Source organism: Orbicella faveolata, unplaced genomic scaffold, assembly GCF_042242905.1.
Source record: "Orbicella faveolata isolate gen_17 unplaced genomic scaffold, um_ofav_v1 contig_26, whole genome shotgun sequence".
NCBI lineage: Eukaryota > Metazoa > Cnidaria > Anthozoa > Scleractinia > Merulinidae > Orbicella > Orbicella faveolata.
The window spans coordinates 1,906,979-1,967,500 of NW_028301554.1; the positions used below are offsets into that span (position 1 = coordinate 1,906,979).

The 60,522-nt window shown below is 39.4% G+C and overlaps 2 protein-coding genes and 3 pseudogenes across 4 annotated transcripts in view; 2 read left to right on the forward strand and 3 right to left on the reverse strand.

Moving 5' to 3' along the window:
- The first annotated feature begins 7,885 nt into the window (after positions 1-7,885).
- LOC149107573 (tetratricopeptide repeat protein 28-like) lies at positions 7,886-9,623 on the forward strand. Its single transcript, XM_089295371.1, has one exon. The coding sequence runs from the start codon at positions 8,100-8,102 to the stop codon at positions 9,414-9,416; it is 1,317 nt and encodes a 438-aa protein (XP_089151497.1). The 5' UTR covers positions 7,886-8,099; the 3' UTR covers positions 9,417-9,623.
- A 1,201-nt stretch (positions 9,624-10,824) lies between these two features.
- On the reverse strand, positions 10,825-33,130 carry LOC149107574 (nucleolar protein 6-like; annotated as a pseudogene). The gene is made up of 22 exons (XR_016209201.1): positions 33,119-33,130; positions 32,955-33,034; positions 32,280-32,425; positions 31,419-31,622; positions 29,623-29,698; positions 28,406-28,507; positions 28,010-28,080; positions 27,665-27,842; positions 26,825-26,944; positions 25,553-25,701; positions 22,686-22,905; positions 22,120-22,246; positions 19,029-19,183; positions 18,018-18,178; positions 17,548-17,700; positions 16,696-16,793; positions 16,028-16,152; positions 15,644-15,736; positions 14,653-14,838; positions 14,263-14,364; positions 12,270-12,323; positions 10,825-11,025 (listed from the first exon to the last, which is right to left on the reverse strand). The product of XR_016209201.1 is annotated as a nucleolar protein 6-like (transcript).
- Positions 33,083-36,721, reverse strand: LOC149107575 (nucleolar protein 6-like). Its single transcript, XM_089295373.1, has 4 exons — positions 36,641-36,721; positions 35,034-35,098; positions 34,070-34,249; positions 33,083-33,256 (listed from the first exon to the last, which is right to left on the reverse strand). The coding sequence occupies exons 2-4, from the start codon at positions 35,064-35,066 to the stop codon at positions 33,188-33,190; spliced, it is 282 nt and encodes a 93-aa protein (XP_089151499.1). The 5' UTR covers positions 35,067-35,098; positions 36,641-36,721; the 3' UTR covers positions 33,083-33,187.
- A 21,467-nt stretch (positions 36,722-58,188) lies between these two features.
- On the forward strand, positions 58,189-59,909 carry LOC149107576 (tetratricopeptide repeat protein 28-like; annotated as a pseudogene).
- A 433-nt stretch (positions 59,910-60,342) lies between these two features.
- LOC149107577 (nucleolar protein 6-like) overlaps positions 60,343-60,522 on the reverse strand; it is a 35,556-nt pseudogene continuing 35,376 nt past the window's right edge. Inside the window, exon 24 of the transcript XR_016208986.1 lies at positions 60,343-60,522. This exon is cut by the window's right edge and continues 1,031 nt beyond it. The product of XR_016208986.1 is annotated as a nucleolar protein 6-like (transcript).

Sequence of the window (60,522 nt, forward strand, 5' to 3'; positions counted from 1 at the left end):
CAAACGTGGTTTACATACATGTATAAGTCATTTTTCATTTATTAGCTTGGAAACACGTTTTTAAGTCTTAATTACTCATAAGTTGATGGTTTTCGTTCTAACATTTAGTTTGTTTACTGCAGTTTGTTTACTAACGCAGACGCAAAAATAGCTTGGAAAAAAAACAACAACAACAACCCTCAAAATGCATGAAGATTGCGAATGACAAATGTGAACTTTGCACAAAAGAGAAAGATATCTTGGCATTACAGAGTGTAAGCTGTTCGTGGAATTTGTTTTCTGTGTCAAACTTTGTTTTCTAAGGAAAAAAAAGTAATGAAAAAACTCCAGAATAGTGCAAAGGTTTGTTTTCCAAGTCGAGACCGGAAAATGTCCGAAGTCAGTAATAACAGATGCTACTTGCGTGACAAAATATGGTGACATATAGCGTTGGGAAATTCCCCAGCGACACTTTCGAGGTTTCACTTTTCAAAGAGAATTTCCTCATGGTATAAAGTACAGTTTTATTTGTTCAGTGTATATGCATCTTGAAAACAAGTTAAACTTCAATTTTATCGTGTAATACTTATTAAGTGTCTCCACATTTAGATAGCTTCAGTCTAACGGTTCGTTTTCTTAGGCGAGGCTGGAAAACCGGCGTAACAGTTGTAGCAGGTGCTGTTTGCGTGACGAAATATGACAGTACTGGGAAAGTCCCTTGCCGAGTGTTTCGTGGATTCACTTTACAAAGTGAAATTCGCCATGGTGTAAAGCACAATTCTTTTTGTCTGGTGTACTTATCTTAAAAGTTTAAAAACACAGTAGTCTGTTATCTTTGTTATCCACAACAATAAGGAAATTGATTAAAATGCAAGTGACCAAATCCTCCAGAAACCCTCACAACTGTTAAGTACTGAAGCTTTAATGAAAACAACAAATACAACGCTACATCGAGCACATGGCGAACCTAATCCAAGGGCGCCTAGATCTGACGTAACAGAACGTAAACGAGGCTACTGACGTACCCAGACTCTTATGAGGCGAGAGTACAAAATACACCACAACAACTCTACACTGATGATGTAAAAAGAAGTTCATAGGCGAGAAGTCTGTCTCCATATGTTGCATATAACTTGCTTTGTTCATTGTTATAAGACTCATTGTTATAAGTCTCTTTTCAATACCGGTCTTGGTCTAAAAGTAAGCGAGTTGCCTCCGAGAAATTAATATCTTAATTTGTTAAATTTTAAAAGGGATCTTTAAAACACTAGGCAAAGCCAAGAAAATCTTTTTGACAACATTTAGACTCGCTCAAAGCCGGTCTTGGATGAAGATGAAGCATTGTAACAAAGTTTTCACAAGTTAGTCTGGTTAATTTTGAAAACCCACAGGGTCACCCAGGAAAGAAAAGCAAGGAACTAATTTGTTTCAATAATAAAGGTTGTTCTAATGTTAGAGATGCTGAGGAACTGGAGACAACCAGCGATGTCAGCACTTCTTATTTATCACGGATTATCAAGGCCGGGAATTCATGTCACATTGGCAAAAATCCATATCCACAAAAAAAGAAACAAGAACAATGCATTTCTTTTTCATAAAGGAAAGCATTTTCAGGGAACATGGCAAGTGTAGAAAGTACAATCGTAAGCAAGTGTTTTCAACATTTTGTAAGTGTTCTCAAAGAGGTAGACTAGAGTAAAATAAAAGTAACTTAAATGGTTTTCGCATACCGTGAAATTCTGAGAATAAACCCCGGGTATTAATATCTCAGTGATTTTGTTCAAAGGGCTTTAACGGTGGGATTCTTTTTTGGGGGAGGGCTTAACAGTAAAGGGAGGGGGCAGGCTTACACCTACAAAGAATTTTCCGTTTAAAAATTAATGTTTCGGTTTATGCTTAAAATGGGTATGGCGTCTGAAAATTGAAGTTGCGTGCAAGATTTTGTGGAAAGATTTTCTAAAAATAATGATATGAAGCCAAGTTCTACCTTAAACAAATGAACATCTCGTTTTGAAGTCGACCTTGAGAGTATTAAAGAACGTAAGATACCACCATCCTCTCCAATAGAAGGTTTATAATCGGTAAAAGTTTTATCTTTCTTAGAGAGTTAAATCTAAATATAATATTATCATAAGTTGGGTTTATTAATGCCACGGTTTTTTCTTCTGCGATTTGGGGGCTTGTAGGGCGACCACTGGTAAACGACTTCGCTAGTGAAGGCATCATGCCAGATATAAAAAGCCTCCAAATATTTAAATAGCTTTTAAACCTTGGTAATTGTTGTAATTTCTTGTTTTTTGAGTGTTATATTGAAGGAGGTACTGGCTTAAACAATGTGAGAGTTTTGGGTGGCAAAAGTAAAGCGCCAATAAGCTCTTTGTAAAATTTCGAATATTTACGGCAAGTATTTTAAGCAATTCCTTGGCAAAGTTAATCGCGTCATGCCTTTATCTTTGAAACTTTTGCACGTTTGAAAACTGAAACGCTTATGCTAACGAGGCAAGTATTGTGAACAAACATTCTCCTGTTATCGTAAGTTTACAGTGAAGAGATTACAACGAGTTCTCTGCCCTAAAATGTAGCAAGCTGTACAACCAATAAGTATTTTTCCACGTTCAACACGACTTTTCAGCCGACCTAAGGGTTTTCTGTCTCGTAATGCCAAATTCGTTAAATCTTGGCGTGGGTTTGGTCTATATACTCCTTTGTTAATTTTAGAAGAAACATACTAATAACGTCGTTATTAAAATTAAACATTTTTAAATGCGCCAAAATAAAGTTTTCAACATTCCCTCTTGAAATGAAAGGCTGAACATATATCCTTTGTTTAACCATGAGGTAAAAATAGCCAACGTGGACCTGTCACTAAATATCAAAAAAATATTACAAAAGTAAAGAGATGACGAAATAAAAAACCCACATACAATGATAGGATGATAAGATTTACATTACAATATTAATTTACTCTGGGCTAGGAAAATGTCATTCATTGATAAAATCAATAACAAACGTGGTTTACATACATGTATAAATCATTTTTCATTTATTAGCTTGGAAACACGTTTTTAAGTCTTATTTACACATGTTCTTTCAATCACCGCGATTTTGTAAAACATTGCCAAGAACAAAAGAGTTTATTAATGGCGAACTAGGAAGAAAATATAAATTTTCTCAATATTTAGGGCAACATGCCACCTCTCAGGGAGGCCTTTAGCTTTCAACCTACTTGGTGTTCTTGCGGTGTTGTTATTTAGACCATTGTATCATCTAGTATTTTTTTCTCTTTCTAATTTAGTAATTTTGTGGCAGTAACGAAATTTAAAATCTTCTGAAACCGCCCTCTCACTCCTTGCCACCGTAGATTTCTAAAAATACTCTCGCCATCATTTTGCATAGCTGTTTTTTTCTTAATAACACTATTCCAAATGCTTTCATCTTATTTTTGACGTATATTCGCCCAAAATATTGCTCGTGACAATTGCAAATTTCGCTTTTGACTTCAGTCCCATCGTATAGACCATATTATTTTAATTTTATCCTTGCTCTTTTCTAAAGAGAGATGAAAATTTGTTCAGCTTGATTTGAAACTGACCGAGACTGGGGTAAACATATTTGCCTACTCTGTACAGCAGTCCGGCGCTAAAAATTCACAACCAACGCCTTCAATTTATTTAGAGGCATGGAAAATTGTGTTTTCTAATCTCGACAAAATAAGCTATATAAAATATGCTATAAAGGTCGGTTTTTTAAAGCTTCATTGTCCTTGGGGAAAGTGAAACACATTGTTGTTCATTCTTCTTGTAGAAAACAAAGAGAAATCCACCTAGAAAATGTCATTTTCAAACTTCTCAGATGAACGGCTGACGTTGACATTCACGGATTTCCGGTCTTTTCAGTTTCCAAAGAGAACAGAATAAAATGAACTTGACTGAGTGTAATTTACTCCATGCAAGGAATACGAGTTTTTGAATCAGCTTCAGTATTGCGTTTCTACGTTGGCGTGGTAAGTACAACTGACATTGTATTTTCTTCATCTGTATTTAAAAGGTCTGGATGAAAGTGCTGGAATTTCAGTTATTAGTCACGTTTTCGGGGAATTTTTTTTTCAGCCCATTTCTCAACGATCAGTGAATTTGGCAGGTCACAAGTCTGAGCTATCGATTTAAAATCGCGTCATTTCTTAGCTGACAGTTCAAATTTTAATCACTCCTTTGCTATAATTTAAACCTCCTCCAGACCTTCTATTTACCATTTAACTCAAATAGAACTAATATAAATCTAGTTATATTTTAGTTGCAAAGTTCAAGAAGAATTTCAATACATTGTTTCCATTTAATAGTTAAATTTGATTCAGTGATAAACAAGTGCTTCCAGATTTTACTGCCTGGTCCTTTTTTTTTTGCGCCTCAAAAACTTGTAGCAGTTTAATAGCTCTAAATCCAGATTACAAATTACTCAGGTTTTCTCGCCATCAGACTAAATGGATTTTGCTTTATTCAGAATTTTATTTGCCGTTCATTTCATAATGGAATAACAGTTTTAGCCAGTGAGTTTCCAATTATATTTGTCGCTGGCCTCACAATTGATTGGTTCCTCAATATTTTTGCAATTGTCGCTTAGAACAGCTCGATTTATTTTTTGCGCTGAGTTCAAAATAGTTTTGTCGCCGGACAAAAAATTTAACCTTGTTGCTTTTCGTTGGGAGTTGTTTAATTTTCGCTCAATATTCAGAGTTATTTCTGTCGCTCGCTTCAGACTTATATTTGCAGCTAGATTCAGATTACTAATCGAAAGAGTTTTCGCCAGGTTTAAGAAACTCTTTCACGTCACTTCTATGTCGCTCGGTTCGGTATTATTTTAACTTCTGGCAAATCAGAAAGGCAAGCAGCGGGTAATATGTCTGTTATCATGGCTAATATTTGCGTAAACATGTCTGCCCTAAGGACGATCTTTTTATTTAATCAGCTATTTGAACTATTTCAACTCGTGCAGTGATTTTGTAGGTGACTCCGCTTCAAATCGACGTATTACCATGAATCATGAATCATCGCTTATATTAGTCCAAATGTAACGCGATTGCGCTATGTATTTGCAGACTTGTAAATCAGTTTTCACTGATGTTAAGGTCTTTCCTCACATTTGCATTGCGCATCCTTACTGCGCATAATTTTTGGCCTCATTAGCGCACGCTCGTGCACGCGCATATTGAAAACATGACGGATTTGGCTTGATATTGAGTTCTCTCAGTTGAAAAATGGCTCTAGCTCACCAACGAGCACGGGCACCCCAATTTTTTATATTATTCGTATTTATGACAATATATCCTCGAAATCGATACTTTACGTTTTGTTTTATTCTGATAAGCGAATTTTTTTTTTACAAGACTTACAGAAGAGGGCGTCATGAACGACCTTGAAGAAATTATACAAGCAATCTATATTGGCGTCGTTGTTGCCACGTTCCTTTATATGACCGGTCGTGCTGAAAAAGCAATCGAGTTATGCAGAGAAAGCTGGGTTTTACTAAATAATAAAGCACTGGAGAAAGAAGAGCAGTTTGGTAAATTTCTTTGCGAGGCAATCTATAAAGTAATGTTCAAGGCGTACCTTCTTATCCGTGATTACACAAATGTAATAACATACGGCAGGAAGCTTCTCAGCATTGAACGTGAGAGAGGTGAAACAGTCAATGCAGGGAAACTTTGTATAAAGCTGGCAGATATATATAAGGCTCAAAATAAGTATGTTGAGGCAAAAGACCTTTATGAGAGAGCGATCAGTATCATGAACAAAACAGGAAACAGCAAAGAGGAAGAAGACGCTTGTGCAAGGCTAGGAATTATACTTTACTCTCTTAGTGAATTTGGCAAAGCAAAAGAATATATCGAGAAAGCACTTGCAATCGCAATTGAAATTGGTGACAGAGAAGGAGAAGGATCATGTTATGGAAACCTAGGAACAGTGTTTATGTCTCTTGCTGACTATGCCAACGCAAAAGAATACCTCGAGAAAGCACTTGCAATCGCAATTGAAATTGGTGACAGACGAGGAGAAGGATCATATTGTGGAAACCTAGGAACAGTGTTTATGTCTCTTGCTGACTATGCCAACGCAAAAGAATACCTCCAGAAAGCACTTGCGAGCGCAATTGAAATTGGAGACAGAAACGGAGAAGGATCATGTTATGGAAACCTAGGAAGAGTGTTTATGCGTCTTGCTGACTATGCAAACGCAAAAGAATATCTCGAGAAAGCACTTGCCATCGCAATTGAAATTGGTGACAGAGAGAACGAAGGATCATGTTATGGAAACCTAGGAACAGTGTTTAAGTCTCTTGCTGACTATGCCAACGCAAAAGAATATCTCGAGAAAGCACTTGCAATCGCAATTGAAATTGGTGACAGAGAGAACGAAGGATCATGTTATGGAAACCTAGGAGTTGTGCTTATGTCTCTTGCTGACTATGCCAACGCAAAAGAATATCTCGAGAAAGCACTTGCAATCGCAATTGAAATTGGTGACAGAGAGAACGAAGGATCATGTTATGGAAACCTAGGAACAGTGTTTAAGTCTCTTGCTGACTATGCCAACGCAAAAGAATATCTCGAGAAAGCACTTGCAATCGCAATTGAAATTGGTGACAGAGAGAACGAAGGATCATGTTATGGAAACCTAGGAACAGTGTTTAAGTCTCTTGCTGACTATGCCAACGCAAAAGAATATCTCGAGAAAGCACTTGCAATCGCAATTGAAATTGGTGACAGAGAAGGACAAGGATCACATTATGCAAACCTAGGAACAGTGTTAATGTCTCTTGCTGACTATGCCAACGCAAAAGAATATCTCGAGAAAGCACTTGCAATCGCAATTGAAATTGGTGACAGAAAAGGACAAGGATCACGTTATGCAAACCTAGCAACAGTGTTTAAGTCTCTTGCTGACTATGCCAACGCAAAAGAATATCTCGAGAAAGCACTTGCAATCGCAATTGAAATTGGTGACAGAGAGAACGAAAAATTATGTTATGGAAACCTAGGAACAGTGTTTGAGTGTCTTGCTGACTATGCCAACGCAAGAGAATATCTCGAGAAAGCACTTGCGATCGCAATTGAAATTGGTGACAGAAAAGGAGAAGGATCATGTTATGCAAACCTAGGAACAGTGTTTGAGTATCTTGCTGACTATGCCAACGCAAAAGAATATCTCGAGAAAGCACTTGCAATCGCAATTGAAATTGGTGACAGAGAAGGACAAGGATCACATTATGCAAACCTAGGAACAGTGTTTATGTCTCTTGCTGACTATGCCAACGCAAAAGAATATCTCGAGAAAGCACTTGCAATCGCAATTGAAACTGGTGACAGAGAAGGAGAAGGATCATGTCATGGAAACCTAGGAATTATGTTTTCATCTCTTGGTGACTATGTCAAAGCAAAAGAGTATTATCAGAAATCACTCGCGATCGTAACTGAAATTGGTGACAGAAGCGGAGAAGCAAGATCTCGGCTATGTTTAGGATTCGCGTTACTATGTCTCGGTATAAAATATGCTGACGCTAACAAATATTTCGAGGAAGCACTTCTGTTTGCAACTGAAACTGGTGACAGACAATGCGAAGCAACATGTTACAGTTTCCTAGGAAGTCTGTTTAGATGTCTGCGTAACCATGTCAAGGCCAAAGAATATTATGAGAAATCACTTTCTATCGTCGTTGAAATTGGTGACAGAAGTGGAGAAGCAAATATGTACTGTAACTTAGGAAATCTGTTTATACTTCGCCATGAATATGTCATGGCTGAAAAATACCTCGACAAGGCACTTTCAATAGTTAAGGAGGGAGTTCAAGACTTTCAAGTGGAGGTTCTCTGCTATGAAAACATGGCATATGCAAAAATACCACAGGACAAGAAACAGGAAGCGTTTCGTTATTTGTTTCAAGGTATTCAAAAATGCGAAGAATGCCGAGGCTTTGTCAAAGACAATGATGATTTAAAGGTACTTTATTCAGATCAGTACAACTCTCCCTACAAAAAACTCAGTACATTGTTTTGTGCCACTGGGAATCCTGATAAAGCTCTTTATGTTGAAGAGCTCGGAAGGGCTAGGGCCCTATCAGACTTGATGGCAGCTCAGTACTCTGTTGAACGGCAAATCTCAGCTGACCCGCAATCATGGACTGGCATTGAAAATGTCGCCAACCTAGAAAGCGACTCTAACTGTCTGTACATTTCATATGATGATCAAAATGTATTATTGTGGATTCTGAAAGCAAATGGAGTCGTTGCCTTCCGAGAAAGCAAAGTAGAGAAAAAAAAAGCTAAAAATTTGGATACCTTTCTTAATAACGTGGCTGAAAGCTTCCGCAGCTTTGGTATTTTACCCCCGGAGCTTTGCGAAGATCGATCTTTTAATGGCATTGAAGAAACACCAGATTCCTCTGAGGAAGACAACCTCGCCGTTTTACGACAACAGGGACGTGAAGTTGATCCCAGACCAAATCTAACTTTGTTCTACAAAATAATCATCGCTCCTGTGGCCAACTTACTCAAGGGGTCCGAGATCATCATTGTTCCTGATCGCCACCTGTACCGTGTTCCATTTCCAGCTTTACTTGATGACAGTGGGAAGTACTTATCAGAGACTTTCAGGATTCGCATTGCTCCTTCGTTGACGACTCTCAAATGCATTCAAGACAGTCCTGCCGACTATCACAGTCAGACTGGAGCTCTGATAGTGGGTGATCCTGACGTTGGTGAAGTGCTTTGGAAGGGTTGCCGAAAAACCATCCCACCATTGCCCTTTGCAAGAAAGGAAGCAGAGATGGTTGGACGACTGCTGGGTGTTCAGCCTTTGATAGGACAGCAAGCAACTAAGCAGGCGGTACTTCAAAGAATAAATTCAGTGAGCCTGATACACTTTGCTGCACATGGTAATGCGGAGAAAGGAGAGATTATTCTTGTGCCTGTTAAAACTGGTAGTCGACTTCCACGTGAAACCGACTGCTTATTGACGGTGGGTGATATTTCGCAAGTTCAGCTACGAGCCAAACTTGTTGTACTAAGCTGTTGTCACAGTGCCCGTGGACAGATTAAAGTCGAAGGAGTTGTTGGAATGGCTCGAGCGTTCTTAGGATCCGGTGCGCGCTCAGTGTTGGTGGCACTGTGGGCTCTAGAAGACAAGGCGACTTTGCAGTTGATGAGTCGTTTCTACGAGCATCTTTTTCGTGGGGTGAGTGCCAGTGAATCCCTCCACCAGGCCATGAAGTGGATGAGAGAAAACGGCTTCGCCAAGGTTTCCGAGTGGGCGCCGTTTATGCTGATTGGAGATAACGTGACAATTGAGTTTGGAAATAAAAGTAAGTACAAACTTTCACTTTGGCGTGGGAATGGACTACAATGTAACGTGCAGGGAGAACTGGGGCCAAACTGTCAAGCATAAATAAAAGTAAATTGGCTCAGAAGAAATAATGATTGATATCTTGGTTTGTTTCTATCTTTCTTTTCGTTTCAGGAAGTGATGACCTCAGCAATGGAGGGCTCCAGGCAGACATCAAGCAAGCAATGACCTGAAACCTTCTTGCAAACGTGACATTTGACTTTGGAAATAAACGTAAGTACAAAGATTTTACTTTAGCTGGGCAATGGACTACAAGGTAACCTGCACGGGGAACTGGGGCCAAACTGCGTTAATCTACAGCTTTCAAAGGGAATTGGTTTACTAGAAAAATGATTTATAACTTGTTTTTTCTCCATCTTTGTTTTTGTTTCAGGAAGTGATGACCTCAGCAATGGAGGGCTCCTGGCAGACACAAGCAAGCAATGTCGTGACAAAACAAGCGTAAAATATGTTGATTTTATTTTCGTGAAATTTTCCGAGAAAGGCATTTTCTATGCATTTCAACCAAAATTCGAAAAGCCTCCTTGAAAGTGTTTTTTTTTAAGTTCTTGACAAAGCAATCAGCGTTTTCAGTACAGTAAATCATTCAGTTAGCTTTCATTGTACTCAGAATTCGAACTCACGGCCCGTTGTTATATGAATGATTATATCAATGAAACAAGAAAAAGTAGACAAGGGCTTCTAGTATCTTACAACTGAAATAGTTTTTATATATAGATGGATCTTTGAGTGGGAGGGGGGTGGGGAAACCGTGGGGAATAATAACCAGAATTTTAGAGTAATCTGAATACGCGTGTAAAGCACAAGTGTTATCACAAGCTTAATATAAGCAGGTCAAACCCTTCTGTGGTTCGAAAGGGGGTTGTTAGGTGTCATCCAAGTTCACCCAAAATATTTCACTTTCTGACAATTCTAGTCTTCTTGACAGCAGATATTTTTAGGTCACGCAAAGGTTCTTCCCAATAACAGCTGCCTCAACCTGAACCACGTTCGTTTGCGTCTTAGCCAATGACAGCTTCGCTCAAATATTCCTGAGTATGTGACGCCAAAATGTTCCCTGTACGCCAATCAAAAGTCGTGTCTTATTGTCATCCCAAGTGCCAGTAATGTCGCCTTTTTGATATGACGCACTCCGGACCGTTACTTGGGTGGAGCATTGCGTGACCAACTTAATAACGGCTTTGAAGGAGACCAGAACAGTTCTGGTCATTTTTTAAACAAGCTGACACTGAGTACTAGGAAAAGATTAAAAAGCCTAAAATGTTTAAGTACTAGGCGTACTAGACAATTAATTCGTTGCGATAACTTAAAATACATAGTCTCCTCCGCAGCCGTCTTTTTGGGATGTCACGCAACGCTTAACCGTTACATCCTAAAAAACAGTTGCGGAGGAGACTCTAAATATATATGGTTATCTGCTTTCATTTCAATCAAATAGATGGAAGTGTAATTATAGGTATTCGATTCCTTTAATAAAGGTGTTTTTGATTTCATCAGAGCTTTATTATTTCACTTTTACATGTCACGCTTGTCCTCTCTCTTTTCACGCATTCAACACTTCGATCTTCTTCACCAGTCCCTCTCCGATGGTCTGAAAATTAGACAAGATGGCTGATATGTTCGGGATGACCCAGGTCTGGCCCTGTTTGGACTGAATACAAAAAACGACTTAAAACAACAACAACAACAACGACAGCAACAACCAAAACAACAACAGCAACAAAAGTTATCACCACAACTAAACAGTTGCTTTACTATGAAAACGTTACTCGAGAATATCTCAATAAAACGATTTTTCGATTGATTGTCAAAAGCATTCGAAAGCTACATCGTAATCTTACCAACCTGAGCAAACATATTGAGTTTTCAACCAATCAGGAACAAAGGAGAAACCAATTGGGGCTTTACCTCCGTGCGTTTTCCCGCCCTTATCATCAGTTCCATATTTTCTCGCAATGGGCAATGTTTCCATGCTTTATCCCGTTTAGCAACGTTTGCAACTTTTCCCGCGCTTCCCAGCGTTTGTATGCTTTTTGTTGCTTGGCAACGTTTGCATGTTTTCCCGCGCTTGGCGTTGACTTCATGTTTCCCCGCGCTTCGCTTCGGCTGCATATTTTGGTTGGAGTTTTGATTACCCTTTGGGATCATTCACTTTTGCTGCGTTTTTATAGGTGGGGGTGGGGTGTTCGGGGTGGGGGTGGGGGTGAGGGTTGGGGTTTCTTACAAAAGTGAAGGAGAGTTCGTGGAATTTTGAAAAACAATCTATTTTAAACAAACTATTTTTAAAGTTAGCTTTTAAAAAAGTTAACTTTTATCCCATGAGAAGTATATCACCTTCACCTTTTACACTATAAAACAAATTGGAAGGCTGACCGGACAGCAGAAAAGGGTCAATTTAATACTGTCTATGGTGCCATTCTCCTGCTGTGAGATATTTTCCTTTTAGTTTTCCGTCGAGATCCCCGTTTATGCTCTTAGTCCATTTACGAAGTACATAGATATCACCGAATTGGACTCCACTCAGTCCTATTACCATTACTTATAATCCATCAAACATTTTCGCACGCGCGATTAGTCTAAACGCCTCACGTGACCTAATAATCCCCAGCTAAAACAGGGAAATAGCCGAGAATATTTCCCACTTTTCAAAACTGCGCGTGTTGCGAAAAATATTTGAACGATAATACATGTAAACACAATAGCCTCCATTTGACTTTGAAAATATGCTCGGATATTTGTCCGCGGACATTATCTGTTCCTCAAAGCTCACAGTTTTCCTCGAGCTACGCTCTCGGAAACCTGTGCGCTTCTTGGAACAAATAATGTCGGCGGACAAATATCCGAGCATATTTTCGCGCCAAATGGAGGCTATTGTTTATATATCTAGTTACCAACCTTTTCAGCCGTTTGAGGATTGATTAATGGCATCTTGCACTGCGCGTGTAACACCTGATAAAACGTGAACAAATTACAAATCAACAAGAAAGGATAAGGAGACAAAACAGTGGCAATTGCTGGTTTTCACTGGTCATGTGATCAAAACCAAAAATCGTAACCATTGAGTAAATTAAGTCAAGAATCTGGGATATGACAGATCGATGATATAATGGAGACGCCATGTTGGTGCCCCTCGGAGGGGCACCAACATGGCGGCCGTAAAGTAACAGAAACATCTGTCGTTGAGTTTCGCTATTGAAACGAAGCGTTATTACTCTTGAGCTCCGGCACGTTGAAATAAATAATTCTTCTAGTGCAAGAACTGTTCAGTTTGCGAAAACTAAAGCGAGAACTCATCTTCTGACCTACGCGACAGCCTAGCTAGGAAATTCAAATCTGCCCACAGTTACAAAACGAAGAACCCTGTCGAGCTAAGACATTTTAAAATGTCAAGTTTCTAAAGGGTCTTTTATATGATGCAACTGAAACCTGAAAATGGAAAGGTAATTTTTAATTTTGGAATATGGCCACGTCACATGAAAACCGGCAATAAAAGAATTTGACACATCAAGTTCTAGGGTTAGTAGATATAAAATTCTAATCACTCGTTTACAGATCTATTTTCTATGAATTCCACAGACTGGAAAACTTGTTTTACTCGGGTTATGTCCGCCCCATACCACTTCAACTTGGTAACGTTTTAGATTACTTTATGCCACGTTATGACATTGTTCCGACTTAAGCTGAGGGGGGTGGGGAAAAGTTGACATAGAACATGGGAACTTCGTGTCCAGATCCTTAGGACATCTTGGTTCGAGATAAGGAACATGTCATACTGCGTTCACATTAGGAATAAACATGTTTAGACCAATCACGAATAAAACATTAGACTGTTCGCAGCCATTTTTTCTTGTATTTTTATTCGATCGTTGAACGCGCGGGTAAAATCGCGAGAGCTGGACGCCAGCACAAAACGGGAGACTTGACGGGGTAGGGGGTAGATGGTCTAATAATTAATGAATGTTTCATCAGGAAAAGCGTTCACATCAGGCGGGGCTTTGAATGAATCATGATTGAAATGCGTCTATTTTGAGAATGATTGAAATAGTTTCGATACAGCTCAGACGAAAAATGTGAACTTTGAGTTCCTGTCAGGGACGAGACTTAAGAAGAAGAAATTGCCCGAGGACCAATAATTTTTGGATTTCCTGGCAACTTCCCCAGGACATTTCAGTGCCATTAGTTCCTATTACGCAAATTCCGAAATTTTTGATTGAATGGAACGCGCCCCTTATGCGAACAAAGGAATAAAAATTACCAACTTGCTTTTCACGAAACGGGTTTCGTATAAACAGGTTTTCGCTAAGCTAAACAAGCTTCGTTGATCGTGACAATGCAGTTTTATAGCTGTAGATGTCGATCTGGCTTTTGTTACTATGCCAACGTTGGTTTAGACAGACAGAACCCAAACAAAAAACTGGGGAAACGATGTTTAAGTGAGGAGCAGTTTTATCTCTGATGCTACAGTCATTCATATTTATGACGCGAGTACTTTAATCTGTTATGACACGGTATGGTAAAGGTAAAAGGTCAATCCTGCATACGAGCCAAGAGGTCTATCAGCTGGAGCTTATCCGGGTTTCTGAAGCATGAAGCGACTAGAAGTATCTCTACTACCCCTGGATGGGATGCTAGTCCATCGCAGGGTTGCCCCCAGCAATAAGTTTGCCGGTACCCATTTATACACCTGGGTGAAGAGAGGCACCGCGAGTGTCTTGCCCAGGGACAGAAGGCAATGTCTCCAGCAAGGGCACGAACCCGGACCGCTCGATCCGGAGATGAGCGCACTGACCGTGAAGCCACCGTGCCTCCCACAGGACACGGTATGGAGAATCTAGAAATTAATCTATACTAAGACTGAAGGATAAAAGACTCTAAATGCTGCCTGTACCTTGAACGGGGCCGGCACAAAACTCTGAGGCTTCCATAGAATTCCTATCAAGTCGCCTCCGTACACATCGTGAAAGAACAGCGCAATGTCAGAAAAAGCATCCTGGAAGAAAACAAAACAGAGAAACCAAGGAAACAGAGTATTTGTCAGATTGCAGTGGGTATAACTTCACTTCCGTTATTTACCGAATATTCCTTGCAAATAAAATTTGACATTTCGTTCATTGGATCAGAAACATATATATATAACTACTTCCAGAGGCTTTTCTCAGGGTGTTAAGATCAAAAAGGCAAATGTTTGCTCCATATTCTGCAGGGTAAATTTCGTAACTTAGGATTACTCAAATTACGCCAGAAACAGCTTAAGATTGCTCGTCGAATCTTTCCTTACCTTAAGTTCTTTAAGATACAACTGTGCAGGATCAAAATTTACGACCGGAAGTAAAACTGAAGGACGTGAAAACGAGGCTTCTGCCGGATGTTTCCCTTTATCAAGGGCCTGGGTTCTACGAGAGAGAAGACGACTGTGCAGATGGATGATGACGTCATAGTGATCCAAAGGCGGGCGGAAGATTTGCTGAGGAAAGTAAAGACAGGAGTGGAAGAGTTGCAGTGACGACCCGCGGGTAAGAACCAACATTTTTTGAAGTTTGGCAAAATAGTTCCTTGTATTTTGAGGTAGCTTTTTGGCATTCGAGGTTAAGTAGGTTTTTATTTGGTTCTTAATTTCCATGAGGGAGATATAGTTATTGATTACCAGAAAAATCAATAAAATTGGGTTTGGTCCTTAAATATGCAGTACTTATTCACTACCGTATCAGGTATTTTCTTGTAACACAAATTTGCCCTCTCAAATTCACATTCCTTGGTGAAAATGTTTTACCGTAATTCACATAATCGAGCTTGCTTGATCTTGCTTGGCTTAACAGGTTCTTATATCTTTGGGTATTAAATGGCAAATTTCTGCCAGTAGGTTCTTAAACCAATTGGTTCTTACAGGCGGGCTTTTACTGTATAAGCATGGTCTTCTTTGCTGAATATCGGCAATACGCTAAGTCTGTCTTGGGTGAGGGTCGGGCAAAGAATAAGGGGTCGGGTGGGTGGGGCAGTGTGCCATACACCATTCTTAGACAAGTCGCGTAAAATCCTTCTTTGCATAAGGCATCACGTGCTGCAAAGTGGCTAACTTGTGTTTGGGATAATGGAACCTTACTTAATTTGAATTGTATGACAGACATCACTTGTCAAAAAAATACAACAACAACAACTTAGAAAAACCCCTACCGGTGATACTGTTGGAAAGTACCTTACTCGAAAGGAATTAGGGTTCAACTTTTGACAGTTACCAAGGTGACGCCTCAGTCATCAGGTCATCGTCTTACCTTGAAATCGGTTGGCTGTAGTGCGCATGTTTCAATTTGACGTTCTAAGATCAAGTGTGACTCCCTTGCCAGCTCAGAGAGTCTGTTGACAATCTATAGCGGGAAAGACATAACATGTAAATACTGATTAAAGTGTAGATACTGTTCTAAATAATGCACAAGACGTTCTACATGTATCTACTGGTAGTTTGGAACGCGCGTTAACCTTGGTGTTTTGCAATTCTATAACGAACAAAAATCCTATTTTCTCAGTCTCTTTCAGTGCCAACTTCGGCCTGATCTACAGTTAATTCTTCGGTGCACAACATGCTCACATCCTTACAATAGACTAAATGAACGATGAAAGTAAAAAGTAAGCGAAATAGTCCAAACAAATCAGCTGACCTGTTTAGAAGGCTTATCTTTGGTCCACATAGAGGTGAACTTGTCTTTTGGAGTAGCGATAAATATTGCTGGAAGTTGCGTTCTGTTTTTGGAAAACTTGGCGGATATTTCTTGGTAGTCAGCCACTAAGGAGAAAAAACAACACAAGTACATTTAGGTAAGCATTTTCCACACGTCCAAGAATCAACATATCGATTCTCCTCACTCTCTTTAAATCAACATGGGAGACTTTGATTTTTGGTCAGTTGGTCACCATAGTTTCAAAGTTGCTGCGGAGAAAAACCCAAGACAATCACGGTTTTGGTGAACACTGTCCAATGAGTCAACATATCTTTTATCCTCACTGTTGTTCATACATTCTCTTCAAATTAACATAGGAAAATTTTACATTTGGTCATCACAGTTTCCAAGTCGCGGCTGCTGAGAAAAAACAAGACAATCACGCTTTCGGTTACAACTTCCCTTAGGAGTCAACATGTCAATTCTTCTCACTGTTGTCCATATATCCCCTTCAAATTGACACGGGAGAATTTAAATTTTTGGTCAGCACAATTTCTAAAATGACTGCTTTCTTCATTTCCATGCCCTTCTCGCTTGAAACTTGTGAAAAAAAAAAAAAAAAAAAACTGAAGAAGTGAAAGATAAATAACGATACCTCATCCACTCACCAGAAATGCCGTTGTTAAAATTTAGAATGACAGGAGTTGTTTCCCAGTCGGTTGAAGAAAGAAGGTGAAGAAATCGGAGAAATCCAACCAGGGGAGACCTGTAAAAAGGAGTATTGTCTAAACTAAACAAATTTTCTGCAGTAAATACGTATTTATAATTACAAATGCACTTATTCGTGAGGAAGAAAGCCAAATAGGCGAGAGTCGATCGACTTCTGCAAAGCCCGCGGGCACCCCCATATCAAAAGAACAGCGGTGATCGTCGGAAAAGTTAAAAAGAATCTCTAAGAGGTAACAGGATCCTGTTTACCGGGTGTGGCTTAAATTCTTTTCAACTCTAAGAGGTACTAGTTCGAAAACAACACATTAACTGACGAGAGTTGAAAATACGACGCGCAGCGATGTATTTTTGACGAAATTCAAGGTGTTTGGATAGCCGATGAAACAATCGCGAGTGTTAAATATATCTTCCCAATCAAAACAAAAACTAAGGAGTAAACGGAGAAGTACAATCGTCAAAATCTATGCTAATTAAGAGCGGGTATCCAAACCTCCCTCATGGTTCTGGTATTCTTTGTTTTAACTTGATGAATTATAAATGAGTTTGAAAAGAGGATTTTGCAACTCTGAAAACACTCTTTTCTACGTTGGAATGTTAAATTAATACTCCATTTTCGAGTTGCCTTTTGCCTCTGTTTCACAAAAGGGCTCGTTCAAAACATTTCATATAAAATTGAGTTGGATTTACATGAAAATCAACACGTTGGTGCAAGAAATGATTCCGAAAAAGATTCTTTTCTAGTCCTCACAGAGGCGAAAAGAAACTCAGCCGGAAGTGGCTTATTGCGTTACCTGGGAGGAGTAAAGGGGACTGGGGAGAGGAAGAGAGAAGCCACCAGTAACTCAATACACTCATCAGTCACGTGATCAGCCATCAGTTGAGCGGCCACCCAGCGTTTGGACAAACGGATAGTTCCGGTAAATCCGCGGTAATGCTGTTGTATGCTGCAAAAACAGAACAGCAAAACGAAATGATAAGTACAAGTGCGGCCTTGCCAGTTTGGTTTGTCACTCGCAAACATACACGCTCCTGTGAATTTTGACCAGAATAGAAAGGATACATGTGTCTTATCAACCAAGCGAGTGGTTTATTCGACAAACTCAATGACCTAGGCAGTTTTAAATCACAGTTAGTTAGTTATTAATATCCCATTGTATTATTTTTATTCACATTTTTACAGTTGGTGTGATATCTTACGATTTTTAGCGACTTAACTAAGTGTATATGTGGATGTAGAAGAGTATTTCTGAACAGTACCTACCCATGAAGTGTGCTTGTTAAGAGCGGCAAATGCGTTATTTCCCGTTCCAGTTCTTTAGCTTTCTTCTCGCAATCTGTTTTAAGCTCCTGTGTGATTTCATTTTTTTGAAGCAACACCATTTTCCGGTAATGCATAATCTTGATTCTAAATACAAGGCCATCCTGCCGGAGAAAAACACATGAATTTCATGCTGGGAAGGTTCTCATCAGCTCACATGTCAAATTTAGGACGTTAGCGATAATTGTTTCTGCACATCCTTACTGCGCACGAAAATTCACACGCCACGTCATGCATGAGAGCGCGCGCTAAGTAATAAAATGAACAATGATAGAGCAGATGGCCCTTGCTATAGCTTTGCCTGGATTTAACGATCTTGGACGTTCGGTGACCCCTACTTTTCTTTCCAGAAACAGATTTTATTTACAACTATCTCCACATTGTCCAAAAATGAACAAAAAAAGCAATGTGGGAAGTTAAAAAAATTTTAAGAGTTCTGTCCACGGGATATCGAATCTTGCCATCTTGCGGCTGCAAGGCGCGTGAAACTATGGTCGCTAAATGTGAACTTGTTCCTTAAGGAACCTCACCAGTTGACTAAGTCCACTTAAACAATATTTGGCAGAGAACACTTCACTTCAAAGATCTAATTGCAATATTTTTGGGCTTACAGACACTGTGGCCTTATTCGCTAACGAAACGCAATAAAGAGGTGTCTGTTTCGATCCCAATGAAATTGGACCCACTCAAGTTTGTACCCCCTCCGTTCTCAAAATATTTTCCGTTCACACTAGCCGGCATTTTCGAATTCTTCCCGTTTGAAGAGCGTTTTCAAAAAGCTCCGTTTTCATGACGGACTAGTGTGGACGGTAAACCTAACCATAGAAATAAAGATTGGTTTTCAAATTTCTCCACCGCAGTGTGGACTAGACCTTAGATGAATCCTATTTGTGGAAAGCCAGTTGGTTTTGTTGACGCGTTAATCCTTTGAACCGAAATTTTTTAGTTACTCACCTTAAGAACATCTACATGCTGAGGCGAAGCCGTAGTTACAAGCGAACACTCGCTTTTCAGCAACTTAGCAAGTCTGATGTGAAAAGCTGCTTTAATGTGTTGAATAGCAGCTAGATCATCCGGCCATTTACCACTGGTCTCGAACTGTAAAACAACTTGGAGAAAGCTAGAACTTTAGACTTTTTCGTTTAACATTAAATGACTAAATTTACAGCACCAAACACAAAAGACATTTTAGGAATGGAGATTAACTTTTTAATACAGGCTAGTGGCATGTCAGATTTTACCAGCCAGAACACTGAGTTTTTAACTCGCCAGATTTTCCACTAGTCAGATTTTGGTTCCAAATTTTCCTTTTTTTTTTTTTTTTTGAATGCTTCATTACAGCTTACAAGATATCAAATCCTTGAAACGTTGAAAACTATAGATATTAAAGTGGTTAAAGTTAAACAAATTCCAGAGATATACCTTTCGTAATTCCAACTGTGTTTAATTTTTACAACCTTATTTGGCTATTTATTGCAAATAACAACTCTGTCAAGTTTCAGTTTCACGAAATACTAGAGGCTGTTTTTTACTGGCCTAAGAGTTATAAAACACAACCTGCTAGCCAAATCTGAACTTATACTGATGTGTTATTGCTATCAGTCTCCATAATTACATTTTTGGGTCTGCAAGACTTCAAACAAAGAGCAACAAGCAACTCTAACTTGCTGACAGCACAATACATTACTCTTAGAGAAAGTAGTTCTTTCAATTTTTCACAATGTTTTTATCGCCATAATCTATACACGCTACTCACTAGCTTGTTCATGGCTATTTTTCTGTTAGGGCCTTCTGTTAGGGCCTCCAGACTTGACACTTAGCTGTGGACAACTAAATGTTATCGACAACTAATGAAAAAAAAACGTTGTGTGTGAGATGAGATGTCGACAACCAAACAATTAATTTTTAGTTGTCGACAACTAGGCAGTTTCCCATTTCGAAAAAGGAAACTGCTTTAGTTGTCGACAAGTACGTTTTGACCGTTTTTACGTGTGTGGGAATCATTGGTCTAGTTCTCAACAGCTATCGAAACATGACACACATTTGAGCATGCGTCTTGTGTTTTGGGCATGCGTAGTGAACGTCAAGCTCTCGCTGGCGTGACTTAGTTATGGACAACCAACACTCCATAGTGTGGAATGCTCGTGTAACTAACGTTAAGCCGAAAAGACGCTTGGGTAAATTCCCAAGGTTCTTAGCGCGCGCTCGGCAAAAACAGGTGTGCTTGCTAACGCCAGATGTAAGGCAATCGAAGTTATCTTGCTCGTTTGTGACAAAATAGATTATTTTTTCCTTGGATCCTTTAGGATTTAAGACCAGTTCATTGCCCTTCGTCGCTGGACAAAGGTATTTGTAACTCGTTTTCGCTCTGATTTATTGTATTGTCGTAAGATTTTCTTGTATTTCGGCTTGCACATGTACTCGCGAACGGTTCAGTTTCTCATGGAATTTCGTCATGTATTTGCTTTCTAGTTTTACGGTTCTATCCTACTGAGGAGATTAAAGAATCTGTAATTCTGCCAGCTATGTAATTGTTGATTGTCCTTTGGATCATTTTGGATGAATTTGGAGTCTATTTATCGAGCGAAAGGTCGCCGGTAACAGCTCGCATGGAACACAATTAATTGTCGATAACAAGTACTTGTCGACAACTAAATGTCTAGTCTTTGGAGGCCCTTATATATCATAACTGTATTGGAATTTATGAACTTTAGATCACGAGCTTACGCGAATTATAATTTAATGTGTCCTTGGTAGAACAGAGAAGCGGAAGGAAGCAGGACCTTTCAAGTTCATGAGGCAAAGCTCTGGAATGGAATTCCTCTAGAAATACGTAAAAAGGACACCATCGGTTCCTTTAGCTCGGCCATGAAAAAAACATTTCTTAGCATAGTGTTGTGAATAGAGATATTCATGTGCTTTGAATTAATTTTTAATTCTTAAGGTGGCCGAACACAGTTTTCAAGAGCTTCTGCCTAATTCACCATTACTTTAAAGCTATTTATGCTTTGGCGCCCGTTTTTTGCAAGAGTCAAGGTTAACCACAGAAGGGTTTATTCTCACATTTTCGCTAAGGTAAGTGCTGTTGCCATGGCAACGGGGCTGGTTAAAAACAAGGCTTAAAAAATGGGTTTTGTTTATTTAAAAAAAATTCAGTCGCTAGATTTTTTTCATCATTTGCCCACTATGAATTGACATTAAATCCCTTCTGTCAACACTGTTCTAATAAAATTTTGACATAGGCGACTTTCGTAATTCGCCGTAAATCGTTTTCACTGCATGTTCTGTATTATTAAAAATTCCCTATGTCAAAATTCAGATTTTTTGCGATAGATCATTCGCGTGATCTCTGAATTATTTTTTTGCCAAATTTCTTGAAATTCTAACGACCGGATCGTTAGAAATCGGCAAGTTTCTGCAAAAGCAATGGGTCTCAATTTTTCGAGCAACTGCGCATGCGCTGCAGTTAGCTGGGTTCTTTCGGTAACAAAGAAAAAGCTGAGAATTGCTGGGTTCTTTGCGTCGTTACCTTTCTAACATAGCGTTGTAATAAAAGACTAAAGGCATCAATACACTGCGTTCAATAATGGAGAAAATTAGCGCATATAGTGCGGATGTTGAGTAAATAAAATGATCACTCTATTGAAGGCATGTTTGTTTTTCAATCCTTGTACGCGCGCTGAATTGCATCAACAAAAGTGCGCACGAAAACTGTGTTCGGCCACCTTAATAATTAATTTTATATATATTTTAAATGTAGATGTAGAGATGTTTTTGCAATTAATATTCCTACTTTGTACTATTCTAAGTTATTTTATAATTACCCATAGATGTTTAGCACAGAGGGTCACTAGTTTATCAGTTCATACTGTCATGTGTCACCCTCAGTAAATAAAGTTCATTAAAATAATAATAATAATAATGATAATAATAATACCAACTATTATTATTATTATTATTATTATTACCATTACTATTATTATTAAACTAAGGTGCTGTGAAGTCGCAGCCATTGTAAGAAAAATGTTCTTTTATAGACTCTCACCTTCCATGGCTGGACACCAAATTGTGTGTTTTATTTCCGAAGGAAGGAGTACATTGCACGCCAACCTTTCATCACCAATTTGTGGCTTAACTTTGCTATTTTTAAAACAAGGGCTTGGTGGAAAAACCTAGACAGAAGAACAACAAAGCCTCATAAATCTTTCTTATGTGCATACTTTGGTCTACAGTGTAAGTAAGGCCTCCCAAATGCAAAGCTTAGGGTTATTTTGTTTCACATGTAGCCCTCTAAGGCAAAAAAAAAAATTTGAAATGAAAACTTTTTCCACTACATGTAAAATGTGCATCCCCGCTGAAAGCCGTCCAAAGGAAAAACCTTTTGAACAAAATAAGCAAAAATCTTACTATCGTCATTTTACAGTATAAGGCAAATTGCTTGTAACATCTTTGCCAGGAACCGATAAAAATTCTGCTGGATGGAACTGATCTTTATCAGTTTTCCTTGTTGATGGTTTTCTTTATTCTCAGCACCTGACTGCTTGAGACTGTACTGACATTGTAAGGGGAAACTGGATGTTGATCATAAAAACTCCTAAGTGTTTTCCCTACCTCTGCTCCCCTGAAAACAGAGCTAATTCCCTGAATCGAGTTGACATTGAGCGGCAAATCCAACGCACGGATCTGTTTACACAAAGCATTGTACACCTGAATCACTCTCTGAGCTTCTTCATCACCTGTTCCACTGTCACACGATGCACCATGTGTCTGCAGTACACAGTCCAGCTGATTCACAACAAAAGTCAGCAATGCTGGATCAACACCACCGTGTCTACAAAAAAAATTGAGTTTTAATAAACTTTCCCCATGCTAGTGGGTCAGGTAAAGGTGGCATCAGGGGAGGGGGTGAGGAAGGTGGAGGGTGGAAGGGGGAAAGCGGCAGGAGGAGGATGGAGGGGAAAAGTGGAAGGAGAGAAGGGAGGGGGGAGAAGAGAGGGGGAGGATAGAAGGAAAAAGAGGGAAATGGGGGAAGGGGGGAAGGGGGAAGGAAGAAGGAGGGAGGGGAAAAGGGGAAGAAGAGAAGGGAGGGGGGAGGGGGGGGAAGAGAGGGGGAGGATGGAAGGTGAAAGAGGGAAATGGGGGAAGGGGGGAAATGGGGAGGGGGAAGGGAGAAGGAGGGAGGGGAAAAGGGGAAGGAGAGAAGGGAGGGGGGAGATGAGAGGGAGAGGATGGAAGGGGAAAGAGGGAGATGAGGGAAGGGGGGAAGGGGGAAGGGGGAAGGGAGAAGGAGGGAGGGGAAAAGGGGAAGGAGAGAAGGGAGGGGGGAGAAGAGAGGGGGAGGATGGAAGGAGAAAGAGGGAGATAGGGGAAGGGGGGAAGGGGGAAGGGGGAAGGGAGAAGGAGAGAAGGGAAAAGGGGAAGGAGAGAAGGGAGGGGGGAGAAAAGAGGGGGAGGATGGAAGGGGAAAGAGGGAGATGGGGGAAGGGGGGAAGGGGGAAGGGGGAAGGGAGAAGGAGGGAGGGGAAAAGGGGAAGGAGAGAAGGGAGGGGGGAGAAGAGAGGGGGAGGATGGAAGGAGAAAGAGGGAGATAGGGGAAGGGGGGCAGGGGGAAGGGAGAAGGAGGGACGGGAAAAAGGGAAGGAGAGAAGGGAGGGGGAAGAAGAGAGGGGGAGGATGGAAGGGGAAAGAGGGAGATGGGGGAAGGGGGGAAGGGGGAAGGGGGAAGGGAGAAGGAGGGAGGGGAAAAGGGGAAGGAGAGAAGGGAGGGGGGAGAAGAGAGGGGGAGGATGGAAGGGGAAAGAGGGAGATAGGGGAAAGGGGAAAGGGGGAAGGGGAAGGGGGAAGGGAGAAGGATGGAGGGGAAAAGGGGAAGGAGAGAAGGGAGGGGGGAGAAGAGAGGGGGAGGATGGAGGGAGAAAGGGGGAAATGGGGGAAGGGGGAAGGGGGAAGGGGAAAGAGAGAAGGAGGGAGGGGAAAAGGGGAAGGAGAGAAGGGAGGGGGGAGAAGAGAGGGGGAGGATGGAAGGGGAAAGAGGGAGATGGGGAAAGGGGGGAAGGGAGAAGGAGGAAGGGAGAAGGAGGGAGGGGAAAAGGGGAAGGAGAGAAGGGAGGGGGGAGAAGAAAGGGGGAGGATGGAAGGGGAAAGAGGGAGATAGGGGAAGGGGGGAAGGGGAAGGGAGAAGGAGGGAGGGGAAAAGGGGAAGGAGAGAAGGGAGGGGGGAGAAGAGAGGGGGAGGATGGAAGGAGAAAGAGGGAAATGGGGGAAGGGGGGAAGGGGGAAGGGAGAAGGAGGGAGGGGAAAAGGGGAAGGAGAGAAGGGAGGGGGGAGAAGAGAGGGGGAGGATGGAAGGGGAAAGAAGGAGATGGGGGAAGGGGGGAAGGGGGAAGGGAGAAGGAGGGAGGGGAAAAGGGGAAGGAGAGAAGGGAGGAGGGAGAAGAGAGGGGGAGGATGGAAGGGTAAAGAGGGAAATGGGGGAAGGGGGGAAGGGGGAAGGGAGAAGGGAGAAGGAGGGAGGGGAAAAGGGGAAGGAGAGAAGGGAGGGGGGAGAAGAGAGGGGGAGGATGGAAGGAGAAAGAGGGAAATGGGGGAAGGGGGGAAGGGGGAAGGGGGAAGGGAGAAGGAGGGAGGGGAAAAAGGGAGGGAGAGAAGGGAGGGGGGAGAAGGGAGGGGGAGGATGGAAGGAGAAAGAGGGAAATGGGGGAAGGGGGGAAGGGGGAAGGGAGGAGGGAGGGGAAAAGGGGAAGGAGAGAAGGGAGGGGGGAGAAGAGAGGGGGAGGATGGAAGGAGAAAGAGGGAAATGGGGGAAGGGGGGAAGGGGGAAGGGAGAAGGAGGGAGGGGAAAAGGGGAAGGAGAGAAGGGAGGGGGGAGAAGAGAGGGGGAGGATGGAAGGGGAAAGAAGGAGATGGGGGAAGGGGGGAAGGGGGAAGGGAGAAGGAGGGAGGGGAAAAGGGGAAGGAGAGAAGGGAGGAGGGAGAAGAGAGGGGGAGGATGGAAGGGGAAAGAGGGAAATGGGGGAAGGGGGGAAGGGGGAAGGGAGAAGGGAGAAGGAGGGAGGGGAAAAGGGGAAGGAGAGAAGGGAGGGGGGAGAAGAGAGGGGGAGGATGGAAGGAGAAAGAGGGAAATGGGGGAAGGGGGGAAGGGGGAAGGGAGAAGGAGGGAGGGGAAAAGGGGAGGGAGAGAAGGGAGGGGGGAGAAGAGAGGGGGAGGATGGAAGGACAAAGAGGGAAATGGGGGAAGGGGGGAAGGGGGAAGGGAGAAGGAGGGAGGGGAAAAGGGGAAGGAGAGAAGGGAGGGGGGAGAAGAGAGGGGGAGGATGGAAGGGGAAAGAGGGAAATGGGGGAAGGGGGAAGGGAGAAGGAGGAAGGGGAAAAGGGGAAGTGGAAAGGGGAAGCTCACCTTCAGTTTCCATTGCATGGTGGAATGCTAGTCATTATGCCATGCTCCAGCTGTTAATAAAGCTTAAGAAATAATTTTTCACCTTTGAAGAAGATGTTTAATAATTCTTCCACAGATAGTTCTTCTCTCTGCCATGCTGTTGCAGGACCAAACCACCGCCTCAAGAATAGAACCATCTTTCAATCGGCGCAACTCCGATTTCTCACCCCAAAATGCACGGAAAGATGGAGCCTGCCAGGACAAAAAAATAACAACAAGTGAAAATGCGTCATGTGCAGTTTAGGAACAAATCTTTTCCTTTGGGAGGAGGAGAAAAATTTTAACCAAACATGAAGATTATTTCCCACCCTTAAGTTCACCAAGGATATTTTTCAGCAAACACAGGATCCTAAGGTCACAAGGACTTTTTCAGTCTTTTTACTTCCATTTTGGCAATTGTCCAATCCCCTACAACCATCAAGATCCATCCCTTATGAACTAAAGGCAAAATAAATGAAAAAGTATTATCAAGTGGAAACTGAGACTCCACAGGGGGGGAGGACACACAGGCAAAGGGAGGGGAGGCTGGATGGAGCTTAAAGGTACAGGAAGCAGATCAGATTTTTCTCAATATACATTTGTATCTCATTTGCAGCTGAAAACTTTGTTTCATTTTGTTTTTCTGATATTGAAAGCTGGATACATTGTACTGTATGTCAGGGTTCTGGTTAATTTACCAATGTACATATGTAGGGTGTCAAGATATGGAATTCCAATGGGTCAATTCCCACTGCTCCAACCAAATCATTATAAATTTTCTATCAATTTGTTGGGTCATGTACATGTAGCTGACCTTGTTTGCCCTGAGACCCCTTACTTGTCTAGAACACTGGTACATACATAAATAAAGAACACCACTGACCCTCAGTGCTGTCAGCTGAGTGTCCTACATGTATATTGACAATTAACAACAGCGTACATTGCACATACAATAAAACAGATAACCACTGACCCTCAGACTAGGAGCTGAATTAACAACTAGCAGCGTACACTGTGCATACAATAAAACAGATAACCACTGACCTGCACATTGACTACACTACACAGAGTACATGCTAATAGAACAGATAACCACTGACCCTCACATTAGGAGCTGAATTAACAACTACCAGCGTACACTGTACATACAATAAAAGAGATAACCACGGACCCTCAGTACTGTCAGCTCAGGGTCCTATGTACATTGACTACAATACACAGAGTACATGCCAATAGAACAGATAACCACTGACCTTCAGTACTGTCAGCTCAGGGTCCTATGTGCATTGACTACAATACACAGAGAAACATGCCAATAGAACAGATAACCACTGACCTCACTACTGTCAGCTGGGGGCCCTGTGTCGAGCACGGCATCTGCATGGTCAGAATTCAGTAACAAGCCCAGTGTCACACTGCTTTGACTTCTGGAGAGTGGAGCTTTGTTCACAGGCCACTACATTAAAAGAGCACAAGTTTGAAACAACACACTGTGTGTTTACTACATAAAGAATCTAAATCCACAGTGGTTCATTACATACTAAAAACTAATTCCCTATAGCTGCAAAAGGGTATTACACTTAGAAAATAAGGTTTAGCTGGGTGTATACATGTAGATAACCTTTGCATGCTTTAACTAACCATCAATTTATAATACTAACCAAATGGTAAAAATTCTGATGAATTCATAATTTTTGTTGTCAATATCAAGACTTTCAGCACCAACTGTTGTAAATCTATGGCAAATTTATTATAAAAATTCTTGTAATTGAAGATTACAATGAATGATGGAATGAATAAATTGCAAAACAAATACATGTATGTTGTAGTTTCCATGTTGCCTTGTATCAAGATAATTTAAGCACTAATTGTTGAATGCAAGGAAAATTTATTGCAAAGATTTCTGAAAATTATAATGCATGAATAGTTTCCAGTTGACACAAAGACTTCTCAAAAGGTACCAATGACATCCAAAAGATTTCCAAAATGTGACGTATGAACTTCTAAAGATTCTATATTTAATAGTATGCAAACCACCACCTCAGTTAAACTCCATTGTCAACAAACAACTTCTCTCTACTCAGCACCAGACATTTCTTATAATACTAGTTGGAAGAAGTTGCTAAAATATCAAGACAAATGCAGTTCCCCTGATGATCTCCTAAATTTAATTCACCTGAAGTGGAGTTTGTGGTTTGAAGTAAAGCATCTCTACTCTCTTTCCCAGGCCTCTAGTGACAAGATGAAGCAGCCAATCAGTGACAACTGGGCTCCAGTCCCCTGGATGATCCATAAGGTGACGGAGAAGACCATTTCTCCTGCAGACCACTTCTAAAGCACTGATATTGGGAATTCTGCGAGAAAAGTGATTGAGTATGGGTGAATCGTTAACACAAACCTGGACCTCAAGTTCTGCCCATGGAACGCTGATTACGTACTTCCAGAAAATATCCATATGTCCCCCCAATGTTAAGGGATTTTTTTCCAAGACCTCCCACCCCTTCGTTTCAAAGTTTCCTACATTTCTTCAAACTTTTTGGTTTCACAGAAACTTCCTAACCCCCACCACACCCCCAGGAAATTCAATCCCATCTGTGGGAGGAATATGCATGTTTTCTGGAACAGCACATTTTGACACAAATCCTTCCCAGCAATATGATGAGCCATGATCACAAATAATTTCACTGAAATTGTACATATGTGCACAGAAAATTGAAAACAATTTATTTTTAATTTAAATTTCCTGTATTACCTACACGTACATTTAGCAATGAAATCTATCATGTTTTGACAGCGGTTGACTTGCTGGTAATTCCTCTGTCCCATCAGTGAATCTCAGGGTTCTTTAAACTCAGTCTTGAACATTTAAAGTTGTATGTCAAATTAATGTTTAATACTGACAACACAGTTCACTTACTTTCCTGTATTGAGCCGCAGTCATCCCAGCACACAAGTTAAGGTAGCCAGATGGATCAACGAACACAACATCAAACCTGGAATGAAAATCTGCCTTGGAAGGCTGTAAGAACAACAAAATAAAGAAACACTTTTTTAACTTTGTAGTGGTGGTGACGATTGCACATGTTATTGACTCTGAGAGCTTTGCTGGTTGGGGCCTCAGTCCCTGGGGGTCTGGCCTACAGGAGTTTCCCGGATTGACTAAGGGGTGTTGGCAACCGGGAACGAGTATTATGTGACAAAGCAATGCAAGTGGAAAATTAGGGCAAAGAAAGATTAGGGAAGATTAGGGCAAACTGTGAGTGAAGCTGTGAAGTTGAATGAAATCAGTGACTATTTATTATGGATATCAGAACCCAAACTGTAGGGGAATTCACAAGACTAAAGGGGCAAAGGTCCTGGTCTTCCCAGCTCAAGCCTGGAGGGTAAGTAATGGGCTAGTCTTCCAACCCTGTAAAACATAATTGATTGCAAAAACCTTGAGCACGAGGACTGATACATGTATACTGTGCCATTTTGTGGCATGAAGAAGAAAGCCAATGATGAAATGACAGTCAGTCCAAAACAACATTTATCTGACATTTTTAAAAACCTCTTTAGAACCTCTAACTGCTTTACTGTGCACTGTCCTGAGAAAATACTGAGCAAGTACATATATGTTAAACCTAAAAAACGAAAGCCAACTGGGAGCTGGTCATGTTCCCAGCTCCCAGTTGGCTTGATACATGTAGCTCAGTTGGTAGAGCACTGCACTGGTATTGTAGAAGTCACTGGTTTGAATCCCGCTCAAGACTGATAGTTTTTTTCAGGCTTTAATTTCACAACTGCTTAAAAAGTTGTGTATATAACTGTGATGATCAGTCATGTCTTCATATGTAGTGGAACCCTGTTAATCTGACAGTCAGCATGCCACAAAAATCTGGTAGTACATGTATCAAAGGCATTAGGCTTGTTACCTAAATATTACGTATTTATGTCTCATAAACCAAGCGCAGGGCCACACTGGGGAAAAAATCATCCTCGCTGCTTTAAACAACAGACAATCTCACTGTAGGGTTGGTTTCTACTGTTTTATCTAATGTATGTACAACAGTGGTGCTGGAGTAAACAATGTCTTGTGTACAGATGCAAGGGCTAGTATTTAATAAATAATTCAAATCTACAGAATCAGCTTACCACATTCCCTTCTTCAATGTCTTCTCTGGTCATCATTATTCCATCTTTAGTCCAGTCAGTGGATCCTAACATGATTCTAATGAGCATTTTAGAAAAAACAAATAATTATGAATTATTAATTTGAGTGTTGTCATCTCTGTCAGACAGATTACAACATCTAGCTATTAAATATCTGGCAATTTCTTCAGGGGATCCCAAATGTATTAAGCACCACTGTGGAAACTCTCCTTTCTTTGTCTTAGTGGACTTAAAGGGCCTCCACAGACTAGACACTTAGTTAATGTTGTTGACAACTATTTGTTTAAGACAACTAAATTAATTTTTATCAACAACCAATTGTGTCCATAGTGAGCATTCCACACATTGGAGTGTTAGTTGTCGATGTCCAAGTCAGCTCAGCAAGACCTTGGGAACATTCACTATGCATGCTGAAAACACAATACGCATGTCAAAGGTGTGTCATGTTTTGATGGTTCTGGACAACTAAACCAACATTCAGGACTACACACAGGAAAAATCGTCAAAACGTAGTTGTCAACAACTAATTAAAAGCAGTTTTCCTTTTCGAAAATGGAAACTGCTTTGTTTTTGACAACTAAAAATTAAGCATTAATTTTAGTTGTCGAAAGCTCATGTACGTTACATTTTTAGTTGTACCATAATATTTCGGTGTCGATAACAAAATAGTTGTCAACAACTAAGTGTCTGGTCTGTGGAAGTCCTAATAATCATTGGAGGTGTCCTCAACAAAAGGATAATAAAAGTCATTTTAATGAAACATACTAAATGTAGAACTGCTCTTGATTCCCCTTGATAAAATCATACACAATGTACATCTTATCATAAATCAGATTTACATTGTTCATCATTTGATAATCCAATTCTTAAAACAGAGTTTGCACTACGTACTCAGGAATGATAGGAATTCCATGTTTTTCATGGTACGAACTGCTATAAAACTACATTATATAAGGCAGTCTTTTTCATGGTGTAAAAATTGATCCTTTAAAAAACACGGTCTGAGTATTTCACTTAACATTACCAACTTAAAAAGTTCCACAAGTTTTCCAAGGGTAGGTTGGAAAAAAGAGAATTTTCAAGACATTTTCTAAGACCTGAAATGGTTAAGTCTGCATACTAGCCAAGTGGCCCATCAGGCCAAAGCTTGTCCCAGTTTCTGTAGCATGAAGGGACTAGGAATATACTGTATTATTTTCTACTCCCCCCTGGATGGGATGCTAGTCCATGCCAGGGTTACCCCCAGCATTAAGTTTGCCATTACCCATTTATATACCTGGGTGGAGAGAGGCATGGTGAGAATGAAGTGTCTTGCCCAAGAACACAACATACATGTACACAATGTCCCCCGGCCAGGGCGTGAACCCAGACCACTCAATCTGGAGACAAGCGCACTAACCATGAGTCCTCCCATGGGACTGAAAAGTACATTTTAAAATTCCAGGAGTATTCAATGACTTCTAGGAGCAGTGCAAACCATGTTAAAGGTTGAGCCTATTAATGATTCTTTTTATTCTCATCACTTAATGTCTCCTTGATAATGCATGAAGTTGTAAGGAGAAATCATATGTTGATTGCTTTAACCAAGGAACTGCAAAAAAACTCTCAGAATCTGGTATGAGCTCACGTGCTTGTTGATCTTTTTAACTGACAGTAAATGAGAGATCAACATAGACGCTAAACATCCCCCACAACGGCCTCTTCCCTGTGTGAAGAAAGAATATTAGAAAGTGGTGTCACCACTTACACCTCAGTCCGAGTTAACTATAAAATTTTACAAGACAAAGTGTAAAATGGAAACAGAAAATGCCAAAACCTGATCAAGTTCGCACTGATGCAGCCAAACTTTTATTAGAGCCACTGCGTCTTTCATTCCTGGGAAATCAGTAATGCACTTATACAAATGGTGAAGGTGCTGCTCCAAGAACATGTCCGACAACACCAAGGCATTGTACTGTAATGAGGTGTTGGTACTCCTGTGTCTAAAAACATAACACAAAACAAGAAAAGAATTATTGTTAATAGAGGCCACAACATTGCAAATAAATATTAATATTTATTGTACATGTAGCAATGTTTTATATATAATATGTACTCAATGGTTTAAAAAGTTACTTTTAAACCCTGAATGTGTGGTTTGAGAAAATATCCATACCCACCCTAGAGCTTATATTTGTTGAGAGCATCGTAATTTGGAAATTCCCAGTATGTGGGAGATCTCAAAAGCGAAACATTTTATAGAAAAGTATGAAGTTATACTGGAATTTCTGGAGGGGTGGAAGGGTTCAACCCAAAAAACCTTCATAGGGAGGGCATACAACTTTCAAACTACATGTAATATAAATAATTTTTCACAGAGAAACACAATACAATTCCAACATCCCTTCCAACTTGTACAAGATAGTAGTTTATTAATGGTAAAAGTATCAAAAAATGTACCAGAAAATGAAAACTGTTCAAAAATCGAGATGAGCAATATTAAATGATTAAGATTAGATTTACAATCAATCTGTATGCTACAATATAATGTACAGCTGCATTACAAAAGTTTGTTTTCCTGACATCTTAGCCACTGATAATTAATTAAAAGTGACTCACAGGTTGTTTTGCCAATAACAAATTATAGAGTTGTAACCTACCAGCCCCATCTTCTGCCACGCCCTCCTTGCCATTGAACCAGTTCTGTCTGACATTATTCTTTTTTGGAGAAAACCTCTGAGGTCTGAATGTACCCACTGATGAACAGGGATGCAATTTGATGACAAACTGTTTCCCAGCTTTATACCTATGAGAGGAATCAGTTGTAAGCACTTTTTATTCAAGAACATGTCAAATTTGCAACTTGTGTGAAACTTCCTACTGCACCTGTAGGTGTAGGGGTATATTATGAGTTATTGACCAAGGGGAAGGTCAAATAAGTACAAGGAAAGAAAAGACCATGTATACTAATATATGACAGTACACTTATCCCCAATTCTCTGTGATTTTTAAGGGAATGGCATTGTTTGACAAAACATATCTTCGGAGTCTGTCTTAAACAAAACACATTTTTGGAGTCTGGTCTTAGCAAATAATGATTATTGGAAACATCCTCAGAAATCTTTGCAGTGTCCTCCTGAAGAACCTTTGAAAGTTTGATCTTTTGATATACATGTAGTTGTGCCTTCTCCTAAAAATCTTGGCACTTACAGGTTAAAAATCTCTTGCCTGTGACTCGAAAACGTTGCTACTCGGCAGAGGCTAAAATTGGTTTTTCGGGTGGGGAGAATTTAATCCATTGAACAATATGAAACTCAGTGCAGGTGCAGGGTTACATGAGGGCGATGGTGATCCATTCGACTTTGCACCTGCACTCACCTTGCACAGTGGCTTTTACAACGGATGTTTCAAACCTCTGTGGAGGAGAGAGTACATACAGTATTTAAGCGGTGTTTAGTTACTAACCTTTAGGCTTGACCAGAAGGATTGGTCTCAGTACCTCACCATTCATGTGCCTGAATTGAACACTTTCAAACAATGAACTCTTCATTAAATGTGCTGCTATGATTCACAGATATAACTCAGCACGTTTGTGATGGTATCTCAGGTTCAGATAGTCCTTCCGTTGAAAACACTCCTAATGCCAAAAAAATATTACAAGCTTGCATTAATTTCACTTAATTTCACTTAGTTATACACACTGTACGTGTATATATGTAACACGCTAGAAACTTAAAAAAGAATTCAACTTTGTCCGAGAAACATCTGTTGTATTATAATGCATTCAACATTGTACATTTACATCTATGTACAACGTACATGTAGTGCTCAATATTACATGTATTTGTGTACGCACAGTAGGACTACTCTGAGAATTAGCCTAGAAATGGACAGAATGTTTGTGTTGACAGCGTAGATCTATATTAATATACCATAGCTTATTTACATGCAGAAAGGCTATGACCTACTGAAGTTTCATAAAAGGATGTGTGCATGACAATGATGAAAATTTGTAGACACATAAAATTGCTATTGAATTTCACGGAAGTGAGAGATGGAAGGAGAAGCCGTAAATCTAGCTAGTGAATGTACAGCACTCATGGTCTTTTCTTTCCTTCCATTAAAGCTTCTTCCGTTAGCTTTAATTCCCATTGTTTTAAAATAAAGGCTATCTCTCTCTCCACCTCTCTGATCACTGCGCTGGACTGATGACACAAACTACAAGTCAATCACCTACAAGTTCAATTACAACACCATTCATTTCTCCCTTTCAAAATGATAACAGTGAGATTGGAGGAACTCCAGAATGAACCTGCAGAAAGTACCTAGCCAACCCCTTGTAGCTTGCCATGTTCAAATTGTGTTCCAAAGTACAATGTACATGTACATGCATGTACAGTAGAGGAGCAAAGAAAGAACTAAAATGTCAAGCAATCATAAAACCTCTCACCTTCGGCATCTCCACAGCAATATCCACATTCAAGTCTGGTTTCGTTCCTGTCCCAAGAAGATAACTTCCAACAACTTTGACACTCTCTGGTTTCCGAAAACAGAACTTTCCTCTCACGGGTGAGAGGGTTGGGGGGAGAGGAAATCTGGTTCCCCTTGGAAGACATGAGTGGTCTGCCACCTGCAGAAAAGTAGGTGGAATAAACTGTTAATAGACCATATTCGTATACCTTGTGTTAGACTGGAACTAGCTTGCAATGGAGGCTCACGTTGGGAATATCATAAATAAACGGCATGCAACGCATGCAGAAGCGATGAAGTTTAAAAATTGTTCCTAGAAGATTGGAACATGAGCAGACAAACTGATTCTTAAACTTTTGGGTTAGAAATTTTAGGGGTTTACATTTAGGGTAGTCCATTGGTGGTTCATTCAAGTAGTTCATGTACCAGGTCTATCTTGTTAGTCCACGTGCTAGGGGTCAGTGAAATGTACCAACCCAAATAAAAAGCACTCCGCTGAAAAGTTCCTCTCTCTGAAATCAACACCTTACTATCTTTAAAGATATTTGGCAAAGCTAATTACCTCACCGGAAATTAATTTGTTGTTTTAACCATATACTTTTCCAACAGAAAATCATTTTCTCTTGACTTGTCATATCCCGTGTGCGACCCGCTTCAGGGAGTGGGTCATGTTTCCAGCTCCCAGTTGGCTTGAGAGCTCAGTCAATTGGTAGAGCACTGCACCAGTATTGTAGAGGTCATGAGTTTGAATCCTGCTAAAGACTGTTTTTTTTTTTTTTCAGGCTATAATTTCACAACTGCTTAAGTTGTGTATATAACTGCGATGATCATGTCTTCATATGTAGTGGAACCCTGTTAATCTGACAGTCAGTGGGCCACAAAAATCTTGTGTACAGCTGCAAGTATTTTAATATATATAATTCAAATCTGCAGAATCAGCTTACCACATTCCCTTCTTCAATGTCTTCTCTGGTCATCGTTATTCCTTCTTTAGTCCAGTCAGTGGATCCTAACATGATTTTAACGAGCATTTCAGAAATAAGAAATAATTATGAACTATTAGTTTGAGTGTCGTCATCTCTGTCAGATAGATCACAACATCTAGCTAAATATCTGGCAATTTTTTCAGGGGATCCCAAATGTACTAAGCACCATTGAGGAAACACTCCTTTCTTTGTCTTAGTAGACTTAAAGGGCCTCCACAGACTAGACACTTAGTTGTTGACAACTATTTGTTTAAGACAACTAAATTAATTTTTATCAACAACTAATTGTGTCCATAGCGAGCATTCCACACATTGGAGTGTTAGGTGTCGATGTCCAAGTCAGGTCAGCAAGACCTTGAGAACATTCACTATGCATGCTCAAAACACAATAAGCATGTCAAAGGTGTGTCATGTTTTGATAGTTGTGGACAACTAAACCAATGATTCAGGACTACACACAGGAAAACTCGTCAAAACGTAGTTGTCAACAACTAATTAAAACCAGTTTTCCTTTTCGAAAATGGAAATTGCTTAGTTGTTGACAACTAAAAATTAAGCGTTTAGTTGGCGAAAGCTCATGTACATTTTTTAGTTGTGCCATAATATTTAGGTGTCGATAACAAAATAGTTGTCAACAACTAAGTGTCTGGTCTGTGGAAGTCCTAATAATCATATATTGGAGGTGTTCTCAACAAAAGGATAATAAAAGTCATTTTAATGAAACATACTAAATGTAGAAATGCTCTTGATTCCCCTTGATAAAATCATGCACAATGTACATCTTATCATAAATCAGATTTACATTGTTCATCATTTGATAATCCAATTGCATTCTTCTTAAAACAGAGTTTGCACTACGTACTCAGGAATGATAGGAATTCCATGTTTTTCATGGTACGAACTACTATAAAACTATACTATACAAAGCAGTCTTTTTCATGGTGTAAAAATTGATGCTTTAAAAAACACGGTCTGAGTATTTGACTTAACATTACCAAGTTAACTGATAGAATTTTCTTCTCCTACAAAATTCCACAAGTTTTCCAGGGGTAGGTTGGAAAAAAGAGAATTTTCAAGACATTTTCTAAGTCCTGAAATGCTGCATACGAGCCAAGTGGCTCATCAGACCAAAGCTTGTCCCAGTCTCTGTAGCATGAAGGGACTAGGAATACACTGCATTTCTACTCCCCCCTGGATGGAATGCTAGTCCATGGCAGGGTTACCCCCAGCATTAAGTTTGCCATTACCCATTTATATACCTGGGTGGAGAGAGGCACAGTGAGAATGAAGTGTCTTGCCCAAGAACACAACATACATGTACACAATGTCCCCCGGCCAGGGCTTGAACCCAGACCACTCAATCCGGAGACAAGCGCACTAACCATGAGTCCTCCCACGGGACTGAAAAGTACATTTTAAAATTCCAGGAGTATTCAATGACTTCTAGGAGCAGTGCAAACCATGTTAAAGGCTGAGCCTATTAATGATTATTTTTATTCTCGTCACTTAATGTCTCCTTGATAATGCATGAAGTTGTAAGGAGAAATCATATGTTGATTGCTTACCAAGGAACTGCAGAAAAACTCTCAGAATCTGGTATGAGCTCACGTGCTTGTTGATCTTTTTAACTGACAGTAAATGAGAGATCAACAGACGCTAAAAATCCCCCACAACGGCCTCGTCCCTGTGTGAAGAATATTAGAAAGTGGTGTCACCACTTACACCTCAGTCCGAGTTAACTATAAAATTTTACAAGACAAGGTGTAAAATGGAAACAGAAAATGCCAAAACCTGATCAAGTTCGCACTGATGCGCCAAACTTTTATTAGAGCCACTGCGTCTTTCATTCCTGGGAAATCAGTGATGCACTTATACAAATGGTGAAGGTGCTGCTCCAAGAACATGTCCGACAACACCAAGGCATTGTAATGAGGTGTTGGTACTCCTGTGTCTAAAAACATAACACAAAACAAGAAAAGAATTATTGTTAATAGAGGCCACAACATTGCAAATAAATATTAATACTTGTTGTACATGTAGCAACGTTTTATATATAATATGTACTCAATGGTTTAAAAAGTTACTTTTTATACCCAATGTGTGGTTTGAGAAAATATCCATACCCACCCTAGAACTTATATTTGTTGAGAGCATCGTAATTTGGAAATTCCCAGTATGTGGGAGATCTCAAAAGCCAAATATTTTATAGAAAAGTATGAAGTTAGACTGGAATTTCTGGAGGGGTGGAAGGGTTCAACCCAAAAAAACCTTCATAGGGAGGGCATACAACTTTCAAACTACATGTGATATAAATAATTTTTCCCAGAGAAACACAATTATACAATTCTAACATCCCTTCCAACTTGTACAAGATAGTAGTTTATAAATGGTAAAAGTATCAAAAAATGTACCAGAAAATGAAAACTGTTGGAAAATCGAGATGAGCATTATTAAATGATTAAGATTAGATTTACAATCAGTCTGTATGCTACAATATAATTTACAGCTGCATTACAAAAGTTTGTTTTCCTGACATCTTAGCCACTGATAATTAATTGAAAGTGACTCACAGGTTGTTTTGCCAATAACATATTATAGAGTTGTAACCTACCAGCCCCATCTTCTGCCACGCCCTCCTTGCCATTGAACCAGTTCTGTCTGAGACTATTCTTTTTTGGAGAAAACCTCTGAGGTCTGAATGTACCCACTGATAAACAGGGATGCAATTTCATGACAAACTGTTTCCCAGCTTTATACCTATGAGAGGAATCAGTTGTAAGCACTTTTTATTCAAGAACATGTCAAATTTGCAACTTGTGTGAAACTTCCTACTGCACCTGTAGGTGTAGGGGTATATTATGAGTTATTGACCAAGGGGAAGGTCAAATAAGTACAAGGAAAGAAAAGACCATGTATACTAATATATGACAGTACACTTATCCCCAATTCTCTGTGATTTTTAAGGGAATGGCATTGTTTGCCAAACATATCTTCGGAGTCTGTCTTAAACAAAACACATTTTCGGAGTCTGGTCTTAGGAAATAAAAATTATTGGAAACATCCTCAGAAATCTTTGGAGTGTCCTCCTGAAGAACCTTTGAAAGTTTGATCTTTTGATATACATGTAGTTGTGCCTTCTCCTAAAAATCTTGGCACTTGCAGGTTAAAAATCTCATGCCTGTGACTCGAAAACATTGCTACCCGGCAGAGGCTAAAATTGGTTTTTCGGGTGGGGAGAATTTAATCCATTGAACAATATGAGACTCAGTGCAGGTGCAGGGTTACATGAGGGCGATGGTGATCCATTCAACTTTGTACCTGCACTCACCTTGTATTGGTCTATCTAAAATTGTATGTATTGAAGATATGTTATTATGAGTTTGCCCGTGAGCGCAAATTTATCTGACACTATATAAACCAAAATCCACCCCCAAATCTTCGTTTAAAAGCTGAAATTAAAAGCACTCCACTGATCCTACAAACAGCAAAGGAAAGCCGCAAAGCACAAGTTTCTCTCTGAAATCAACACCTTATTATCTTTAAAGATATTTGGCAACACTAATTACCTCACAGAAAATTAATTTGTTGTTAACCGTATACTTGTCATTAATGAACATTCGTATTGTCTTTACCCTGACAAAACGATTATCAATTGTTTAATCACAACCACTCTTTCATTGACAAAAAATATAAAACACACATTTCCAAAACTTCATAAAAAACTGAAAACTGCAAATGAATCGTACCCTGACTTCATTATCACTCCTGTAAACTGTATATTTCAGTGCTCATTCAATGCTCATTTAATTCACTTCAAGACTGGCAAAAGTACAACTGTGCTACCAGTCCGTAAATTTTATAGAGACCCTTCAGCTATCGCGTGTGCGACTTGCTTGTCTATCTAAATTTGTATGTATGGGTGATATGTTCTTATTACGAGTTTGCCAGTGAGTGCAAATTTATCTGACACTGTATAAACCAAAATCAACCCCCAAATCTTTGTTTAAAAGCTGAAATTAAAACCACTCCGCTGATCCTACAAACAGCAAAGGAAAGCCGCAAAGGAAACCCACAAAGGAATGCTACTCTCTCTGAAATTGACACCTTAAGGTTACAGTATACCTTCGGGTTGGCAATTTTCTTCAAATTTGGATTTTTGGGTCAAAATAGTGGTTGAAGAATAATCTCTAATTTCTGAAAAAATTTTTTGAAAAAGGCTAAATATTGGCCCTATGGCATGTATGCAATCAACCGAGACGATTTTCGCGGGAATTATCTATATGGATGTCACGAATTGACTACTCAGTTGATCAGCATTGTTGTTCTGACTACCCAGCATTTTTGGTATTAGGTGTGTCTCTATTAAGTTATAAGTAAACAAAGACCACGTTTAAACCATGGACCAGTTCGAAAAAGCACAAACAGTGAAGAACGAATGAAAATATATCAATGAGTGAACAAGCGAAAGTTCGCCACGCGGATGAAGCTATAGTTATTGTATAAGGCGGGCAAATATTCGTGGTAAGAGAAAAGAAAGGTTCTGTAAAAATTTCGAAACTTGACAGCAATAACAGGGATCCTGACAGAGACTCTTCTGATGAGTCCGATATCGACGAATCGTCGGACTCATTGAGACCATTTGAAATATTATCCATGCACAGTTGCCCACACACAGTTGCTCTCCGCGCTTTCTTTTGTTTGTTTCCTTCGTTCAGTCACTCTAGCGTTCGTATCCTTTTTAGTCTTACCCATTTTGCCAGACCAGCTTCAAGAAAAACCGAGCTACAGAAAAATTATCTCTCTGCCTTCGGTTCCTTGAGCGCATTGCGAAACACAAGAGATTTTTAGAGATTCGCGCGTAAATTTCACCAGGAGGTTAACGGTAGTAAATTTTCCCTGCACTGATTGGCTTAGTTATCTGAGAACCCAGTTGAAGGTGTTTGTGGGCGGAGTTTGTTTGCGAAGCAGAAGATTTTTCTTAGTGCTGTTTTCTCGAATAAATTTTTTCACTTGAAGCAGACACTTTAAAGAGTTATAACTCAAAGGGAATTTGTTCAATTGCTCTTAAATTTAGACAGTGGCTAGGTTAACATATAAACTACAAAAGCATGTCTGGGAATTGTTAATTTCGAAATACTTTATCTTCGAGAGTGATTTTTGTACGATTACCCCACATTTTTTTAATCCTATTTCGAAAACGTTCTGTAACTTTTTCCTGCAATTGAATATGCCAAAACGCAAACATGTTTTTTAAGCGCTTTGGGCCCTAAAACCGAGGAAAAAATTAAATTGGCGAAAGACAAAATTCACTTTGACTTGTAGCTTTCGAAAGGTGATTCGGGCGCTCGCATTTAGTGGTCGTGAAAAATTTGGCAATTCATTTTCTTTCAAAATTGTTGGTATAGTTTGATAGCCAGCTCTATAAGCTTTAATTTGATATAGGGGTTTAGGTATCCACAGCTTAAACTGCACGCGCTACATCACTTGCGCGCGAGATACCCCTGAAGGTATACTGTAACCTTAATATCTGTAAAAATATTTGGCAACACTAATTACCTCACCAGAAATTAATTTGTTGTTTTAACTGTATACATGTCATATCGATTAAAAGCAGTCTGCTGATCCTACAAACAGCAAAGGAAAGCCACAAAGCCTTCCCCTATCACCTGTGCAACTTACTTGTCTATCTAAACTTGTATGTATGGAGGATACTGTATGTTCTTATCATGAGTTTGCCAGTGAACACAAATTTATCCAATACTGTTTAAACCAAAATCCGCCCCTAAATCTTAATTTGAAAGCTACAATTAAAAGCACTCTGCTGAACCTACCAAGAGCAAAGGAAAGCAGCAAAAGAACTCCCAGAGTGCATTTCGCTTCCACAGGGGGATAAATCGTGCATGACATAAGTGCACGGACATAAGTGCGACAAATTATGCGAAATCACTATCCAAAGGAATGCTTGCATGCCAGCATAAAGCGATGATGTCACACAATACGTCATTGCTTAAAAAGGAATGCATTCCATTTGCACTTGAAAAGACAGATTGAGAAGTTAACCAGAAACAGAACCAGATGACATGCAGCTTCCATAGACCTATGCTCCATACAGGCAGTGGAAGGGAATAAGTCAAGTCAGTTGACTTATAAGGGGGTTTTAGAGTTACCAACTTTGGGTTGGGGGCTAATCAACTTCTTTATTGAAGTTACAACTGTAACAGCTCAGGCTGCAGACTAACTGACTTGGGGGCTTAATGACTGGGTACCATAATGCTTTGGTTCATAAACTGCCATGAAATACATGTAAACATGCTGTGATGTATCAGCCAGTGCAATACATGATCCATCCAAGACACCCTTAGCTAACCTCTTGCTCCTTTTTCCCATCAGGTAAAGACAGCAGTAGAGTATTCAGCTCATGCAAAATGTCATCCAGAGCTTTATTTCTGTCTTTCTTTGGTTACACTTCAGAGAGAAGCTCAGTTATCTGGTTGGAACAATAATAAAAACACTTTTCAGCCTACAACAACAACAACATATATTACTTATATAGTGCTTTTTCTATAAAAACAGTCAAAAGTGCATTACAATTAGACAAATTCTTACAAATTACAAATTGAGAATTAAAACAACCAACACATAGTAATACCAAAATGTGATAAAGACTGGGAATTTACATGTACTGCATTACTTAATGCATACCTCACTTCTAAATCTGTACTGCAAAATGAATCAAATTATGCTCTGAGGGACTTGGTTAACAAACTTGTTGTTCCCTTACCAAGAACTAACTACATGAAAAATAGTTTTGGTTACAGCAGCGCTGTCACAGTGATTTGGGTATCCCCGTGTTTTGGGTACCCCCGTGCCCAAATCCCTAGTGCTTTGGGTAGCCCCGTGCCCAAATCCCTAGTGCTTTGGGTATCCCCAGTAGGGATACCCAAAACACTGGAAGCATTAAATACCACAGACTGAGGCAAGTGAAATCATCCATAATTCTGCTGAAAAACCATTCATCTTCTTACAAAGCTTTGTCTCAATAAATTAAAACTTTCTTAATCTTGATATAAACACATAAAGTTGGTGAAAATAGTCCAAATTTATAACGGACTGTCTGATCCGAGTCCGCAGTAATATTATAAACGGCATACAAAACACATTCATGCGCCAAAGTTCCTGTGGATTGAATAAAATCAATATGCAAGCAAAAACACCGCGATACGGCCGTCACGCAATACGCAGGTCTCAAGCTGTAACTGACCTCTGTGTACGGTTGCCTGTTTGAAATAAACTTTGTCTTAGACTTATTTCTTTGTCACTCTTTCCTTGACCATCCCTCCAATTAGATTTCGCCATTAAAGCTGTTTTTTCTTCTGAGATATCTATAAAAAATGCAAATAAAGTAGACAAGACTAACTCCTTTGAACACTGGGAAAGTGCATGGGATACCCAAATCCCTAGTGATATGGGTATCCCCTTCCAATATGTTTGGTTGTTATCGTTTCTTTAATTCAGGGTAGCCAAATCGACTGAAGATAAAAAGCTAACTTAATACAAAGACGCAAGTCATTCCAATGTGGAAAGGACTTAGAAATGCTAAAATGTAAAGGGGTACCCAAATCCCTAGTGATGTGGGTATCCCCCTCTAGAGTGTTTGTTTGTTATCGTTTCTTTAGTTCAAGGTAGCCAAATTGACCGAGGATTAAGTATCGGTCCATATAAGAAGGATAGCACCACGCGGCAAGGAATGCAAAAAGGTGCTAACTTTTGTGCAATTTTGCTATTGTTGTACCATACTTCTGATTGGCTTAATCAATAAACTCTACCAAAACTTCAGATAGCTGTTTATACATTAATGCGTAACTGATCAACTATCTTCCTTTCAACAAAACCTGTTCTGAGTCTAAATACCACAGTAATCCTACGTGGGGAACATTAGAAAATTGGAAGCTTTTATTGTCTTTGTTTACGACTGTTGTGATTGGTTGAATGTTTTAACACAAAGGAAACTACCTTTCAAAATAGAGTTAAAATACATTTTATTTCATAAACCTTCTTTCCATCGGTTGATTCATTCTACGTATGAAAACACAACCGTTTTGATGTGGGGAAAGCGTATTGCCACAGAATAATAGAAAATGCTACAGTTCTTATCTGGATCATTACTTAAAAGGCAAAGCAAAGCTTTTTATCTTCTCTCAATTTGGCTACATTGAACTAAAGAAACAATAACCAAACATATTGGAAGGGGACAGCCATATCACTAGGGATTTGGGTATGCCCAACATTTTGGCATTTCTAGTCCTTTCCTCATTGGAATAACTTTCATCTTTGTAAGTCTGCTTTTCCTTTTAACATTCGGTCCATTTGGCTATCATGAATTAAAGAAACGAGGACAAACAAACTCTCTGGAAGGGGATACCCATATCACTAGGGATGTGGGTATCCCCAACATTTTGGCATTTCTAGTCCTTTCCTCATTGGAATAACTTTCATCTTTGTAAGTCTGCTTTTCCTTTTAACGTTCGGTCCATTTGGCTATCATGAATTAAAGAAACGAGGACAAACAAACTCTCTGGAAGGGGATACCCATATCACTAGGGATGTGGGTATCCCCTACAGTTTGGCATTTCTATAGGTCTTTCCTCGCTTGAAATTGCCTTTCCTCTTGGTAAGTTTGCTTTACCTTTTTATTTTCAGTAGATTTGGCTGCCGGGCCTGAATTAAAGAAATGATAACAAGCAAGTATATTGGAAAGGGATACCCATGTCACTAGGGATTTGGGTATCCTACTTCTATTTGTTTCCCTATCCAAAGATTAGCCTTGCCTACTTCATTTAGATATATTTTGGTTTTGTCTCTGAAACAAAAAACTCCTTTAATCGCAGAGGGAACTGTTCGCTGGCAAAATCTACTAGGAGGGATGGTCAGGAAAGAGCGACACAAGTCTAAGACAAAGTTTATTTGACTAGCAACATACATAGAGGTCAGTCACAGCTTGAGACCTGCATATTGTGTGACGGCCGCATCTTAATGTGTTCGTTTGCATACTGATTGAATTCAATCACCGCACTATCCAAGGTTTAAAAAGAGCCTTTCTCCTTTAAAATAACATACATTTCAAGGGTTATCGAGAGGCGACAAGCGCATGTTTATACAAAGATCTTTGGCGCGTGAAACATCGTTGTAACTGCGGACTCGGATCAGCCGACAGTCTGTTAGGAATTGCGACTATTTTCAGAGACATATTGTGTTTATATCAAGCAAAAGAATGCTTCAATTTATTGAGACAAAGCTTTAAAAGAAGATAAATGGGTTTTGAGCAGAATTGTGGATGATTTCACTTGCCCTAGTTTTACACTTTCAGTGTTTTGGGTACCCAAAACACCAGGGATTTGGGCACGGGGGTACCCAAAACACTAGGGATTTGGGCACGGAGCTACCCAAAACACGGGGATACCCAAATCACTGTGACAGCTGCGCAACCCTTTGGAACAGCTTACCCTGTGACATTGGAGAGTTTGACTCATTAAATCAATTTTGTAAACGCTTTCTCCATCATAATTTTTAAACACATGGCATTCATGGAAATCAGGTTTATAAGTAGAATATTGCTGTTAGTTAATATTATTTTAGGATTAGAATTTTAGCTTTAGGATCTTAGACATTTTATGGGAATTTGCTGTACCTGATGAATTTTTACCGTGTATAAATAATGATTAAAGATTAAAGATTATTTTCGTATCAACAAAACTTAGAAAGATATTGCAGACAACTTCAGGAAATGTTGAACGGCCTTTCTTTTTCAGACTTCTAACAACGCTTTCCTATTGTTTAAGCTTACGTTTGCAGCTGATAACAAATAGAATGAACAGTCAAACGAAAACAGCCACTTATGAATGGATCAATTCTCAGCTGGTTTGCATGCACATGCCAAAAAAAGCTGTTTACCTCGATAATCAACGCCGTTGTTAAGCTTCACCACCACAGGGCGGCCTATAATTTGCTTCAGAAAGTCACTTGGAGTTTGTTTTTGGCTCATCTTTGAGTTTGTTTCGGATGAACCAAGATTCCTTCAAGATAGCGTCCGCGAACTCGACCCAGTACTTTCGTCCGAGAATTACCAGAACATGTCAAGGACTTGCATATTGTAGGACGCAGGAACTTAGCCGACGTTGACATCGAAGTAAGCGATCGCGTAGAAATATAGTGGGAAACTAACCCTGAACTAAGAACTTAGGGGCAGATCTAAGGGGAGGGTGCAGGGGTGCGCACCCCCGCTCCCCTGACATGACCTGCTGCTTTCTAATACAAATGGTATTCTGCCAAAAAAAATTTACAATCTGTTTACTTGACCAGTCAGTTACCCCATTCCTTAGTGGTGCAGCCCCTCCTAAGAAAAATCTAGGATCCGCCCCTGGAGCTTTTTTACCATTATTGCGAACTTGGAAACATAAGTTGATGGTTTTCGTTCGAACATTTAGTTTGTTTACTGCAGTTTGTTTACTTACGCAGACGCAAAAATAGCTGAAAAAAAAAAAACAACAACAACCTTCAAAATGCATAAAGATTGCGAATGACAAATGTGAACTTTGCACAAAAGAGAAAGATATCTTGGCATTACAGAGTGTAAGCTGTTCGTGGAAGTTGTTTCCTGTGTCAAAATTTGTTTCCTAAGAAAACAAATATTGAAGAAGCTCCAGAATGGCGCTAAGGTTTGTTTTCCAAGACGAGACCGGTAAATTTCCAAAACCAGTAATAATTAATACTACTTGCGTGACAAAATATGGCGACATATAACGTTGGGAATTTCCCCAGCGACACTTTCGAGGTTTCACTTTCCAAAGAGAATTTCGTCATGGTATAAAGTACAGTTTTATTTGTTCAGTGTATATGCATCTTGAAAACAAGTTCTACTTAAATTCAATCGCGTAATACTTATTAAGTGTCTCCACATTTAGATAGCTTCAGTCTAAAGGTTTGTTTTCTTAGGCGAGGCTGGAATACCGGCGTAACAGTTGTAGCAGGTGCTGTTTGCGTGACAAAATATGACAGTATTGGGAAAGTCCCTTGCCGAGTGTTTCGTGGATTCACTTTACAAAGTGAAATTCGCCATGGTGTAAAACACAATTCCTTTTGTCTCGTGTACTTATCTTAAAAGTTTAAAAACACAGTAGTCTGATATCTTTGTTATCCACAACAATAAGGAAATTGATTAAAATGTAATTGACCAATCCTCCAGAAACCCTCACAACTGTTAAGTACTGAAGCTTTAATGAAACCAACAAATACAACGCTACATCGAGCACATGGCGAACCTAATCCAAAAGCGCCTAGATCTGAAGTAACAGAACGTAAACGAGGCTACTGACGTACTCAGACTCTTACAAGGCGGGAGTACAAAATACACCACAACAAATCTATACTGATGATGTAAAAAGAAGTTCATAGGCGAGGGGCCTGTCTCCATATGTTGCATATAACTTGTTTTGTTCATTGTTATAAAACTCATTGTTATAAGTCTCTTTTCAATACCGGTCTTGGTCTAAATGCAAGCGCGTTGCCTCCGAGAAATTAATATCCTAATTTGTTAAATTTTAAAAGGGATCTTAAAACACTAGGCAAAGCCAAGAAAGTCTTTTTGACAACATTTAGACTCGCTCAAAGCCGGTCTTGGATGAAGATGAAGCATTATAACAAAGTTTTCACAAGTTAGTCTGGTTAATTTTGAAAACCCAAAGGGTCACCCAGGAAAGAAAAGCAAAGAACTAATTTGTTTCAGTAATAACAGTTGTTCTAATGGTAGAGATGCTGAGGAACTGGAGGGAGCCAGCAATGTCAGCACTTATTTATCAGATTATCAAGGCCGGGAATTTCACATTCGCAAAAATCCACATCCACAAAAAAGGAAGCGGGAACCATGTATTTCTTTCTCATATAAAGGAAAGCTTTTGCAGGAAGCATGGCAAATGTAGAAAATACAATCGTAAGCAAGTGTTTACAACATTTTGTAAGTGTCCTCAAAGAGGTAGACTAGAGTAAGTTATAATAGTGACTTACATTGTTTTCGCATACCTTGAAATTCCCAGAATAAACCTCAAAAAGCTTTAATGGTGGGATTCTTTTTTGGGGGAGGGCTTAACAGCAAAGGGAGGGGGCAGTCCTACACTTACAAAGAATTTTGCGTTTCAAAATTAATCTTTCGATTTATGCTTAAAATGGCCGGTATGGCGTCTGAAAATTGAAGTTGCGTGCAAGATTTTGTGGAAAGATTTTCTAAAAATAATGATATGAAGCCAAGTTCTACCTTAAACAAATGAACATCTCGTTTTGAAGTCGACCTTGAGAGTATTAAAGAACGTAAGATACAACCATGTTCTCCAATAGAAGGTTTATAATCGGAAGTTTTAACTTTCTTAGAGAGTTAAATCTAAATATAATAATATCACAAGTTGGGTTTATTAATGCCACGGTTTTTTCTTCTGCGATTTGGTGGCTTGTAGGGCGACCACTGGTAAACGACTTCGCTAGTGAAGGCATCATGCCAGATATAAAAAGCCTCCAAATATTTTAAACCTTGGTAATTGTTGTAATTTCTTGTTTTTTGAGTGTTATATTGAAGGAGGTACTGGCTTAAACAATGTAAGATTTTTGGGCGGCGAAAGTAAAGTGCCAATAAGCTCTTTGTAAAATTTCGAATATTTACGGCAAGTATTTTAAGCAATTCCTTGGCAAAGTTAATCGCGTCATGCCTTGATCTTTGAAACGTTTGCACGTTTGAAAACTAAAACGCTTATGCTAACGAGGCAAGTATTGTAAACAAACATTCCCCTGTTATCGTAAGTTTACAGGGAAGAGATTACAACGAGTTCTCTGCCCTAAAATGTAGCAAGCTGTACAACCAATAAGTATTTTTTCACGTTCAACACGACTTTTCAGCCGACTAAGGGTTTTCTGTCTCGTAATGCCAAATTCGTTAAATCTTGGCGTGGGTTTGGCATATTTTCATTATTTTCGAGCATATCATTTAAAAACGTTTATGAAAGTTAACCCGCCAAAACTTATTCACTGAATGTCATCGTTTTGATTATTCTATTATTACACTAGCTTGCTGTGACACAAAGGCTGGCGATATTGCAAAGATCATGCAGTCGATAACATTCGCTTTCTGTTGTTACTCGTGTTTTTTTTTATATTTTTTATATTATTTTTCCATCTGAGGCTTTCTGCTTTTATCAGATTTTGAACGTGATTCACAGAAAAAAGCGCACCTGAAAACGTAATCACGAAAATTTTAATGGCCACCTTTGGACAATGTCGCTTATTCTAAACCCTGTGAAAATAAAAGCTATCATTGTCTATAAGAAAGTGCACACTTTTTGTTTTGTGCTATGTATAATTGTCGCAAGAAATATGAAAGAGGGCGATGCGGTATAATACAGGTGTAGGTAGGAAAACCTAAGAACAGTATTTTCAATTTCATTATCGGCCGTTCTACCGTTTTTTTCATGCAGTCGTTTTCTCCCGCACTGACACTCTCCCCCACCCACTCAACACTGCCCCACCCCCTGCCCCTATCCCTCCACCAAAACCATACGCTGGCTAAACAAAGGCACAATAATAATGCTTCGAAACCAAGACATTTCACTGAAACAAGCCAGCCTTAGCTGATCTGCTATTTTTTTCTCTTAATCCGAAGATGAGAATGTATTAATGAAAATTTCAACTTTTGTGTAAGCCTGTCTCATTGTTGTAATTCGAACGTACAAAAATCTAAATAAATTGTTTTACTCTCAGTAGAACCTTTGTAACACTCTGCAATAATCACTGTTCTCGGTTTCCTTGTAGGATATCACAATCTGCTGCTTGGAATGTCACGTGATAGGAGTCATTGATTTTCCCACAAAAGAGGGCAATCAAACAACATTTCGATATACATATTATTATATACACTCCTTTGTTAATTTTAGAAGAAACATACTAATAACGTCGTTAAATATTTTTAAATGCGCCAAAAGAAAGTTTTCAACATTCCCTCTTGAAATGAAAGGTGGAACATTTATACATCCTTTTGTTTAACAATACAGGTAAAAATAGGCAACGTGGACCTGTCACTAAAATATTACAAAAGTAAAGAGATAACGAAATAAAAGACCCCCATACAATGATAAGATGATAAGATTTAGATTACAATATTAATTCACTCTGGGCTAGGAAAATGTCATTCATTGATAAAATTAATAACAAACGTGGTTTACATACATGTATAAGTCATTTTTCGTATATTAGCTTGGAAACACGTTTTTGAGTCTTATTTACTCATAAGTTGATGGTTTTCGTTCTAACATTTAGTTTGTTTACTGCAGTTTGTTTACTAACGTAGACGCAAAAATAGCTTGGAAAAAAAACAACAACAACAACAACCCTCAAAATGCATGAAGATTGCGAATGACAAATGTGAACTTTGCACAAAAGAGAAATATATCTTGGCATTACAGAGTGTAAGCTGTTCGTGGAATTTGTTTTCTGTGTCAAAATTTGTTTCCTAAGGAAAAAAAAGTAATGAAAAAACTCCAGAATAGTGCAAAGGTTTGTTTTCCGAGTCGAGACCGGAAAATGTCCGAAGTCAGTAATAACAGATGCTACTTGCGTGACAAAATATGGTGACATATAGCGTTTGGAAATTCCCCAGCGACACTTTCGAGATTTCACTTTCCAAAGAGAATTTCGTCATGGTATAAAGTACAGTTTTATTTGTTCAGTGTATATGCATCTTGAAAACAAGTTATGCTTCAGTTCTATCGCGTAATACTTATTAAGTGTCTCCACATTTAGATAGCTCCAGTTTGAAGGTTTGTTTTCTTAGGCGAGGCTGGAATACCGGCGTAACAGCTGTAGCAGGTGCTGTTTGCGTGACAAAATATGACAGTATTGGGAAAGTCCCTTGCCGAGTGTTTCGTGGATTCACTTTACAAAGTGAAATTCCTTTTGTCTGGTCACGATTCCTTTTGTCTGGTGTGCTTATCTTAAAAGTTTAAAAACACAGTAGTCTGATATCTTTGTTATCCACAACAATGAGGAAATTGATTAAAATGTAATTGACCAAATCCTCCAGAAACCCTCACAACTGTTAAGTACTGAAGCTTTAATGAAAACAGCAAATACAACGCTACATCGAGCACTTGGCGAACCTACTCCAAGGCCAGGGCGCTTAGATCTGACGTAACAGAACGTAAACGAGGCTACTGACGTACCCAGACTCTTATAACGCGGGAGTACAAAATAAACCACAACAACTCTACACTGATGATGTAAAAAGAAGTTCATAGGCAAGAGGTCTGTCTCCATATTTTGCATATAACTTGCTTTGTTCATTTTTATAAGACTCATTGTTATCAGCCTCTTTTCAATACCGGTCTTGGTCTAAAAGGAAGCAAGTTGCCTCCGAGAAATTAATATCTTAATTTGTTAAATTTTAAAAGGGATCTTAAAACACTAGGCAAAGCCAAGAACATCTTTTTGACCACATTTAGACTCGCTCAAAGCCGGTCTTGGATGAAGATGAAGCATTGTAACAAAGTTTTCACAAGTTAGTCTGGTTAATTTTGAAACCCCACAGGGTCACCCAGGAAAGAAAAGCAAGGAACTAATTTGTTTCAGTAATAAAGGTTGTTCTAATGTTCGAGATGCTGAGGAACTGGAGAGAACCAGCAATGTCAGCACTTCTTATTTATCACGGATTATCAAGGCCGGGAATTCATGTCACATTCGCAAAAATCCACATCCACAAAAAAGGAAGCGGGAACCATGCATTTCTTTTTCATCAAGGAAAGCATTTTCAGGAAACATGGCAAGTGTAGAAAGTTCTATCGTAAGCAAGTGTTTTCAACATTTTGTAAGTGTTCTCAAAGAGGTAGACCAGAGTGAAATGAAAGTAACTTAAACGGTTTTCGCAAACCGTGAAATTCTGAGAATAAACCCCGGGTATTAATATCTGATTTTGTTCAAAGGGCTTTAATGGCGGGATTCTTTTCGGGGGGAGGGCTTAACAGCAAAGGGAGGGGGCAGGCTTACACCTACAAAGAATTTTGCGTTTAAAAATTAATGTTTCGGTTTATGCTTAAAATGGGCGGTATGGCGTCTGAAAATTGAAGTTGCGTGCAAGGTTTTGTGGAAAGATTTTCTAAAAATAATGATATGAAGCCAAGTTCTACCTGAAACAAATGAACATCTCATTTTGAAGTCGACCTTGAGAGTATTAAAGAACGTAAGATACAATCATGCTCTCCAATAGAAGGTTTATAATCGGAAAAAGTTTTATCTTTCTTAGAGAGTTAAATCTAAATATAATATTATCATCAGTTGTGTTTATTAATGCCACGGTTTTTTCTTCTGCGATTTGGGGGCTTCCAGGGCGACCACTGGTAAACGACTTCGCTAGTGAAGGCATCATGCCAGATATAAAAAGCCTCCAAATATTTAAATAGCTTTTAAATCTTGGTAATTGTTGTAATTTCTTGTTTTTTGAGTGTTATATTGAAGGAGGTACTCAGGGCTTAAACAATGTGAGATTTTTGGGTGGCAAAAGTAAAGCGCCAATAAGCTCTTTGTAAAATTTCGAATATTTACGGCAAGTATTTTAAGCAATTCCTTGGCAAAGTTAATCGCGTCGTGCCTTGATCTTTGAAACGTTTGCACGTTTGAAAACTGAAACGCTTATGCTAACGAGGCAAGTATTGTGAACAAACATTCTCCTGTTATCGTAAGTTTACAGTGAAGAGATTACAACGAGTTCTCTGCCCTAAAATGTAGCAAGCTGTACAACCAATAAGTATTTTTCCACGTTCAACACGACTTTTCAGCCGACCTAAGGGTTTTCTGTCTCGTAATGCCAAATTCGTTAAATCTTGGCGTGGGTTTGGCATATTTTCATTATTTTCGAGCATATCATTAAACAACGTTTATGAAAAATAACCCGCCAAAACTTATTCACTGAATGTCATCGTTTTGATTATTCTATTATTACACTAGCTTGCTGTGACACAAAGGCTGGCGATATTGCAAAGATCATGCAGTCGATAACATTCGCTTTCTGTTGTTACTCGTGTTTTTTTTATATTTTTAATATTATTTTTCCATCTGAGGCTTTCTGCTTTTATCAGATTTTGAACGTGGTTCACAGAAAAAAGCGCACCTGAAAACGTAACCACGAAAATTTTAATGGCCACCTTTGGACGGTGTCGCTAATTCTAAACCCCGTGAAAATAAAAGCTCTCATTGTCTATAAGAAAGTGCACACTTTTTGTTTTGTGCTATGTATAGTTGTCGCAAGAAATATGAAAGAGCGCGATGCGGTATAATACAGGTGAAGGTAGAAAAACCGAAGAACAGTATTTTCAATTTCATTATCGGCCGTTCATACTGTTTTTTCGTGCAGTCTTTTTCTCCCGCACTGGTACTCTCCCCCACCCACCCAACACTGTCCCACCCCCTGCCCCTATCCCTCCACCAAAACCATACGCTGGCTAAACAAAGGCACAATAATAATGCTTCGAAACCAAAACATTTTACTGAAACACGCAAGCCTTAGCTGATCTTGCTATTTTTTTTTTCTTAATCCGAAGATGAGAATGTATTTATGAAACTTCCAACTTTTGTGTAAGCCTGTCTCATTGTTGTAATTCGAACGTACAAAAATCCAAATAAATTGTTTTACTCTCATTAGAACCTTTGTAACACTCTGCAATAATCATTGTTCTCGGTTTCCTTGTAGGATATCACAATCTGCTTCCTTGGAATGTCACGTGATAGGAGTCATTCATTTTCCCACGAAAGTGAACAATCAAACAACATTTCGATGTACATATTATTATATATACTCCTTTGTTAATTTTAGAAGAAACATGCTAATAACGTCCTTAAATATTTTTAAATGCGCCAAAATAAAGTTTTCAACATTCCGTCTTGAAATGAAAGGTGGAACATACATACATCCGTTGTTTAACAATACAGGTAAAAATAGGCAACGTGGACCTGTCACTAAATATCAAAAAGTATGACAAAAGTAAAGAAATAACGAAATAAAAGACCCACATACAATGATAAGATGATAAGATTTAGATCACAATATTAATTTACTCTGGGCTACGAAAATGTCATTCATTGCTAAAATCAATAACAAACGTGGTTTACGTACATGTATAAATCATTTTTCATTTATTAGCTTGGAAACATAGTTTTTAAGTCTTATTTACACGTGTTCTTTCAATCACCGTGATTTTGTAAAACATAGCCAAGAACAAAAACGTTTAATAATGGCGAACTAGGAAGAAATATAAATTTTTTCAATAATTAGGGCAACATGTAACCCCGCTGGGAGGCCTTTAGTTTTCAACCTTCTTGGTGTTCTCTCGGTGTTGTTACTAAGATCATTGTATCATCTAGTATTTTTTCTCTTTCTAATTTAGTAATTTACTGGCAGTAACGAAATTTAAAATCTTCTGAAACCGCCTTCTCACTCCTTGCCACCGTAGATTTCTAAAAATACTCTCGCCATCATTTTGCATAGCTGTTTTTTCTTAATAACACTATTCCAAATGCTTTCATCTTATTTTTGACGTATATTCGCCCAAAATATTGCTCGTGACAATTGCAAGTTACGCTATTGACTTCAGCCCCATCGTATGGACCATATTATTTTAATTTTATCCTTGCTCTTTTCTAAAGAGAGATGAAAACTTGTTCAGCTTGATTTGAAACTGACCGAGACTGGGCTAAACATATTTGCCTACTCTGTACAGTAGTCCGGCGCTAAAAATTCACAACCAACGCCTTCAATTTATTTAGAGGCATGGAAAATTGTGTTTTCTAATCTCGACAAAATAAGCTATATAAAATATGCTATAAAGGTGGGTTTTTTAAAGCTTCATTGTCCTTGGGGAAAGTGAAAGCACATTGTTGTTCATTCTTCTTGTAGAACACGAAATGAAATCTACCTAGAAAATGTCATTTTCGAATTTCTCAGATGAACGGCTGACGTTGAGATTCACGGATTTCCGGTCTTTTCAGTTTCTAAAGCGAACAGAATAAAATGAACTTGACTGAGTGTAATTTACTCCATGCAAGGAATACGAGATTTTGAATCAGCTTCAGTATTTCGTTTCTACGTTGACGTGGTAAGTACAACTGACATTGTATTTTCTTCATCTGTATTTAGAAGGTCTGGATGAAAGTGCTGGAATTTCAGTTATTAGTCATTTTTTCGGTGAATTTTTTTTTCCAGCCCATTTCTCAACGATCAGTTAATTTGACAGGTCACAAATCTGAGCTATCGATTTAAAATCGCGTCATTTCTTAGCTGACAGTTCAAATTTTAATCAATTCTTTGCTATAATTTAAACCTCTTCCAGGCCTTCTATTTAACATTTAACTCAAATAGAACTAATATAAATCTAGTTATATTTTAGTTGCAAAGTTCAAGAAGAATTTCAATATATTGTTTCCATTTTATGGTTAAATTTAATTCAGTGATAAACAAGTGCTTCCAGATTTTACTGCCTGGTCCTTTTTTTTTTGCGCCTCAAAAACTTGAAGCAGTTTAATAGCTCTACATCCAGATTACAAATCACACAGGTTTTCCTCGCAATCAAACTAAATGGATTTTGCTTTATTCAGAATTTTATTAGCCGTTCATTTCATAATAATGCAATAATTGTTTTAGCCAGTGAGTTTCCAATTATATTTGTCGCTGGCCTCAGAATTGTTTTGTTGCTCATTATTTTTGCAATTGTCGCTTAGAACAGATCGAGTTATTTTTTGCGCTGAGTTCAAAACAGTTTTGTCGCCGGAGAAACAATTTAACCTTGTTGCTTTTCGTTGGGAGTTGTTTAATTTTCGCTCAATATTCAGAGTTATTTCTGTCGCTCGCTTCAGACTTATATTTGCAGCTAGATTCAGATTACTAATCGAAAGAGTTTTCGCCCGCTTTAAGAAACTCTTTCATGTCACTTCTATGTCGCTCGGCTCGGTATTATTTTAACTTCTGGCAAATCAGAAAGGCAAGCAGCGGGTAATATGTCTGTTATCATGGCTAATATTTGCGTAAACATGTCTGCCCTAAGGACGATCTTTTTATTTAATCAGCTATTTGAACTATTTCAACTCGTGCAGTGATTTTGTAGGTGACTCCGCTTCAAATCGACGTACTACCATGAATGATGAATCGTCGCTTATGTTAGTCCAAATGTGACGCGATTGTGCTAAGTATTTGCAAACTTGTAAATCAGCTTTCAGTGATGTTAAGGTCATTCCTCACATTTGCATTGCGCATCCTTACTGCGCATAATTTATGGCGTCATTAGCGCGCGCTCGTGCACGCGCATATTGAAAACATGACGGATTTGCCTTGATATAGAGCTCTCTCAGTTGAAAAATGGCTATAGCTCACTAACAAGCACGGGGAACCAAATTTTTTATATTATTCGTATTTATGACAATATATCCTCGAAATAGATACGTTTTGTTTTATTCTGATAAGAGAATTTTTTTTTTTACAAGACTTACAGAAGAGGGCGTCATGAACGACATTGAAGAAATTATACAAGCAATCTATATTGGCGTCGTTGTTGCCACATTCCTTTACATGACCGGTCGTGCTAAAAAAGCAATCGAGTTATGCAGAGAAAGCTTGTTTTTACTAAATAATAAAGCACTGGAGAAAGAAGAGCAGTTTGGGAAATTTCTTTGCGAGGCAATCTATAAAGTAATGTTCGCGGCGTACCTTCTTATCCGTGATTACACAAATGTAATAACATACGGCAGGAAGCTTCTCAGCATTGAACGTGAGAGAGGTGAAACAGTCAATGCAGGGAAACTTTGTATAAAGCTGGCAGCAATATATAAGGCTCAAAATAAGTATGTTGAGGCAAAAGAACTTTATGAGAGAGCGATCAGTATCATGAACAAAACAGGAAACAGCAAAGAGGAAGAACACGCTTGTGCAGGGCTAGGAATTATCCTTTACTCTCGTAGTGAATTTGGCAAAGCAAAAGAATATATCGAGAAAGCACTTGCGATCGCAGTTGAAACTGGTGACAGAGAAGGAGGAGCAATATGTTATGGAAACCTAGGAGTTGTGTTTATGAATCTTGCTGACTATGCCAACGCAAAAGAATATCTCCAGAAAGCACTTGCAATCGCAATTGAAATTGGTGACAGAAATGTAGAAGGATCATGTTATGTAAACCTAGGAAGAGTGTTTATGTCTCTTGCTGACTATGCCAACGTAAAAGAATATTTCGAGAAAGCACTTGCAATCGCAATTGAAATTGGTGACAGGAAGGTAGAAGGATCATCTTATGGAAACCTAGGAACAGTGTTTATATCTCTTGCTGACTATGACGACGCAAAAGAATATCTCCAGAAAGCACTTGCGATCGCAATTGAAATTGGTGACAGAGAGAATGAAGGATCATGTTATGGAAACCTAGGAGGAGTGTTTATGTCTCTTACTGACTATGCCAAAGCAAAAGAGTATTATCAGAAATCACTCGCGATCGCAATTGAAATTGGTAACAGAGAAGGAGAAGGATCATCTTATGCAAACCTAGGATCAGTGTTTCACTCTCTTGCTGACTATGCCAACGCAAAAGAATATCTCGAAAAAGCACTTGCGATCGCAATTGAAATTGGTAACAGACGAGGAGAAGGATCATCTTATGCAAACCTAGGATCAGTGTTTGAGTCTCTTGCTGACTATGCCAACGCAAAAGAATATTTCGAAAAAGCACTTGCGATCGCAATTGAAATTGGTAACAGACGAGGAGAAGGATCATCTTATGCAAACCTAGGATCACTGTTTGAGTCTCTTGCTGACTATGCCAACGCAAAAGAATGTCTCGAAAAAGCACTTGCGATCGCAATTGAAATTGGTAACAGACGAGGAGAAGGATCATCTTATGCAAACCTAGGATCACTGTTTGAGTCTCTTGCTGACTATGCCAACGCAAAAGAATGTCTCGAAAAAGCACTTGCGATCGCAATTGAAATTGGCGACAGAGAAGGAGAAGGATCACGTTATGCAAACCTAGGAACAGTGTTTACGTCTCTTGCTGACTATTCCAACGCAAAAGAATATTTCGAAAAAGCACTTGCGATCGCAATTGAAATTGGCGACAGAGAAGGAGAAGGATCACGTTATGCAAACCTAGGAACAGTGTTTGCGTCTCTTGCTGACTATGCCAACGCAAAAGAATATATCGAGAAAGCACTTGCGATCGCAATTGAAATTGGTGACAGACAAGGAGAAGGATCACGTTATGCAAACCTAGGAACAGTGTTTATGTCTCTTGCTGACTATGCCAACGCAAAAGAATATATCGAGAAAGCACTTGCGATCGCAGTTGAAACTGGTGACAGAGAAGGAGGAGCAATATGTTATGGAAACCTAGGAGTTGTGTTTATGAATCTTGCTGACTATGCCAACGCAAAAGAATATCTCGAGAAAGCACTTGCGATCGCAATTGAAATTGGTGCCAGAAAGGAAGAAGGATCATGTTATGTAAACCTAGGAACAGTGTTTACGCCTCTTGCTGACTATGCCAACGCAAAAGAATATTTCGAGAAAGCACTTGCGATCGCAATTGAAATTGGTGACAGGAAGGTAGAAGGATCATCTTATGGAAGCCTAGGAACTGTGTTTATGTCTCTTGCTGACTATGCCAACGCAAAAGAATATTTCGAGAAAGCACTTGCGATCGCAATTGAAATTGGTGACAGAAAGGTAGAAGGATCATGTTATGCAAACCTAGGAACTGTGTTTTCATCTCTTGGTGACTATGTCAAAGCAGAAGAATATTATCAGAAATCACTCGCGATCGCAACTGAAATTGGTGACAGAAGCAGAGAAGCACATTCTCGGCTATGTTTAGGACGCGAGTTACTATATCTCGGTATAAAATATGCTGAAGCTAACAAATATTTCCAGGAAGCACTTCTGTTTGCAACTGAAACTGGTGACAGAGTATGCGAAGCATATTGTTACAGTTCGCTAGGAAGTCTGTTTAGACGTCTGCGTAACCATGTCAAGGCCAAAGAATATTATGAGAAATCACTTTCTATCTTGGTTGAAATTGGTGACAGAAGAGGAGAAGCAAATATGTACTATAACTTAGGAGATCTGTTTATACTTCGCGATGAATATGTCATGGCTGAAGAATACCTCGAGAAGGCACTTTCAATAGTTAAGGAGGGAGTTCAAGACTTTCAAGCAGAGTTTCTCTGCTATGCAAACATAGCAAATGCAAAAATACCACAGGACAAGAAACAGGAAGCGTTTCTTTATTTGTTTCAAAGTATTCAAAAATGCGAAGAATGCCGAGGCTTTCTCAAAGACAATGATGATTTCAAGGTACTTTATTCAGATGAGTACAGCTCTCCCTACAAAAGACTCAGTACATTGCTTTGTGCCGTTGGGAATCCTAATAAAGCTCTTTATGTTGAAGAGCTCGGAAGGGCTAGGGCCCTATCCGACTTGATGGCAGCTCAGTACTCTGTTGAACGGCAAATCTCAGCTGACCCGCAATCATGGACTGGCATTGAAAATGTCGCCAACCTAGAAAGCGACTCTAACTGTCTGTACATTTCATATGATAATCAAAATGTATTATTGTGGATTCTGAAAGCAAATGGAGTCGTTGACTTCCGACACAGTACAGTGGAGAAAAAGACACTGGGCACTAAAAAAGCTAAAAATTTGGATACCTTTTTTAATAACGTGGCTGAAAGCTTCCGCAGCTTTGGTATTTTACCCCCGGAGCTTTGCGAAGATCGATCTTTTAATGGCATTGAAGAAACACCAGATTCCTCTGAGGAAGACAACCTCGCCGTTTTACGACAACAGGGACGTGAAGTTGATCCCAGACAAAATCTAACTTTGTTCTACAAAATGATCATCGCTCCTGTGGCCGACTTACTCAAGGGGTCCGAGATCATCATTGTTCCTGATCGCCACCTGTACCGTGTTCCCTTTCCAGCTTTACTTGATGACAGTGGGAAGTACTTATCAGAGACTTTCAGGATTCGCATTGCTCCTTCGTTGACGACTCTCAAATGCATTCAAGACAGTCCTGCCGACTATCACAGTCAGACTGGAGCTCTGATAGTGGGTGATCCTGACGTTGGTGAAGTGCTTTGGAAGGGTTGCCGAAAAACCATCCCACCATTGCCCTTTTAAAAGAAAGGAAGCAGAGATGGTTGGACGACTCCTGGGTGTTCAGCCTTTGATAGGACAGCAAGCAACTAAGCAGGCGGTACTTCAAAGAATAAATTCAGTGAGCCTGATACACTTTGCTGCACATGGTAATGCGGAGAAAGGAGAGATTATTCTTGTGCCTGTTAGAACTGGTAGTCGACTTCCACGTGAAACCGACTGCTTATTGACGGTGGGTGACATTTCGCAAGTTCAGCTACGAGCCAAACTTGTTGTACTAAGCTGTTGTCAGTGCCCGTGGACAGATTAAAGTCGAAGGAGTTGTTGGAATGGCTCGAGCGTTCTTAGGATCCGGTGCGCGCTCAGTGTTGGTGGCACTGTGGGCTCTGGAAGACAAGGCGACTGAGCAGTTGATGAGTCGTTTCTACGAGCATCTTTTTCGTGGGGTGAGTGCCAGTGAATCTCTTCACCAGGCCATGAAGTGGATGAGAGATAACGGATTTGCCAAGGTTTCCGAGTGGGCGCCGTTTATGCTGATTGGAGATAACGTGACAGTTGACTTTGGAAATAAAAGTAAGTACAAACTTTCGCTTTGGCGTGGAAATGGACTACAATGTAACTTGTAGGGGGAACTGGGGCCAAACTGTGTTAATGTCAAGCATAAATAAAAGCAAATTAGCTTAGAAGAAATAATGATTTATATCTTGGTTTGTTTCTATCTTTGTTTTCGTTTCAGGAAGTGATGACCTCAGCAATGGAGGGCCCCAGACAGAGATCAAGCAAGCAATGACCTGAAAACCTTCTTGCAAACGTGACATTTGACTTTGGAAATAAAAGTAAGTACAAAAATTTTACTCTAGCCGGCAATGGACTACAAGGTAACCTGCCCGGGGAACTGGGGCCAAACTGCGTTAATCTACAGCTCTGAAAGGGAATTGGTGTAATGCAAAAATGATTTATAACTTGTTTTTTCTCTATCTTTGTTTTTGTTTCAGGAAGTGATGACCTCAGCAATGGAGGGCTCCTGGCAGACACAAGCAAGCAATGTCCTGACAAACCAAGTGTAAAATATGTTAATTTTATTTTCGTGAAATTTTCTGAGAAAGGCATTTTCTATGCATTGCAACCAAAATTTGAAAAGCTTCCTTCAAAGTATTTTTTTTAAGTTCTTGACAAAGCAATCAGCGTTTTCAGTACAGTAAATCATTCAGTTAGCTTTCATTGTACTCAGAATTCGAA

Bases quoted from the DNA above. Each gene is read 5' to 3' on its own strand.
- LOC149107573 (XM_089295371.1), top strand. From the start codon at position 8,100: ATGGCAGCTCAGTACTCTGTTGAACGGCAAATCTCAGCTGACCCGCAA.
- LOC149107575 (XM_089295373.1), bottom strand. From the start codon at position 35,066: ATGACCAGAGAAGACATTGAAGAAGGGAATGTG. The intron at 34,250-35,033 runs GTAAGCTGATTC...ACTTTTCTGCAG, and splicing joins ACATTGAAGAAGGGAATGTG to GTGGCAGACCACTCATGTCT. The intron at 33,257-34,069 runs GTGAGAGGTTTT...TTTTGGCATTAG, and splicing joins TTGCTGTGGAGATGCCGAAG to GAGTGTTTTCAACGGAAGGA.